This window comes from Sus scrofa, chromosome 1 (assembly GCF_000003025.6).
Source record: "Sus scrofa isolate TJ Tabasco breed Duroc chromosome 1, Sscrofa11.1, whole genome shotgun sequence".
NCBI lineage: Eukaryota > Metazoa > Chordata > Mammalia > Artiodactyla > Suidae > Sus > Sus scrofa.
In genome coordinates this window covers 149,682,702-149,754,790 of record NC_010443.5, presented here as the reverse complement: position 1 = coordinate 149,754,790, position 72,089 = coordinate 149,682,702, and the positions used below count along the sequence as shown (strand labels likewise).

General features: G+C 38.7%; 2 protein-coding genes across 3 annotated transcripts in view; one reads left to right on the top strand and one right to left on the bottom strand.

The window, feature by feature from the left end:
• CYB5A (cytochrome b5 type A (microsomal)) overlaps window positions 1-17,207 on the bottom strand; it is a 35,639-nt gene extending 18,432 nt beyond the window's left edge. The window contains exon 1 of one of the 2 annotated variants that reach the window (XR_001306269.2): window positions 16,903-17,207. Coding sequence is in view for 1 of the 2 variants with exons in the window: in NM_001001770.1 (NP_001001770.1) it covers window positions 16,903-17,031 (129 nt within the window). In the remaining variant the exon portion in view is untranslated. 2 annotated transcript variants of the gene reach the window in all.
• C1H18orf63 (chromosome 1 C18orf63 homolog) lies at window positions 29,268-69,549 on the top strand. Its single transcript, XM_013993265.2, has 15 exons — window positions 29,268-29,934; window positions 30,975-31,035; window positions 33,302-33,469; window positions 35,768-35,846; window positions 38,252-38,308; window positions 46,788-46,899; window positions 47,783-47,824; window positions 48,933-49,009; window positions 56,096-56,205; window positions 57,024-57,120; window positions 57,230-57,315; window positions 58,780-58,963; window positions 65,859-66,875; window positions 67,071-67,160; window positions 68,602-69,549. Exons 3-14 carry the CDS (start codon window positions 33,336-33,338, stop codon window positions 67,125-67,127), a joined length of 2,052 nt encoding a protein of 683 aa, XP_013848719.2. The 5' UTR covers window positions 29,268-29,934; window positions 30,975-31,035; window positions 33,302-33,335; the 3' UTR covers window positions 67,128-67,160; window positions 68,602-69,549.

The following is a 72,089-nucleotide window of genomic DNA, read 5'->3' as shown; positions in this document are numbered from 1 at the left end:
CCCTTGCTCAGTGGGTTAATGATCCGGCGTTGCCGTGAACTGTGGTGTAGGTTGCAGACACGGCTTGGATCCTGCGTTGCTGTGGCTCTGGCGTAGGCCGGTGGCTACAGCTCCGATTCAACCCCTAGCCTGGGAGCCTCCATATGCCGCGGGAGCAGCCCAAGAAATGGCAAAAAGACAAAAAAAAAAAACAAAAAAAAACAAGAGTCCAAATTCCCAAATATGGGGGGAAAAATAAAATCAGGATAAAACAGCATAAGGTGCTTTACCAGAGCACAACAGTGCAAAGATATCAGGGTTCAGGAATAGAATAAGTACAATCAATGAAGGTGAGGTCTTGGATCATTTTCATATGTTATGAGGCCAAGAATTCTAAAATCATAAAGTCTTTTTATGTTAAAATCAACATAAAAAGGGTGATGTCGCAAATGCTTCTTAGAATGAAGCCAAAGAGAAAAAAATGTTAAAGGAATAAATGCGATGTTGAGATTCTACTAGATAATTTTTTTTAATTATAGGAAAATTACACTTCATATTTAACATTACAGTAAATATTAGTGATAATACACTAAAATGGATCTATAAAAGCCAGGAAAATAAAAATGATAAACTTAGATGCCCCTTCTGATACAGATGCTTTCAATAAATAAATTCTTAATAAGAAGGCAATAATCTTAATCAGAAAGAAAATGTTGTAGGTAAAATCAAAATGTTGAATCACTCTAGATTCAAATATTCAGTCTACAACTACTATTAATTCGGAAACTGATTATCAAGTGAAAATACTCTCCAGGTCCATCCTGAGTTTCTACTGTTTGCTTCTATGGCCATTAACAGTTCCTTAGATTCTCTACCCAGAAAATAAAAATGGGTCTACATTATCTTTTTGGAATTATTTTTGCTAGTTATGTTTCTCTTTAATGCAAATAATTTCATAAATGAAATACTCTTAGGCTTGACACAGAAAAATATGCTTGCTTAGTCTTTGAACTTAACTCCCAGAATTCCTGCATTTTAGTGGCTTTGGAAAAACAAATTATAAAATTTCAAAAGTCAAAGGTTAAAAGGTCTTGTTTGTGTAAAAAAGAAAGGCTTACATTCTTACAAATAAACCCAAGAGCATTTCTCATCAAGTTCATGGCTCTGGTCAAACCGGCCTTTCCCTTTCTAATTCCTCAACCCATTCTTAACCATCTTATATACCACTGCTAGAATATTCATCCTCAAATTTTTTGACCCTTCCACCTCCCCACTTAAACTTTTAGCTGGGAAACAGTAAACTAAAATACATTTCCTCAGCTTCACTTGCAGCTGAGTGGGCCACATGGTTAAATTCTAACTAATGGAATGTGAGTAGACATGTCAGGAGAACCTTCCAGAAGTCTTCCCTTCAGAGTGGTGTGCCCCTTTCCCATTTCTCTTCATCCCTCGCTTCATCTTGCTGTGTGGAATGGAAAGGTTGCCTTTGAACATGAAGATGAGGGGCAGACCCTGGGGATGGATGAAAAAAAGCTAGAAGAGTAGGCCCTTGAGGGCCTGATGAAACGCAACTAGCACGCCAGTCTTGGAATGCAAAGCTCATCTCTTTATGACAGATGAATAATTGCCTTGTTCAAGCATGGTTATTTGGGGGTTCTTCTGAGCTTAATTCTAATTACTACATGAATCATTTGGTCAAGAAATACCATGTGCCAGGCACTGTATTAAAGTCCTGAACACATAAAAGACATGGATAAATATAACTGAGTGTCAAGAAACTTAAAGCCAAATTAGGACAATGCTCATCATGTACATTAAACAATCAGAGAAATATTAAGGGACCATCTCAACTGTTGACTGAACAAAGTAGAAGCCTCGAACAGTAGGAGCTTCTTAAAAAAATAATTTAGATTGTTTTAGTAGAGTTAGGATTTAGATAAAGTGGATAAAGATGAATAAGCTCAAGAAGAATAAGAGCATGAATGAAAGCCTGATGGCTGAAATACACATGGTGTACTTGGGTTGCATGAAGAGGTGAGTGTAATTAAAGTAAAATATGCGAGGCTGTGTGATGGTTCATTTTATGTGTCAGCTTGACTGGGGCCCAGGGATACCTGGATGAAATGTTATTTCTGGGTGTGTCTGGGAGGGTATTTGAGGATGAGATGAGCATTAGAATCAGTGGACTCAGTAGAGAAGATGGCCCTCTCCAATGTGGAAGGGCACCATCCAATCCACAGAGAACTTGAACAGAGCAAAAGGGGAGGAAGGAGGAATCCACTCCTATTTTCCTGTCACTCTTGAGCTGGGACATCCCATCTCTTCTTCTCCTGCCCTCAGACTGGGATTTACACCATTGGCTTCTCTAGTTCTCAGGCCTTCAGACTCAGACAATCACTCCGCCAGCTTTTCTGGGGCTCCGGCTTGCAGATGGCAGACTGGGGGACTTATCGCCCTCCATCACTGTCGGAGCCAATTCCTTATAATAAATTTGTCATACATATAAAGTATGTGTAAGTGTTTCCTATTGGTTCTGTTTTCCTGGAGAATCCTAGTTCAGGCAGGAAGGTTAGAATGCACCAAATTATGTAGGGTCTTCAGAACCTGTGTGAAGTGGCAAATAAGGACCAAGTGGGTTCTGGAAGAGCAGAAAGACAAGACAAAATACTGAACAAGCCTATCACGGTTAGAACAGAGGGCTCAAAATGCAAATACACAGAGCACCTCTGCAGACATGCCATGGGCAGCATAGTTCAGGCCTCTCCAAACCCCTCTCTTCCCCTCTTACCTATCCACAGGCTCTAGCCTTAATAAGAAACCACTCTCAGCTTTCCGAAAGTCCAGCCATCCTCTACTTCTTTTGTGAGCATCGCATCAAAAGCTTTGTAAAACTCAGCTGGAGATCTTAGCACAAAAGTGTAGGCTGAAGGCTAAAATCTTGTAAGTTCAGAGATCCAATATCCTAAAATTCACAGACAGAGAAACTGGGATCCAGAGAAATTAAGCCCAGTGTCATACTAATGGTTCATGGTGGAGCAGGACCAGAATTCTGGGGTCTTATAGTTTAACCTTCCCTCCCTTTTCCAAATGGGCAAATTAAACGGCCATGTTCTTATTTTTTGAACAAAGCGACTTTGATGCCTTAAAAATAAAGTTTCTTCATACATTTCTCTTTTGGGACCTTGTGGGGGAAGCTCTCTCACTTCTAGACCCCAAGAAATACTGCTATTTGCTCTGCTTCCCTGGGTCTTACCAACTAAGGAAGATTCAGAGTACACACATGGCTCTGTCTGGCTCTGTCTGTGAGGCTATCCCCCTCAAAAAAACCCAGAAGGGTATGCAGAACTACATTGCAGTATCGCAGTACATGTCAGGTCAAGGTCATTCCATCCGAGGTCTTGCTTAACTGAGCAAAAACAAACAATAACTACAGAAAAACCCTTTCACTTAAATGTAATGTTATGTGGACTCAAAGTCCACCAGTTTTAGAGTTTTAAATAGGATCTTTCAATCCAAACACTTAACACAGACAAAAAAGATAGCACAATCAGAGTGTCCATAAGCAATGACTTGGCAAAAAAATTTATTTAAAGAGATTATCTTCAATAGTTAGGCCAAAAAATGAAAACAACTGTTTGGAGTACAAACAATTTACATAGAATTTAGAAAAAAGAATAAGATAGGTGAATTTTCCTATCATTTCTAGATGCTGATTTTCTGAGAAGGCAAAGGGTGATGGCCTCAAAGCAGGTTGGGTTCCTTAGACTTCTGCTCTGCTCGGCCTCCCTGTGGACGTGGTGGAGGAACTGGCACCTGTGTCTGCACTGCCTCAGGGCTTTCTGTGTACCTTCCCAATGAACACTAACGCTTAGGGACCAGAGACTCACAGGCACCATCTGAATTACTTCTCTCCATTTCACCATGAAGATGAAGGGATGAAATATAAAACAAGGCCCACCTTTGCATTCACCCAGATGGCTTATGAGACCCACCTGCTCACTTAAAACATCTGCTTGGTTGTTTTCCAAGATAGGTAAGTCATGGCCCCTGTGCTCAGGGAGTTACAGTCTAGTGACATAAAGATAAGCTGTAGCTAAACATATAAGCACGGGTGCAGAGCCACAGCACAACAGAGGAGGGATGACCTCCCCTCCTGGGAGTCAGAGGCAAGAAGGGACTGGAGTCACTCGGACTCCAGTATGAAAGCTTCAGTGGTTTATTCACAGGTAAAAGGGGTGGGAGGATATTCTACACAGAGGAAAGGGACAACACAAAGGCGCAGAGGCAGAGACACAATGGTATGCTGGAGGCACTGCAGGCACTGTAAATAACTGATTTTACTTTAATAAAAATGCATTGTTTGATAATCTTTTCACTTGTTTTTGTTACTGGATTAGGAGAGGCAGTTAGAAAGGAGAATTAAGCACATGTCATCTCTCAATTACTTTATAAGTAACCCTCTCCCATATTGCTTATCAGAATGCTAAGTTATACCCCTCGTAATCATGTGTTTGGCCATAAGCCCCTTCACATTTGTTACAGTTTGTTTTCCAGGTGCCACGGCTTCTACGTCCAGGCAACATCTACGTTCATCTGTGTTACAGAAGAAGCCCAGGTTTGGAAGCAGAGGAGCCTGAATTCAAGGTCTGGCTCTGTCGCATCCTGCAGAGCAACCCAGGAAGGTACTAGATCTTCCTGAGCTTACATTTCTCCATAATTAAATACCTCTCCCACCTTAAACTACAGAGAAGATTGAATGATATAATTAATAGAATGTTTGGCCTGTAATAGATGTTCAATATCAATTTAGTTCCCTTTCACCACCCTCGTTCAATACTGTCAGAAAGTAGTACTGAACCTCAGACAGAACCCCACATGGTATCTGGTCCCTGTAAACTGATGAAGCCAAGTCCAGAAGCAAACTCAAAACCCCAAGGGACCCCTTCTTTCCACAATGCCCTTCATCTTCAATGGATCTCTGTGGCTCAATCCTACTAAGCCACAGAGCCAAACGACAACATATTGTAAGGATAAAGAAAACAACATATTGAAAACAACATATTGTAAAGACAAAGAACAATTTCTATATGAAATAACTTTTCAAAGTCATCAGATTGAGAACTGCTAATACAGCTGTGAGCCATTAACTATCCTGCAGAATGCTGTTAAAATTTTCTCTCTTTGAAAAACAGAGAAGCAAAATTATTCTTGGCTCTTGAGTTGAGACAGTAAATATTTGGCCTAAAATATAGAACAAAGCAAATGTAATTTTGCATTTAGTCAGTATGCCCTAACCAATATTTTTAATTCTACCATCACTAAACTTGTCTCATTAGGTGAAATAAGTGAATTGATTGGCGACATAACTATTCCTCTGATCTCTGAAGGGAACATAAGTCCCCAGTTGAGAGGTAGGTAATGACCATGGGGTAAAGGGAAAGAGCAGGGACAGGGCCACCTCTGAGGGACAAGAAAAGCAAGGGACAATGAGGCCAGGAGAGGTGTTGGAACACACACTACTTGCCTTGTGACCCAACTCAACCCAATGTTCCTCATAAAAACAAGCAAAATCACAAAATTGAGGGTGCAGTGGCAGACAGGTTATGATCTTAAGAGGGGCTATTCCTCGGTCTGCTCTAGGATCCATCTTGAATTAGAATGGCCAAGAGATGAGAGGACAAGGACAGGCTATAATTTGAGACCGAGGGCAGAAGGAAAGGAGAATTGAGGGTGGAACCAGTCCTCTCCTTTGTTTTTTTTCCCTCAACACCATTAGGCCTATTTTTCCTTCTATAGCTGGTATTAAGAATTAAAAAATTGGCTAAAACAGACAACTGGAGGCAAGAGAGAAATAAAACAAGCTATAAGGAAATTATTCAAGCTGGCCGAAAAGCCATTCTGCATGCATTTTCTAATATTTTATACTTATAAACTTTTACTTATTCACTCAATAAACAACTATTTTTATTGAGTCTCTTCTTTGTGCCAGCATTGTTCCTGAGCTGGGATATATCAGGGAATACAGCAGAAAAAAATCCTGCACTCAGAAAATACATTCCAGTGAAGGGAGGCAGATAAGCAATAAACATGATAAACAGGTTACACATTCTGTTAGAAGGTGATATGTGCTATAGGAAAAAGAAAACACAAAGCAGGGTCAGGAGTGCAGGGGGGTGGGGAAACTTCCAACTATAAATGGGGGTGATCAGAAGAGGCCCTGTTGAGAAAGTGAAGGAGGGAGCATGCTGATATCTGGGAGGATAACCTTCCAGTGCAAAGGGCTGATGGTGGGAGGGTTCCTGGTATGTTTGTAGGGCAAGGGCACCAGCATGCCTGACGCAGGACATGCAGGGATGAGATATCAGAGGTAGAATTAGATGGAACAACATACCAAGTGACGTGGGACCTTGTAGCTAGCTGCCTTAAAGGCTTGGCTTCAACCACAAAAGAAAGGGATCTGATAAAGATGCTTTTTGTTTTAACTCTTTATATTGAAAACAGCTGCAGAGAGGTGCCATGTATCCATCACCCGGATTCCCACAATGGGTGACATCTTACTTAAGTGCAGTATATTGTCAAAACCAGCAAATATCTTGGTATGACACAAGTCACTAGACTGACTGACTCAAGAGAGTGGCTGTGTACACTTGCATGTGTGTGTTGGTGTGTCTCTGTGTCCTGGTATGTGGCACATGTGGATTCACACAATGCAGGACCATTCTGTCACCAAAAAGGCACTCCCCGTACTGCCCCTCTGAAGTCACCTCTTGTCTTGTCCTTCACATCTGATCTTGTCATTCTGAGAAAGTCACAGAATGGATTCACACTATGTGTAATCATTTAAGACCCTTTTTTTGCTTAGTGTAGTACTCTTGATGCCAATTCAGGATGCTTTGTTCCCCTTTTAATGCTGAGTCGTATCCCCTCTGTGGGTATACCAGTCTAATCACCGACCCAATGATGAACATGGGAATTTTTTCCACTTTGGGGCTTTGCACATAAAGCTGCCAGCCCAACAGCCTTTCTGTATCAGATACAGTTAAAAAAAAAAAAAATGGTGGGTTATCTGATACTTATACTCAAAAACTTTTAATTATTCAACCAATCAATATCAAGTCATCTCTCTGTGCCAGCATTGTTCTAGTTGATGGGATTTGCATACAGGCTTTAATGTGGGCATAAGTTTTCATTTCTTGAGCACAAATGCCAAGGAATGCTACTGCTGGGTCATATCATGAGTGTATGTTCAGCTTTTTAAAATGGATAGATTTCTAGAGTGTCCCCACCATCATGCATTCTCACCAGCAATACATGACTGACTCAGTATCTCCACACTCTCCCCAGCATTTGGGTTACCACCATTTTTTTACTTTAGCCATTCTAACAGGTATGTTGTAGTATCTCACTGTAGAGGAATCTGCATTTTCCTAGCAGCTAATGATGTTGGACATCTTTTCACATGTTTATTTGCCATCCATATATCTTCTTGGAGGAAATGTCTAGTCAAGTCTTTTTTCCATTTTTCTATTTGGCTTATTTGTTTCCTTACTGTTGAGGTTAGAAAATTCTTTATATATTCTGGATTTAAGTCCTTTGTCAGATACAAGATTAGACAAAGTTTTCTTCCAGTCAGTGGCTCTGTCATCTCATCCTCTTAACAGGATCTTTTTTTTTTTTTTTTTTTTTTTTTCCCGGTCTTTTCAGGGCTGCATCCATGGCATATGGAGTTTCCCAGGCTAGGGGTCCAATCGGAGCTGTAGCTGCCAGCCTACGCCAGAGCCACAGCAATGCCAAATCCAAGCTGCATCTGTGACCTACACCAAGCTCACAGCAACACCGGATCCTTAACCCACTGAGCAAGGCCAGGGATTGAACCCATCACCTCACAGTTCCTAGTCGGATTCAACTCTGCTGTGCCACAAAGGGAATTCCAACAGGATCTTTTAAAGAACAGAAATTTTAAATTTTTAGAAAGTCCAATTTATCTACTTTTTCTTATATGAATCATGCTTTCATTGTTGTGTCTCAGAATTCTTTGCCTAAACCTAAGTCTCTTCAAAATTTAAAAAAAAAAAATTATATTTAGATCTACAATCTATTTGGGGTTAATTTTTATATAAAGCATGAAGTTTAGTGCAAGATTTATATTTTTGACTACTTATGTCCATTTGTTCCAAAATCATTTGTTGAAAAGGCTATCCTTCCTCCATCAAACTGCTTTTGCATCTGTCAAAAATCGGTTGGAAGTATTTGCATGGGTCTATTTCTGGGTCCTCTACTCTGTTTTATTGATCTATAAATATGTCTCTCTGCTAGGACCACACTCTCTTGATTATTGCAACTACAGCCAAAATCTTAAATTGGGTGGTATATATATTAGCCATTGAAGGGTTTAAACAGAGAAATGATATGATCTGGCATTTTAAAAAGTCACTCTACTCCTGGGAGAGTACATAGTCAGGGGTAAGGGACAGCAGCGGGGAGGTGCTGGTGCTCAGAGAAATTAGACTCTGACTTCATTTTAAAGATAAGCCCACTGAATGTCCTGGGGAATTCAGTATGGGTGTGACGGGAAGAACAGGATCAGGCATGACCCCAGGGTTTTCCACCTGACATCAGATGGAATTGTCATCACTGAGATGAGGAAGGTGGCAGTGGAGCAAGTTGTGTGAAGGTCAGTTTAGTCTTGAACATGCTGGGTTTGAGAGGCATATTAGAGATCTCAGAGTGGAGGTGTAAGTAGGGTTGTGCATACAGGAATCCAAAGTATAGGAGGGAGGCTTTGTGATCTGAAGATAGAATCCAGTAGTTGTCAGCACATTTAAAGTCACAACACTGGAGCAGACAGCCAAGGGAAAGTGGAAAACACAGGGCCCATGACCCTCTGACACTGCAGGATGAGACAGAAACTCTTCCTTTCTGGGAAAAAACTTTAAGCAGGGACCTAAAGAGGGTGGTGACAGGCAGAGGGGAAACTAGCACAAAGTTTTGAAGGCAGAAACAAGTCTGACTTGTTTGAGACACACAAAGGCCCTGAGCAATTGGGTGTGTTGGATGAGGGGATACTGTTACCAGCTGAGATGGGACAGGGAGGAGGGGACCAGATCGTGCAGAGCTTATTACATCAGGACAGAGAGATGGAATTTTACTCTAAAAGCAATGGGAAGCCATGGAAAGGAACTAAGCAGTAGATGTTCTGTGCCAGTCGTTCCACATGTAGATGGTTTTTTTGATGTGTTTGCAGGAAAAGGTGAGCACTACGTCTTAGTCCTCTGCCATTTTGATCCTGTTCCCCGGAAAGGAACTAAGCAGAAAAATGACAAACTGTTTTCACAAAATGAAGTTTTTAACGTTCTTCTAGAAAGTACATCCTTTAACATAACGGCAACATATATCACCTAAACTGAAAACTCATAAAGCAACAGCCAATGTGATGCAACGAGTGAAATCCCACTGAAGACTATGTCAGGAGGTGTGCCCTGAAGAAACAGATAGTCTAACAACTACAGCAACAAGAAAGGAAGGTGGAAAAAAAATGGTAGCATGAAGGAAAGAGGAGAGAACTTCCTGAGGCCCCCCAGGAACAAGTTAAATGGGATAGGACAGGGAAGTTGGCTGACAAGGAAACACAGTACCACCCACAGCTAGGAGCACAGGATGCAATCAGTGAGGTAGAGGGAAGGGACAGGCAGGGGATTGACTGAAACCACAGAAGGATTTTATCAGAGTAGTAACCTCATCAGATTTCCACACAGAACAAGCTCTTCCTGGCCAGTTATTTAGGTGGCCTTTGGAAAACATTTAACCTCTTCGCACACGTGTCTCACAACAGTGGATGATCAAGCAAGAAGATAGGAAAAACATGTCTCGCGACACACATGCCCAAAAATCTCTGTCTTAACCAAAAGAGTAACAATTCTTAAGATCATCCAGATGTCATCTGTGTTGGGAACAAATTGCATGCTTAAAGATTCCTCCAGAACTCTACTTAAAAACTCCCCTGTAGGAAAATGGAAAGGCTGTTTCCTTCACCTTCTAGAAGGCGATAGTAAAATGATAGCGGATGGAAAGAAAAGCCATCTGCTTTGGCTTTTCAAAGGTTTTCTTTTTCTTTTTTCTTTTGTCACAACTTCCCTTTGCTTTCTCCTTGGATCCTATGGAGAACCCAGGATGTGTGTGTGCAGGGGGGAGGAATCTCAAGGCAAGAAATAGCAACTGTGTCCGAACTGAGTGGCTGTTTTCTTTGAAAGCTGTTCTAGCTATCTTAGGTCTCATGCCCTAGTCACAGAGTTAACAGAAGCACTGCAGTCCTGGTCCCTGATTTAAATCTTGGTATGGGTCCTCACTGGATGTGTAACTTGAGCAAGTTACTGAACCTCCCAAGCTACTTTTTTCTTACTTTAAAAAGGTGAGCACTACTACCACCACCTACAATCTGAAAGGACTGTTTCCGGGATTAAAAGTACAAAGGCAAAGAAGAGTTTTACACACAAAAAGCATTTGGCATTCTGTCAAGCACATGCTGAATGTCAGCCAATGTTCAGGAAGTGTCCACTGCTAGTGCTTTCACTGCTAACCCAATGGGGACTTCCACAGGGGCGGGAGTGTGGACGGCATTTACTTAACATTTTCTGAAGAAGATGGAAAGAGGGAAAGGCAGGCTGAATGTACTTCCTATCCTGGCCATTTTTTGACACAGCCGTGTGAAGCTCACCAAACAGCCTGCCAAGGGTTACCAATAGCAGATTCTCAAAGAAATAGGTAGAAACTGACACACCCAGGGGGACTTCGTCACAGAAAGGCCACATGCTGCCACCCCAGCATGCCAGACACAGAAGGCCCCCGACTGAGCTCAGAGGCAGTTAATGCCACCCTCCACCAAGTCCATTCTGCTTTCAGGTCTTCTCAGTAGCAGTGCCTGTTCATTGCCATCATCTGGCTGTGATGAACTCATGGGCTTGACTAGAGACATGATTCATTCCATGGGGTAAGTAAGTGACCTCCTGCCATCACCCCCGAGACATCAGATCTCACTAACCAGAGGTCACTGACCAACAGGCCACACAGGCCACATTCTATTCACCCAGTGTGAACATAGTGCCACATCACTCTCCTGGTCTCCACACAGGACTCAGTGAAAGACACAAGCAGCCAGCTAATAAAATACAAGTTAAGTGGCTGTTCCCAAAAAAAACCAAGTTCAAAACTTTATGGCTTTGAGCCACTGCTACTTAAATCCTCAGTTAAGTCTGTTGCTACCTCAGGCCATTTTTCCGAGTGCTTTAACATGGACTAGTGCTGACAACAATGGCCAATTTTAGGACAAACATGATATTACTTGCTACAGCTGCACTTTTAAGAGAATTTATATACTGAAGGGGCTAAAAAATGTTTCCATACATTTCCTTTTCTGACAAAAATACACACCCAAATAAATCAAGAGAGGAGATGGGTAGTAATCAACCGAGTCTCTTCAATTACTAAAGAGAACCAAGACCTGAGGAAAACAAGCTCTCCCTGGTGTGTGAGTCCTTGTGTTACTGTGGTCACTTAGTATGGCCACCATGGGTACCCTGTGATAAGCATCAACATGTAAAAAAGTGTATAGAGGGTTAGGGTGAGGGTGAGAGGGTTAGGGCTGTTGTCAGCTCTAGTTGTCAGCATTGTTGTCAGCTCTAGTCCACAATAGATATCTGTATTAAGTAGAAATGGGCATAATTTATTCTTTGATTTATCCAAACTGACCTGCATAATCCATTCTGCCTTCTTTAGTTAGAACTTCTAACTGCCTTAAAGATAAACAGAAAGCAAAAGTCAATAATGTCAAGTGTTGGATTTTTTTTTTTAAACTCTTTCAAAACAAAGTTGCTTCACAAGCACTCTTGGAACCTCTTCCCAAAAGCAGCAAAAAGGTACCACACACACAGAGTAGAAATGTATAAAAGAGGCCCTGCCCAAGGCTCACGTCCACCACATGGTACATTGTGAGATGTGTCTCTTATGCCTATTTATCCAAGATGCCCGAACCACCTTTACCACCAAGGATGCCTTTATATTTTCCTCCTATGGATTTCATACTTTCTGAATTTTACCAAACTACATATGTTAGATAATAACTTTTCCATCTTACAATCATCAAAGACATTTGCAATTACAGTTTTTCAGTATAAGATTCAGGATATTATCAAAAATGTAGGATTTTAGCACTAAATATGGCAGTCCTACCAAGGGTAAAGATACAGGGTCCTCTGTTTTTCAGAACTAAGGACACCGATTTCAAGTACCCAAACTCTTTTCCTGAATCTCCAGGGCATCGATGCTCCACAGGCTTAGAATCACTGGTCTCTGCAAAGTAGGCAGCCATGTTCAAGGGAAACAACAAAACCTGCTATAAAGAACACTGCCTAAGATTCTGAAAGCAAAAGTGAGTCAGGAGCCAACAGCTTTAGAAGGCAGAATGCTGTTAAAGAACATCTAAGATGCAGATACAGGGCATCAGAATCGCAGGGTCACCAGAAAATGTTCTATATAAATCAGTTTCCATTTTGGTCACATAAAGGAGAGAGGCAGTTTGACACAAAGGCATTGTGCTTTATGGTATTTTTTTAGGAAGATGTCTATTTCACAAATTAAACATCTAATGACTTGAACTGAAAGCAAGTTAATATTACTGCCATTAATTATATGACACTTTCTTTTCTTATTCCACAGTACTTGTAAAAACTTGAAAAAATAAATGTTTACTGCCCAAAATCACAGAAAGGGAAAAGTAAATCAATTTTTCTCCTGGCCCTAAATGCCTACATTTTCATGCAAAGCTCTACAATCATTAGCCTTGCTAATAACATAATCAGGAATGACAAGACTCTACTTCACAAATGTAAATGCAAAAACCAGAATTGGAAAAAAAAAAAAAAAAAACCCACGAAACTAAAAAAAAACCCTATTTCAAAATACTTAGGCAACAAGGCTAACAACCTTGGAGATCAATATCAGACAGTAACAAAACACCTGCTGCTACTTAGATCACCAGCAATAAAGGAGCCAGTCCTCCCTCTCAGGTGTCTACCCTCCTCTGGAAAACAAAACAGCTTAATATGGCCATTATTTCCAGAGGTGGAGCTCATTGCACAACTTAGAAACTTCACCTGTGTTCTTGAGCCAGAAGGGTATAATTTGTATAAAACTCTCTTTGTTTCAACATCACCTGCCAGATTTATACCTTTACCTAGAATTTCATATTAGCACTCAGCTACATACGATGCTATGGAAAGAAAGCCATGCCTAACCCAGACCTGTACTGGTAGAGGAGTTTGCATTTACTGTGCAGACCATATGCTGTATGTTTAACCTGCATTATTTTGTTTCTATGATATATAAGGAGATCTAGCCCATAATGACTGAAAGTCCACTTAGGAGGTAGGAAGACAAAAACCAAAAAACAAACAAGGAACTTCTTTCATATTTGGGTAAATTAGGGAAAGTAGGATATTATTTAGTTACCAGGTAAAGGCTTCATGAATTTCTGGAGCTTTTAAATTGATGGAAGAAAAGGGGGCAAGGCAAGAGGAGAGAGACAGATCTTTGAGGCTCCCTTCTGTTTCAGAAGAAAGGATGAGGTAAATAGCACTGGCTTAATAAAGTAATGGAACAGGAGGGATCTAGGAAGTGAAACACTGAGTGTCCTGCAAGTAGGTCTCTGAATGAGATGTGTGTTTAAGGTGCAGGGAATCCTTGGATAGCTGGGCTGAGGGCAGGAAGCCAAAGACTAGAACACTGCACTAATCAGAGATGATCACAGAAAGTGAAAACAGATAGTAAAAACTGCACACGACCCCCAGAATGTGATGTTCTGGGAAGGCTGGCACTGCTGATGACCAGCTAGAACAGGTTGGCAAGTGTCCTCCTGCATGTCTTTATTCTTCTGATTGGTCCCATTTCACAGTGTCAGCCAGTTTTCTTCTTAATCCAGGCCAGCTCTGGGAGCAGGTCTGTCATCAATGACTTTAGGCCCAGAGCTGATGTCTCACACAGCCACCCCAGTCCCATCCCCACCACTGAACTAGGCTCTGGCCCACACAACATAGCTCTCTGTGTTATAACCCCCATACGTCCACAGCATTGTTTTCTGTGTTATTACTCAAATGGAAGTTTCTGAGGGTAGAAATGATATCTCTTCCTCTCAAATTCTTGTCTCCACTATAAGAAGTCAGCAGATACCGGATAAACTAATTGAAGGAAGGGTGTGAGTACCAGAAAACAGTGGTGTCCCAAATTCAACTCACAGGTGGGCTCCTCTGGGGAGCATTTTACCAAGTAGCAATTGAGGAAACTTAAGCATACAGGAACTGCTGTAAACTTGTTTTCATTTACCTCACTATAAATAGTAGTTTTTAAGTTATCTCACTGTAAGTATTAGTTATCATATATTAGTGATAAACCGATTCATCACATTTTACTTGAGAGGTGTTCTTCCTAAACTACTTGTAGAGAGAGAGTTTTGAAAACTGAGTGAGAAATAAAGGAATCTGCTGTCAACTAATTCACCCTCTGAACAGCTGGTTTGCAGTTTGGCTTAGAAAACTGTGCAATTCCTTTACTGCTTCATAAGAATGAAATGTAAAAGTAATTGGTTTATAGTGAAGTGTAATAATCTTCCCTTCCTATCTCCTTTTGAGAAACGTACCCATAAAAAATTATGCAAGATACATCCTCGGGCAATGGTTCTTGACTAGGAGTGACATTTTTGTCCCCAAGGGAACATGTGACAATAGTTGGAGACATTTTCGGTTATCACAAAAACAGAAGGGGGAGCAGTGATACTGACAACTGGTTGGGAGAGACCATGGAGGCCCTCTGCACAACACATTGAACAAGACGGAACCCACAAAAAAAGAAAGAAAAAATGGCAAATGCTTTGTAACATAAAATACCCTATTATTTTTTCATAAGTGCTATTTTTTTCTTTTCTTTTCTTTTTTTTTTTTTTTTTTTGCTTTTTAGGGCCCCACCTGCAGCATATGGAAGTTCCCAGGCTAGCGGTTAGATCAGAGCTAAAGCTTCCAGCCTACTCCACAACTACAGCAACTCAGGATCCGAGCCGCATCTGTGACCTACACCACAGCTCACGTCAAAACACTGGATCCCCGACCCACTGAGAGAGGCCAGGGATAGAACCTGCAACTTCATGGACACTAGTTGGATTCCTTTCTGCTGCACCACGACAGGAACTCCCATATGCTATTCTTTTTAATAGACACAAATAAAGAAAGCACACTCTGAATCTTAAAATTCCAAAATTACACATACCATAGGAAGGGAGAAGAACAGCTTTTTTTTTTTTTTTTTTTTGTCTTTTTGCCATTTTCTTGGGCTGCTCCTGTGGTATATGGAGGTTCCCAGGCTAGGGGTCGAATCGGAGCTGTAGCCACCGGCTACGCAAGAGCCACAGCAACATGGGATCCAAGCCGTGTCTGCGACCTAGACCGCAGTTCACGGCAACGCCGGATGCTTAACCCACTAAGCAAGGCTGGGAATCGAACCCGAAACCTCATGGTTCCTAATCAGATTCGTTAACAACTGAGCCACGACGGGAACTCTGGGAAGAACAGCTGTTAAACAGACATTTGATATCAGTTAGATCTGATGATATGATGCAGGATTATTAGCTGAAGAAATTCTAATAGCAAATAAGCTCCATAGCTCAGCAGAAGGGGCGGGCCAGATCAGATCTGACTCCCTACTATAAACCACTCTTAACTGTATTGGGACACTGTTTTACCTTCTGGCACATCACCTAAAGACAACAGTAAAATATCTTACCAATAAACAAAAACTTCAACCTTTAAAAGTTTTTTAAAACATTCTCTACAAAACAAATGTCCTTTGATAGAAATTGTGACCCAGCTCAGACCAGGCCTCTATCTACATTTTTCTCACAAACTATGTGAAGAATTCCACTAAACATTCCTATTCATTGTCTGGGGGAATGAAGGAGTGTTATACTAAGATTTAAGATTTGTGACTCAAACTCCTTCACAGCCAGAGTTGGGGGAGGGGGGACTCAATATTTACTGCAAAAATTATAATCTAATGCAAAGAATCTTATCAAAGGAATGTTCTCCTCTAAGTTAAGCAAAGTTATTTTTACAATTTCCAAAGTTGCTTAAGGATCAAGTCCCACTGGCAATTTTTACTTCTCTGTCCCTCTTCCTCTCTTCATCAAAGCCACACACAGCCCGCCACACTGACTCGAAGGAGTCCAATACTGTACCTCACTGAAGTTATCATTAGATACCTTTACAATCACTGGGCGCCTTCTAGATGGTGGGCATGGATGGTGGGGCTGGCTTGTAGGTGCCAGGGGGAGAGCAGCTCTCGGGGTGGGTGATCTCCAACTGGGTCCAATTAGGAATCCACTCCAGAAATAATAAGTGGGAGGACCCCTGTCCTAGATGAAGCCCTGGTTTGTGTAAACTCAAGGATAAAAGATCTTTAAAATCCTTCCGTGGTTGAGCTCTTAGGAAGGCAGCTCCAGATGCGATTCAGTTTCCCTCTAAGTTCAAAATGGTTCTTTCTTACACGCCCGCGCAGGGTCTCCGGAGGCAGTCCCTGCCCTACAAGGGAGGGCTGCAGACTGCTAAAACCGCTGATCCAGCCGCAGAACTAACTTACGCACCCTCGGTCGCCCTCAGGTGTGCACACACAGGTGTGCAGCTTCCGGGGATGCACACGGAGGCACGCAGACCCAAGTGTACAAACTCAGGGTCCGCTCCCAGGTGTGCAGACTCAGCAAACACTCCCGGGTGCGCACACTCAGGTGCGGATATAGAGGCGTGCAGGTCTATCCCGACATGCTGCAAACGACAGGTCTTGGCAGGCAACCCCCCAAACTTAGGCCAGCATCCTGCCTCACAAACTCACCTCCTCCAAAAATTTGGTCAAATCGTACACTTTGTGGTGCAGGATTAGCCAGGTGCTCTTGCTGTTGTTGTGCTTCTGGATCTCTTCCAGGGTGTAATACTTCACGGCTTTGTCGGACTGTTCGGCCATTTCGTAACGCGGCGAACCTCAGGCCCTGCTGACAGCGGCAGAGATGAGCGGAACAGAGTGGGAGTCCTGGCGAACTCGGGCCGGGACATTCCCCTGGTCCCAGCTCCCCAACTGGGCCGGGCGGCAGACAGAGGAGAGGGGGACGGCCGAAGCACGACCTCCGATGATTGGCCAGAACTCGTGTCACTCAAAGGGCGAGCTCGACCGACGTTCTCTGCCAGCCCCAAAGCGCCCCGCCCAGTATGCGAGTTTTAATTGGCTGCCGAAGGTGCCCTCCATGTTCACGGTTGTGGGAGTAAGCGGAGGCGGGGCTTCCTTCGAGTCTGCGCAGAAGGGGATGATGCGGGAGCCCGGGACCGTGGGGTGGAGTGGCTGGCGAAGGAGGGTTCATTGTGGCAGGCGCAGTGTCCACCTTGGCAGGGCAACGACCACACAACAAAATCGCCGCGATTTCCCAATCAGGTCAGATCAGCCAGACCTGGACATTAATTTGTAACAAATTCGTTCCGTTGCTAGTGTCAGGGTGAACTGAGTGTCAAGGTGATCTGTTACGGTGAGAGGAGATGTGGTAAACAACCAGTGCTCTCATTTAGCCTCCGTAGAACGAGTGTACTTACTGCCCAATTGCTTGACCAATTCCCCTCACCCCAGAACTGCCCCCATTCTCACAGGAAAAACAAACCCGGGGGAATTGTTCTATAAAAGCAAAATCGTCCTAAAGAACTTAGGACATAAGTTATCTCGCTGTTGACCCAGACTATGCGAATACTTGTACTAGTGTCTTCTTTGTCTTTTCTCAACAGTATATTGTTTAAGATAAATCCTAAATGATTGACAGTTTTTGGAAGAGTATAAAACAGTACCTCCCCAGCTGGCACCCATAGGAAGATTTTAAGCACAGTTCTTTCACATTAGCTGCTGATACTTTTTTCCTGTCCCATTGCTTACCTCCTCCTTTGTAGGAATGCAAGGCCGTAGAAAAGACATTTTTGCTGACATTCCCAATAGTCCTTAGCTTTTTTTGTATGATGGAATACACTGATTTTCTTTCTTGTTTTTTTTTGGGGGGGGTTGATCTTTTTTAGAAGTGTGGTTGATTTACAATGTTGTGCTAATTTCTGGTGTACATCAAAGTGACCCAATCATACATATATATATACTTTCCTTTTCTTATGTTATCTTCCATTATGGTCTATCCCAAGAGATTGGATATAGTTTCCTATGCTACACAGGACCTCACTGCTTATCCATTCTAAATGTAGTAATTTGAATGTACTAACCCCAAACTCCCAGTCCATCCCACTCCCTCCCTCTCCCCGTTGGCAACCACAAGTGTGGCCTCTATGTCAGTGAGTCTGTTTCTGTTTGGTAGAGAGGTTCATTTGTGCCATATTTTAGATTCCACATGTAAGTGATATCATATGGTATTTGTCTTTCTGACTTACTTAGTATAACCTCTAATTGCATCCATGTTGCTGCAAATGGCATTATTTCATTCTTTTTTATGGCTGAGTAGTGTGGAATACATTGACTTTCATTATTATACCAGCCTTGCATCTCTGAAATAAATCACACTTCTCTATGATGTATAATTTTTAATACTCTTTTTTAAAAAAATTGAAGTATACTTAATTTACCATGTTGTGTTAGCTTTTGGGTGTACAGCACAGTAATTCAGTTATATATGTATATGCACACATTCTTTTTCATATTCTTTTCCACTATGGCTTATTATAAGATATTGAATATAGTTCCCTGTGCTATAGAGTAGGACCTTCTGGTTAAATATCTATATATATGGTAGTTTGTATCTGCTAATCCCAAACTCCCAGTTTATCCCTCTCTTTCCCTATCTTTTCCTTTTCAGGAAGTTTTAAACTATGGATTTAGTTCCCATAGTAGTTGTAAGACTATTGAAATCTATTTCAAACTGGGTGAGTTGTGGTAGTTGGTAGTTTTCAAGGAACTGATCCAGTTCATCTAAATTATCAAATCTATGTGTGTAGGATTGTTCATAGTAGTCCCTTATTAGCTTTTGATGTCTGCAAGGTCTGTAGTGATATCTTCTGTTTAATTCCCGGTAGTAGTAATATGACCTCTCTTTTTATTGCCCTATTGTCAGCCTTGCTAGAGGTTTGTCAGTTTTATCTATCTTTCCAAAGAGCTTACAGTTCCCATCCTGGCTCAGCAGAAACAAATCTGACTAGCATTCATGAGGACGCAGGTTCAATCGCTGGCCTCAATTAGTGGGTGAAGGATCTGGCGTTGCCCTGAGCTGTGGCATAGGTCGCAAACGTGGAATGGATCCAGTTGCTGTGGCTGTGGTGTACATAGGCCAGCATCTACATCTCCAATTTGACCCCTAGCCTGGGACCCTCCATGTGCCTCGGGTGTAGCCGGAAAAAAAAGAGCTAGCTTTTTATTGTTTTTATTTTCTTTCCTAATGTCATTGACTTCTGCTCCTTACTGAATTTTTCCTTCTACTTGCTTCCGGTTCCTTTTTTTTTTCCTACTTTCTTAAGGTGTGAGTTTATTAAGACTTTTCCTTTTTTCAAATACATGCACTTAGTGTTATAACTTTCTTAAATGCTTTAAAAATAGTAAACTACATTACCTATACTGTTTCCCTAACAGTTCTCCAGACCGCTGAATCTCCCCATGACTCTGACAGAACAATGAATCTCTTCAGTGCATGACTACCTCTATAATCCAAGGTCAAGACTATTTCAGATTTCAGTTCCAGTTCCAAATAACTCAGGAAGTGGTTAACAATAAAACTTTGGTGCCAGTGACCTGGATCCTATCCCTGGTTTGGTAAATTATGCATGACATTGACCTAATCAGTTAACTCTTCTAAGCCACTGCTTATAAATGCTTAGTACAGGGTTTGGCACATAGAAAACAATCGATAGATTTTAGCAAGTGCTATTACCAAATAAGACTTCCTTATTCTAAAGCAGAGTGTATAAGGAAACATCCTATGTGGCAGGTGCTCCAGGTGAGGTAAATTTAGACAAATTTAGAAACAAACCTGAGAAATTAAAGGAATACAAATATTTACAAACCCTTCCTGACCTCCCCTCCAGCAAAGAAATTTTTATAAACATTTAGAAAACCAACTCTACTCCTAAAGTTCCTCCAACTCTACTCCTAAAGTTCCTCAAGTAAAATATACTATAGAAAGCACTCAGTCTCCTACTATAAGGCAAAAATAAACACATATTATTACATTTTTAATTCCTTTTCTAATTCCTTCTGCCACTCATGCACAAGACACACTTGAGCAGCTCTTTCCTTCCCACTCACAAATAATTAATTTGCCATTATATAGTCATAACCATAGAGAGTGAGTTCCCTCAACAAATGGGCACTCTACAAAAAAGGACTCCAAATTATCTACATGGATAATTTGCATTATATTTATCTTTTAAATATGTTAGCATACGTTAAATTTTCTTTTCCAAAAAAATTTGTATCTCTAGTGCATATATTTACTTGATTTCCAAACAATTCCCCATCTATTAGCAATAATTTCCAAAATTTCCTGAATTTTTAAATTTTTCATTCATTTTAAAATACTTATAGAGTTCCCGTCGTGGCTTGGTGGTTGGCGAATCCGACTAGGAACTATGAGGTTGCAGGGTTCGATCCCTGGCCTTGCTTAGTGGGTTTCAGATCCGGCATTGTCGTGAGCTGTGGTGTAGGTCGCAGACATGGCTTGGATCCCACATTGCTGTGGCTCTGGTGTAGGCCAGCAGTTACAGCTCCAATTCCACCCCTAGCCTGGGAACCTCCATATGTGTCAGGTGGGGCCGTAGAAAAAAAAGACAAAAAGACAAAAAATAAATAAATAAAACAAAGCACTTATGAAGTTGTTTTTACCCATGTATATTTATAACACCAGAATGTCAGTTGATCCTCTCTAATCAACTGAATATCAGAGACAGAATGAGGAGCAGAGAGCAATGGATATAATCTGATAACAAAGCTAGTGCTTAAGTTCATTGCTGAGGCAGAACAACTTTCCTCAATAACTTAAGACAAAGACAAGTTAATTATATGTAATCTTACTATAAATACATTCTTGGGCACATTTTCCTTGTATGTCCATCTTTAAATAGCAGCAGATAAATAAAAAGGTTAAATGTTTGATTGTAGGACATGGTTGCAATACTAATTTTCTTTTTAAAAATCTTTTTGGGGAGTTTCCATTGTGGTGCAGTGGAAATGAATCCAACTAGTATCCATGAGGATAAGGGTTCGGTCCCTGGCCCCGCTCAGTGAGTTAAGAATCCAGCGTTGCCGTCAGCTGTGGTGTAGGTTGCAGACACGGCCCTGATCTGGTGTTGCCGTGGCTGTGGCATAGGTTGACAGCAACAACTTGAATTCGACCCCTAGCCTCGGAACTTCCATAGGCCACAGGTGTGGCCCTAAAAACAAAAAACAAAACAAAACCAAAAAACTTTGTCTCCAGCACAATGGAGCAAGAGTAAAATGGTATAAATAAGGAAAATTCCAGATATCCTATTTAACCTCTGTTTGCTGTAGCCTTAGCATGTGGAAGTTCGTGAGCCAGGGATCGATCCTACACCACAGCAGTGGCCCATGCCGATACAGTGACAATGCCTTAACCTGCTGTACTGCAGGACAATTCCAGATATCCTATTTAACTTTATAAAGGGTTTAAGATTACATACAGTTCTATGACACACAGCTGATGGTGTTATCATCATCAGGTCACCCAAGTCAGAAGCCTGGATATCATCCAGGGAGCCTCATTATCCCTACTACCATTGCCCCCAGATGTGCCTTTCATGATTACTCGCCTATCTGCTTACAATAACTTCCTAACAGGTTCTTCTTGCCTCTAGTTTTGAATTCCTCAGACTCATCTTCCATGAGGAATGGATCCCAAATTAAAATCTGATCACATTACTACTTGCCTAAGACCTTCCAATGTCTCCCAATAACTAAAGTTCGAATTCCTTACCAGAACATCCAAGATCATTCACAATCTGCCTCTCTAGCTTTATCCTTTGTCATTTTCCCTTCAATCTTTATAGCCTAGCAAGTGAGCTATTTTTAGATCTCCAAAAAGGCATTCTTTCTTCTACTCCATACTCTTGCTTAAGCCCTGTCTTTCCTCTTTTTTTTCCTCTCTTTTTAGGGCCGTAGCTGCCAACTTTCTCCACAGCCAGGGCAACACCAAATCCTAGCCTCTTTTGTGACCTACACCGCAACTTTTGGTAACCCGATCCTTTGATCCACTGAGTGAGGCCAGAGATGGAATAGGCATAATGCCCTCATGGATACTAGTTGGATTCTTAAACCACTGAGCCACAACGGAAACACCCTTTCTTTCCTCTTACCTTAAGTTTACCTCTTGCCCTCCTTTCTCCTACTTCCTTTACCCTGGGCACGCACTCAGGACCTTTTTTGACTCAGCTTAGAAGTCAACTGTTGAGGAGGCACATGCTCACTGTCCCCTTCCCCTCCAACTAGTTCCCTGTATGCTCCTTTATTCGAGTCAACTCTGTCATGCACTCACTACACCATTGGTCTACCTGTCTGTCTTTCTCACTGGACCAGGAGTTCCTCAAGGACAGGAATGGTTAGTCCAATTTGTATCTCCAGAGCTTAGTATAGTGCTTGGCACTCATCACATGCTCAATAAATATTTTTGAATAAATAACAGTATAAATGTGGTTAAAAAAGATGGCATGTAAGTACTTGAAAGAATCATAATTATACTATAATCATACTGAGAAATGTGGATTAATTTATCTGTGACCAGAGAATATTAACCAATTTTTAAATATTTCCCAGGGCATCTACTGAAACCAAGGGTACTGATCAGTTGGTCCATTACACCTGCAACTTCGTGTCACTGATCCAGCTTGCTTTAGTTGTTTTTACAAAAACTTGCATGTCTCCCAAGTGTCACACAGCCTTAAGAATAAGAAATGTTTGCCCAAGTTACTTATTAGGAAACTGGAGTCAGCTGTGTCCGGTTCAAGCTCTAGTCATTTGGTGACCTTTTGATGTCAGAAAGCCAAAAACTCCACCCTCAGAACATGTTAATGCCATCATTTTCTGAGCACATGTCCCATGAAGAAGCCTGTAGTTTAGCTGCACAAGGATGATTACCTCACCTTTTTCTTGTCCCAAATCACCTTTCCTCATGCTCTCCATGCTCCTAACACCTCAGCTTCATCCCATGAATATCCCAAGCCCCTCAACCTTTGGAGAAGTGGATTTTAGGTTTGTTCTCTCACCTCCTCACTTGATGGCCTTAAGAATAAATCCTTTCTCTGCTGCAAACCTCAGGGTCTCATCATTTGGCTTGTTGCATGTCAGACCTGGCTCAGTAACACTACTAAAAGTAAAGCTGTTTTATGGGAGTTCCTGTCGTGGTGCAGCAGAAACAAATCCAGACAGGAACTGTAAGGTCGCGGGTTTAATCCCTGGCCTCACTCAGTGGGTTAACGATCCAGCATTGCCATGAGCTGTGGTGTAGGTCGCAAACGCAGCTCAGACCTGGTGTGGCTGTGGCTGTGGCTGTGGCATGGGCTGGCAGCTGTAGCTCCGATTTGACACTCACCTAGCCCAGGAACCTCCATATGCTTCGGGTGCAGCCCTAAAAAACAAAACAAAAAACTGTTTTATTTCTTCACCAGTCTAGGAAATGGGAGAAGAAAAGCTAAATGCAGCAGCAGCATGAAATAGTTTAAAATGAATAGCTGTGTGGATCTAGTACCACTCCAAGGTGCTTGATGCATCTATTTAAGTATACAAGCAACATGACTGATGGAGAAGGCAATGAATTCTCAAAAGGTATAAACCCCAGGCTTTCTGGGAGTCAGAAATACAGCCTCCTACTGAAGAAAAAAAAAAAAAAAAACCGTCTAGGACCTCTAAGGTTGATGCTAGAAGGAAGTAAACATTAGTTTCCAGGTATGCAACTGCATCCCTCCATAGCCTTCTTAGCCTGATTCTGATTACTGATACCACTCCCCACCACCCTACTCTTCTCAACACTCTGGTATAAGTATGGAGAGAGCCCTTTCTTTGCTTTCTTACAGCAGGGCCAGAACACTCAAGTGAACTTTGCTGAAGGATAGCAAAAAATAATTATCCTCTATGAGAGCCTGACATAGTTCATTCACCTTTAATAAACAAAGCAGTGATGCCAATTCAAAAAGTATCTGATTCTCAAATTTCAAGTAACTGTGAGGTGTGCACCCAGTGAAGACCCTTTTTAGGGACCTATACTTCCAAGTCTCAATCTCTCTCTGAGGGCAGCTTATTATAATCAACCCACAAATACAATCTCAGACATTTACATTCTTCATATTTCAGGCCAAGGTGAATGCTGAACCAAGCTCTAACCTCCACCTAGATCTTGGGTCAGATCATCCAGGGAAAGACTTTCCTCACAGGATACATAATTTATTTATGATGTAAATCCATATAAATGGATTGCATATATATTTCAAAGCATAGTACTATAAATGAACACCAGTAAACTCTTCACTTTACTTGGGGACTGTGGGATCCTCCCATATCCCATCCTCTGCCTCCCTCAAATCATTATTATCCTAAATTGTGTTTATCTTTTCCTTGCCTATTAAAAAAGTAGCTTTGGGAGTTCCTATCGTGGCTCAGTGGTTAATGAATCCGACGAGGAACAGTAAGGTTGCAGGTTCAATCCCTGGCCTCACTCAGTGGGTTAAGGATCTGGCGTTGCTGTGAGCTGTGGTGTAGGTTGCAGACATGGCTTGGATCCCACAGTGCTGTGGCTGTGGTGTAGGCCGGCAGCTACAGCTCTGATTAGACCCCTAGCCTGGGAATCTCCATATGCCGGAGGAGCAGCCCTAGGGGGGAAAAAATAGCTTTGCACATATGGATATATCAACAATTTATTGAGTTTTCTTGGAGAACTACTAAGCCTTATAAAAATGGGATTATACTGTATGTAGTCTTCTGGAACTTCCTCCTCTGTTCAAAACTATGTTTTAAAAATTCATCCATATTCAATAGAAGGAAATAAAAAATAAATGCACTGGAATGGTCTAAGCAGCACTCCTCATAATAAATCCAAACTGTAAGCAATCTAATTGTCCTTCAATCTCAGAAAGGATAAATATAAAACAATGGAATACTATCCAGCAATGATAATTAATAAAATACTGCTATCCTCAATAATGTGGATGAATCTCATGAACATAATCTTTACAAAAGAAGCCAGACACAAGAGAGTTCATGTTGTATGGTTCCATTAATACAAATTTTCAAAAGAAGCAAAATTAATGTATGGTATTAGCAGTTTGGACAATAGTTACGTTGGAGGAAGTGAGTAAGTGGCTAGGAGAGGGCAGGAGGAGGACCTCCCAGACATAGATAACGTTATATTTTTAGATCTGGGGGTAGGTATATAAGCATGATCATTTTCGAAAAACCATTAGTGTCTACTTAGGATATGATCATGTTTAATTTTAAAAGATTTATCCATGTTGCTGCATATAACTGTAGTTCATTATTTTTTCTTTGCTGTATAATATCCTATTATGCGAATATAATTCAATTTATTAATCTGTTCCCCGTCACTGAACATTTGGGGTTTTGTTTGTTTGCAGTTATTTATTTTATTCAACAAATAATGGTGCTACATACATATTTCTTGATGCACATATGCAAGAGTCTCTTTAGGGGAAGTGTATATAGGAATTTCTAAGTCTAAGGGTATGATAATATTCACCTTTAAAAGATTACATCACATTATTTTCAAATTTACATTCCTACATGAGAAATTCCTACATGAGAAATCTTACTCTGCACCCTTACTAACCTTTAATTTTTTAATTTTTTTATTTATTTTATTTTATTATTATTATTTTTTTGGCCACACCTAGGGCATGTGGAAGCTCCCAGGTTAGGGATCAAACCCAAGTTACAGCAGTGATCCAAGACGCTTCAGTGACAGTGCTGGATCCTTAATCCACTGTGCCACAAAGAAACTCCTTACTAACCTTTGGCATTTTGGCAATACTATGGTATCTCATTGTGGTCTTACTTAGATTTGATAATTAATGAGGTTGAGTATCTTTTCATAGGCTTATAAACCATCCTTTTTCTTCTTTCTAGAAAACATCTGTTCATGATTTTGTGCTTTTTTCTATGACTGTCTATCTTACTTTCATTGCTTTGTGAGAGTTCATTATACAATCTGGAAACTAATCACTTGTGGATTACTTTTGTGAAAATATCTTCTCCCAATTTGTGGCCTGTATTTCACTTTATTTTACTTTTGAAAAACAATCTTCTTTTAAAAAAATGCGTTTTATTATTTAAAAAAAAGTTAGAAAAATACACCACAAAAGGAGAGAAGATAGTAAAATACACAGAAGCACAGATAATAATAGGAACCTTCATTCATTTTCAACAATGATCAAAACATGGTCAATTCTGTTTCCTCTTTATCACCATCCTCATATCCCCAGGGATCATTTGAAAGCAAGTCCCAGATATATCATTTCATCCATAAACATTTCAGCATGATTATGAAATAAGGATCTTATAAGTATTATCTTTAGATGTTATTTTTCCATCTAGAAAATAAAAAATTCCTTAGTACAACTAAATATATAGTCAGTACGGGAGTTCCTGTTGTGGCACAGTGGTTAACAAATCTGACTAGGAACCATGAGGTTGCAGGTTCGATCCCTGGCCTCACTCAGTGGGTTAAGGATCTGGCGTTGCCGTGAGCTGTGGTGTAGGTCACAGACACGGCTCTGATCCCGCGTTGCTGTGGCTGTGGCATAGGCCGGCAGCTACAGCTGTGCTTAGACTCCTAGCCTGGGAACCGCCCTATGCCACAGGAAGCAGCCCTAGAAAAGGAAAAAATATATATATGTGTGTGTGTGTGTGTGTATATATATATATAGAGAGAGAGAGAGAGAGAGAGTCTGTATGCAAATTTCTGACTGTTTTGTACATAGGCTTTTTTTGTTTTGCACCCATGGCACATGGAAGTTCCTCCGACCAGGGATTGAATCTGAGCAACAGCTGCAACCCCAGCTGCCACAATGCTGGATCATTTAACCCACTGCACTGGCCAGGGATCAAACCCTTGCCTCCACAGTGACCCAAGCTGCTTCAGTCAGATTCTTAACCCATTGCACCACAGCAGCAACTCCCATACATAGTTTTTATAGTTTATTTAAATCAAGATCTAAATAAAAGCCATACATTTCACCTTTTATATGAAGAAAACTGAACTATTTAGTACTTGGATGTTTGATGATGTGGGCATAACTAAAAACTTCAAATACCTTTAATTCTGCTTTGTTAAAATTACTATTGAAGCCAGAGGCTGTAAATTCAATGGCAGAAATTGAGAACCTGAAGTATTGACATATGTGCTTTTTTTTTTGTTTTTTTTTTGCTTTTTAGGGCCACACCCACTGCATATGGAGATTCCCGGGCTAGGGGTCTAATCAGAACTACAGCTGCTGGTCTACACCACAGCCACAGCAACGCCAGATCTGAGCCAAATCTGTGACCTACACCACAGCTCACGGCCACGCCGGATCCTTAACCCACTGAGCAAGACCAGGGATTGAACCCGCAACTTCATGATTCCTAGTCGGATTCGTTTCCTCTGCACCCTGACGGGGACTCCAACATGTGTGCTTTTCAAAATGAAGAGCACTTGGCTTTATCATTGTGTGCTTTTCAAAATGAAGAGCACTTGGCTTTATCATTATTTAAATAGAAAAGAAAGGCTGACGAATGTCTACAGTTATCATAAAACTTAAGTAGAATCTATATTTATTTTTTGCCTTGTCTTTATAAAGTTTTTTTCCCTATGTGTATATACCAAATAAAATAAAGAGCTTTTCTGTAATCGTCAAAGATTTGTTTTATTAATTCCAAAGTTTGCTGACAAAGAGCTTCAGACTTAATGTTAAGTTTAGGACATTATAATTGTTACAATGTTTGTTTCAGAAGACTGTATTTTGTTTACTTAATGTTATAAACTGTCACAGGAGGCTGATTTTACTCACCAACCTTGTAATAATTAATCACTTCTTATGATCTCACAGTTGTGATTGTAAATAACCAATCAATATATGAGTATTGAGCACTTCGTTACCGAGTTAGGATATCTACAAACATTCCTCGTAGGCAAAACTAATTTTTCAAATAAAATGACTAAGTTACTCTAATAGGTCAAACATTAAACACAATATAAAAACTCATTCTTTCACAGTATAATTTTTCCAACCTGGAAAGATGTGAAGTTGAAAGAGACAAATCTTAATAAAAATCTCCTGACATCCCACCCATGCAGTTCCTCCTCATCTCCCTGAACTTATGTTGGAGTCTCTCAAATTCAGTATGAGGATGACTTTTCTTTCTACTCTCACTCTCTTTTGAGATCTGTTCTGGTCTAGCGGTTTTAAATACCACCTATTACATACAAATCTTTCCCTAGAACTCCTCTTCACTTCTCAATGTCATCACGTCCAAAACTGAACTCCTGATTTTCATCCCCAAACTTTTCCTTCTCCCCAGTCTTCTCTTTCAGTTAATGGCAACACCATCCTCCCAAGTCCTTAGCACAAAAACCCTGGAGTTGTGTTTGACTCCTTTCTCTCAGATCCCACACCAATCCATATCCAAACCTATTAGACCTAACTTCAAAGGGGCTCCACAGTGCAACCCCATCTCATCACCTCCACTGCCTCTGCCCTTATCCAAGCAGCATCATCTCAATCCGGGATCACATAGCTTCCTAACTGCCCTTTCTGTCCCTCTGTTCCCATCAATCCATGCTCAGCACAGAGCCCAGGTGCCCCCTTAACAACGTGCACGGCTTTCCAAGCTCGAACCTCCTGGCCTCATGTCACTCTTCTTCCAGCTACACTGCAGCCAGCTGGTCACCCTCCTGCCTCAGGCCTTTGTCCTCACCATTCCCTCCCTTACAAACTCCTCTCCCGACACCAGCATGGCCGCCATTCCCATCACTTTCCAGTCTTACTCCTCACCTTCTCCAGGAGGTCTCCTGACCTCCATAAGGGCCTCTCCCAACATTCCATCTCCCTGTCACTCTTTATTTTTTTTCAGGGCCCTCGTCACCACCTACCAGACCAATATTTTGTTCATTTATCTTTTTCATCTATGTCCCAACCCTCAAGTAAAATGTAAGCTCCATGAGGGCAGGGAATGCTATTTGTTCAATGCTCCATGAGTAACTCCTAGAAAAGCTCAGGACCACTTCAGGCTCTTAATAAATACCTTGCTCCAGGCTTCTGCTCCGTGCCACGCTGCAGGCCACTCCACTCAGGAAGTTCCACGGTCCAGGAGACATCAGGACCGACTTGTGCATCTGAGGCCAGAGACCCTGCCAGTGAGGTCAGTGGGGCTTGGGCACCTGCGGCTCCACAGCGGCCCTAAAGCGCGGATGCAGCTTGCCTCTCCGGAAGATACCAAGGTCCTCCAGCCAGGCCCCATGGGTGCCAACGCCTGCTCTTCTTTCATGGAACAACGGACGCCAGTTGGCCAGCACCCACCTCGAAAGTTTTAGCGGGAAATACTAGGGCACGCAAGGCATGCTGGGAGCGCTTAGGGTACGCTGGGATTGTAGGGCGCCCAGGGAATGCTGGGAGTGGTGCGCGAGAACCGCTCGGAGGGTTGTGAGGAGAGCAGGCCTGGGGGCGCGGGAGAAGTTGGTGCCGCTGAGGTGGGCCGAGCCTGCCCTGAGGAGACAACTGCTTGGGGCAACCAGAGAGAAAGAGCGCGGGGGCTAGGCCGCTGCAGGCCGCTTTCTCACCGTGCTCCTGCCTCCCGAGGCTCTGGCTTTGAAAGAGCTGGTTTCAGAGTTCTTCAGACATTTCACGAGTGAGTTGTTTATGCTCGTTAGGAAGCAGTCAGGCAAGGAAGGGACTCATAGGCCGGGTGCCAGAGCCTGGCTTTGTGGAGGGGGGTGAATGTGGAGCCGGACAGGGTGGGCGGTATTTCTGGTTTTCGAAAAGGAAAATGAGAGGGATAGAGATTCATTCTTCCACGGAGGCCCACATGTTCCAATTTTAGGGCATGTTTTTTTGTTTTGTTTGTCTTTTTTGCCATTTTTGGGGGCGCTGCCGAGGCATATGGAGGTTCCCAGGCTAGGGGTCAAATTGGAGCTGTAGCCGCCGGCCTGCACAAGAGCCACAGCAACAGGGGGATCCAAGCCGTGTCTGCAACCTACACCACAGCTCACTGCAAGGCTGGATCCTTAACCCACTGAGCAAGGCCAGGGATCGAACCCGCAAACTCATGGTTCCTAGTCGGATTCGTTAACCACTGTGCCACAACGGAAACTCCGTGGGGCATGTTATTTAACCGGTAATTTATAATCGCCTTTTAAATAATCTAAACTAAATGAAGGCCTTGCAGATGTTTGTGATTCCTTGCTTTGGGTTAGATAGTGAGGCCCCAAGGGGTGTATGTAAACTTACCTGTTGATGGTGGACGCCATCAGTGCAGCCAGCGTGAAATCCGATCTCCAGTCAGTTTCCCCCAGTCCTCATCGGAGGAAAAATAAGTGAAGCTCCAGGTGGGCTGAAAGTTGAATCAGTCACTGACTTCTCAGCCCTGACCCTCACACAGTTTGGTTCTCTTGAGCTTTTTTATGTCCTCAAATGTAGAATTTTGTAGGTACCTGTTGCTTGTTGGAAACACTTATCACCAGATCTGAAATGTGGTGGGGCTGTTCTCAGAACAATAGGTTAACAGTACATCCATATGTATCATATATGTCTGGGTTTTGAGGCTTAGAATAATGTTCTCTTACAGTCTAGTAAAAGAAAACAAACTTTTGATATCTGTGTTTCGCCAAAAATGTTTTAATGTGATGCTAAATGATAAAATTGAATAAATTCTTGCCTATTTCTGTACAGGTGCAGGGGTGTTGTTTACATACACTTTTCTGATCAGTCTTTGAATATTGGCAAGAGAAAGGTAAAGTTCCTCACAGGAATTTCTTGGCGATTTTGCTGTAAGATATTTAAAGAAAAATTGGGTAGAATAATCTTAGTGTGGAAAGTATTTTAGAATGAAAGTAACATTGCAGACTTTTGCCCATTTGTTTGACCTATTGTCATTAAAAATGTGCACCATTGTACCTTAGAGCCTAAACCATAACCAGTTCTTTGTTATATATTTTACCTCATTCATTATTGATGCCCTACTCAAATGTTTCAGAGGAAGTGAATTTTAGGCAAAACAGTGAGGTAGATTTTGTGTTTGCCTTGGAAGTCTTTTAAAAATTTTCTCACACAATAAGCCTTTACATAGGAGAGAGAGCAGAAAAGTAGAGAGAAGAAAGGAATGCTTTTCTTTTTAAATATCAGAAATCATCTTGATTAGTTAGGTCTTTAACACTTTGTGTGACTTTGTGTTAACCATTCTAAGAGTACTTCCACTTTTAGAAGAACGAAGTGATCTTTAATGATGAAAATTTCAAAACACTGTGGTACTTGGGTAAGAAATATGTATGGATGTCAGATAGACATTGTCAGCATTCTTCAAATGATAGCATAAAGGCATTTGGTTACTGAGATCAGACCTAAGGCTGGTCACGTTTCGGATTCCAGAGCAGATATATTATCACTTTTCTCCTTAAACAGAGAAACATGTGGATGTTTAAGTTTGAAGTACTAGAATGCCAGTTATCTTCTCTGGATATATATGTGTTCAGTATAGAAACTGAGCTTAAATTGTTTGCTTTATTTTTACATTGAAATTTTCTGTTTATATAAAAGATAGACTCCAAAGGTATGCCCTGTGAATTATCAACTAAAAAATGTGTTTGAAATAGAAGTCTCAAAGCCAGATAATTAGTGGAAAAGGAAATTAGATAAAAATGTAGAGATCTCAGTAAACATTTTATTTTATGTAAAATGATGAAAAATATATTCCTCAGGAGTTCCCACTGTGGCGCAACGGGATTGGCAGCCTCTTGGGAGTGCTGGCACTCAGGTTTGATCCTGACCCAGCACATTGAGTTATCTGGCTTTGCAGCAGCTGTGGTTTAGATCACAACTGTGGCTTGGATCTGATCCCTGGCCTGGGAACTCCATATGCAATGGGGGGTGAAGGGGAGGAATATGTATATATTACTTAACTTTAAGTGCTTTACAAAGAACCTGAAACAGCAGACTTTGCTAAACATTTTGATTTTTTTAAATTATTATTGTTTAATTTTTTAAAATTGTTGTTGTTATAGGACAGAAGTTTGTTTTCCAGAAAACAATATGGAACTCAAGATTAACCAAGAACTTAAAAAGTAATTTGTTAAATAAAGAAAATATAGGCATTCCCGCTCTGGCACAGTGGGATTCAGCAGCTGAAAGACTCAGGTCCAGCACAGTGTGTTATAGGATCCGGAGTTGCCACAGCTGTGGTATAAGTTGAAACTTTGGCTTGGATCTGATCCCTGGCTGGGGAACTCCACATGCCTCAGGACAGCAAAAAAAAAAAAAAAAAAAAAAAAGACAATATAGGAGTAACATATCTAGTACCCAGAACAGAATAGGCATTTACTATACATTGTTGGATTTTTTGGTATTATTTGCACTCAAATTATTCTGTTTGTGGTATAGAACTTCAGGTTTAAAACCCAAATTAGGGGGTTACTGTCATTGGGCAGCAGAAATGAATCCGACTAGTATCCATGAGGATGTATGTTTGATCCCTGCCTTTGCTCAGTGGGTCAGGGATCTGGCGTTGCCATGAACAGTGGTGTAGGTCATAGACTCAGCTCAGCTCAGATCTTGTGTTGCTGTGGATGTGGTCTAGGCAGGCAGCTGCAGCTTTGATTAGACCCCTAGCCTGGGAACTTGCATGTGCTCTGGGTGTGGCCCTAAAAAAGCAAAATAAGTAAATAAATAAAACCCTAGATTATATTTTGAGGGTGATGAAAATGTTCTAAAATATATTGTGATGATTGTATAACTTTTTGCATGTAGTAAAAACCATTTAATTGTACACTTTAAATAGGTGAATTGTATGTTATATGATTTACATCCTAATAAAACTTGTACCCCCAAAATCTAGATTATCATCAGAAAACCTCAGAGGTAAAATGTTAGTAATATTTAACTACTGATGTTTGCTAACTTTTTATCATCTTATACCAACACAATATCAAATATTCTGTGATGGGTGGTTATTGAAAACCTATTGGTAAAATAGTTCATAACTTTTTTATTGTTTGTTTTTAAAGGCCTAATTGCTGAGACATCAGTCAACAGGAAAATATGAATGATTCTAGGCAGCAAGCACTGTTCTTCACCACACTCCCAGATTTACAGAAACTCTGTGCTGTCAGGATAGTATTGATTAAGGGGGTGGCAGATACGGAGATTAGGAGTACACAGGTGAAGATATGCAGGTAAAAAAAAAATTTATAACTAAGATTTTCCAAACTTTTTGAGACCTATAAGAGCTGTTTTAGTAGTATCTCCTTTAAAGCAAAATACTCATTTTCTCAGTCTGTTTATATAATATTAAAATAAAGGAATTCAGGAATCCCTGTTGTGGCTCAGTGGTAACGAACCTGACTAGCATCCAGAGGATGCAGGTTCGATCTCTGTCCTTGCTCAGTTGGTTAAGGATCCTGTTAAGGTTGCAGATGCAGCTTGGATCAGAGTTGCTGTGGCCTGGCAGGGCAGCTGCAGCTCCAATTCAACCACTCGCCTGGGAACTTCCTTAGGCCAAGGGTGCAGCCCTAAAAAGACAAAAAAATTAAATAAAAATAAATTAAATAAATAAAATTTCACTGTAGTTCTGACCAAGTATATTGAATTATGTTTAGGTAAGGACTTAAATACTTGAGATAGAATATCTCACTGTTGAGTTTTTATATTTGTGACTTGTGTGATATTTTAATTTAAAAATCTTATAGGAGTTCCCATTGTGGTGCAGTGGAAATGAATCCAACTAGGAACCATGAGGTTGCGGGTTTGATCCCTGACCTCGCTCAGTGGGTTAAGAATCTGGTGTTGCCATGAGCTTTGGTGTAGGTCACAGACTTGGCTCAGATCTGGCGTTGCTGTGGCTGTGGTGTAAGCCAGCAGCTGTATCTCCCATTGGACCCCTAGCCTGGGACCCTCCATATGCTGCAGGTGCAGCCATAAAAAGCAAAAATAAATAAATAATAAAAATCTTACAGATATTGAATTAAACCAGGCTCCCAAAACATAAATAAATACTGGATAAATAAGTAAATACTGATTACTTACTGTTTATGAAGCACTTTAGGAGATATTGTAAACATTTTCGACTAGTGTAATTTTTAAATTTTTGGGTCAATATAAGAGTATTTCTGAAGAGTATTTCTCCAAGAACTGTCCTGAAATATCTGACCCAACAGTCTTTGAAAAACAGCTTCATTAAAGCCTAAATTTAACTCCATGATTATTAAGGACCCACCATGTATTAAATTGTTTGAGGCATTCAAGAATCTTAGAATATATAACAAGATTATATCTGTAACTGCATTTCTTGGAGCAGAACAAACATAAGATTGTTAGGGGTTTGAAATAAGAAAGACATTCAGAGTGTTCTCCATTTTGCTCTTCTTTACAAAACTTTTCTCCTCACTGTAAGTTTTCCCATTCAAGTTCATTCATTAGTCTGAACCCTTTCTGCTAAAGTGTAAATTGATACCTTATTGAACATTAACTTGTGACCCCTTTGGAAAACAAATAGGTAGAAAACCTTAAGAGATTTTTCTGCTATTCACCTTTATATTAAAGGTGGCTATGCCCCTGGAGAGGATTGTTTTGCCTTATTGTCTCAGTAACTGACAAAGAGGCTGGAACAGAGAGAGCAGACATCTGACTGTGTCAAAGGTCAGCCTTGCACAAGACCTGCTGCACCAGAGTTCAAACAAAAATGAAGCTACTAGAAGTAGGTTGTCACATCCACTTTTTGATGTAACACCCCTCTCCCACCCACACACACTCCTGGTTTTTAAAATTTGTTTCCTTGATCATTAGTCATGTTGAGAGTTTTTGTATTTCAACCTCTATTCCCTTTTGTGTTTTTCCCACCTTTTCCAACAAAATTACTGATTGTGATTTGAATTGTGATGATTTTTGTTGTAAGTTCATTTAGCTATTGAATACTAAACTAAAACCACTCCCCACTTCATTCTGGCTTGGAAAAAACAATCAATTTTGAAGGAAGAGAGTCTAGTCGGTAGTTCTGACATTGAAATTGTTGATAACTTCACCGATAGGTGAATCTTTAGACTTCTCCAGTGCTTCTGACCAGCACTTAAAAAATAAAAAGAAAGGAAAATGGAAGAAACAGGAGTTAAGAAAGCTGGATTCTTCGTAGTATTTAGACTTTTTCAAGTCTCTACTTAAGATAGAAATGGAATTTTAAAAGAGAAATTTTGTTTCACAGATGAGTTTAGGAATAAGATGCATGGAGACAAGTTTTTGTATTAATATCTATCTAAAACTTTATAATTCCCTTAATTCAAATCTTGGCTGATTGCTTAGAATGTTCAAGGTACCATGCTAAGTGTGGGGAGAGACATAGTAATGTATAATACAGTTTCTTCTTACCTAGAATAAACTGAAAACTTTTGATTGGAACTAAGCAATTTTTAGATGTTCTGATAAAGTAAAATCAGATAGTGGGCAGTTCACTTTCAAATTAATGCATTTCATCTCCACAGGCAATTGCTGTTTTTGCACCAAGATATCCTTACATCACCTGTACCTGGAATATTTACCCAAATTTGGGTGGTGATGGCGGTTAGTATTTTAACATTTATAAAGTATTATCACTAGTTATTGAGAGCAATATTGATAAACATTAATATAGGTATTAATTATAGCTCAAATTGAATATGGTTTATGAAGAGAAATTATACCGTGTTGTAGTTTGATCAAACCATTAACAAACTTTATATACCTGATATTTAAGATCCATTTTTATGGCTCTAAATTCATATATAGTTTTCTTGGTCATTAATGTTAAGATAAAGACTACAATGAGTAAAATATGTTGTAGCATAATTTTTTAATATAGCACAGACTTAATCCTTTTCCTATATTTTATTCTTTAGAATTGTATTTAATATAAAATAAATTTCTTATTCAAACAAATCTCCAATTTTTTTAAAGAACTTAGGTTAACAGGTTATTTTTTAATTTGGAAATTTCATTTAAAAATTTTTAATTAGTACAATTAGAACAAGAAATATATTTTCCTAGTGCCGTATATAACTGGGAATGGTAAGTACAAGAATCTTTATAAAAGTCATATTATCCTGAGCTTTTGTCAAAAATCTTTCTGAAAATCCTCTTGTAGCGAGATTTTAATTCCCCAGAATCCAGTGAAATCAGTATTTATTAACAATGCTGATGGACCATCCAAAATTTTCAGGTCTTTTTTTTTTTTTTTTTAGGTTATGTGATTATTTGTCCATCTTTTGTCATCTCATTCTAAATATAATTTTTAAGAAAGAAGGCTGTTGGTGAACAAGTAGATAGTAATGTCTCTTATTTGTGTTCTTTTCTACCTGAAAAATTTATGAAACAAGGAGTACATTGTTTTAGAATTTTAGGAAATTCTAGTATACTAATCTTAGCAAGAATAATAAGAGAGGAAATTAGCCATTTAAAAATGTTTTACTTTCTTACAAATATATTACATGCTATGAAAAGTTTTACAAAAATATTTTAAAATATTAGAAAATGGGATTATTATACATACTATTTTCTTTCTTTTTTCTTTTTTTTTTTTTTTTAATCTTTTTTCCATTTCTTGGGCTGCTCCTGCAGCATATGGAGGTTCCCAGGCTAGGGGTCGAATCAGAGCTGTAGCAGCCAGCCTACACCAGAGCAACACAGGATGCAAGCCATGTCTGCAACCTATACCACAGCTCACAGCAATGCTGGATCCTTAACCCACTGAGCAAGGCCAGGGATCGAACCCGCAACCTCATGGTTCCTAGTTGGATTCGTTAACCACTGAGCCACGACGGGAACTCCATATACATACTATTTTCAAACTTACCTTTCATTTACTCTTTAACAGCCTCTCCTATTGTTCTATGTCAGCACATATATTTTACTTCTTTTTTAAGTCAGTGAACTATTTCATTGTATGGGTGTATAATAATTTATTATTTTCTAATGCACATCTGAGTTTTTAGTCTTGTGCTATTACAAACAAAGCTTCAGAAAGCATGGAAATTGTATGATTTTTATTTGTCCGGTAGTTTCTATGGGTTAAATTCTTAAATGTAGGATTACACCACATTTTAAACTATAATCTACATGCTGCTAAATTGTGCTCTGAAAAGCTTGTACTAGATTACACTTAATAAACAGTGGGGTTTTTTTTTTGTTTTGTTTTTTATTTATTTATTTATTTTTTGGTTTTTTTTTTTTTTTTTTGTCTTTTCTAGGGCTGCTCCTGAGACATCTGGAGGTTCCCAGGCTGGGGGTCTAATCGGAGCTGTAGCCACTGGCCTACGCCAGAGCCACAGCAGTGCAGGACCTGAGCTGCGTCTGCGACCTACACCACAGCTCACGGCAATGCCAGATCCTTAACCCACTGAGCCACTGAGCAAGGCCAGGGATCGAACCCACAACCTCATGGTTCCTAGTTGGATTCGTTAACCACTGCACCACGACGGAAACTCCATTAAACAGTGTTTGAGAGAAACTATATTTCCACATTCGCACAAATACTGGGTATTAGCAACCTTTGCATGTTTGTCAATCTGTGATTAAAATAATGTCTTCTTTTAATTTCTTTCATTGGTTTGTTGGAACACCTTGGCCTTTTGAACTTTCTTTGATCTTCTGCTTGTGTCCATTTTCCTTATTCACATCTGAGAAATTATTGTTTATTAAGAAAGGTATTAAATATTTATTATATGAAATTTGTTGGCCTTTTCCTTTATATGGTTTCTGGATTCAGGTCACTCCCAGAAAGGCTTTCCTTGATTTGACAATGTACCCACTGATTCTGTTTCAGGAAGAGAATGATTATCATCTGCTTCTTTCTCCAGGGCATAGGAACTGTTTAGGATGGTGGCCCTCTGCTATGCTGTGCTGTATAATGTTTAAATTAATGCATTTTATGTAATGCATTATTTAGTATATTTATACTAAGTCCTTTTTATAAATGTGGATTTTTGTTATAGATACCGTTTTATCAAGCTGGAAAACTTAATGCCTGTATTGAAAAATATGGAGCTAAGGTAAGTTTTTAAAAGAATAATAATTCTAGATATTGTTTATATTGATTTTGTATTCAACTTCTTTTGTTAGTAAACAAAATTTTAGTATCTTTCTCCTAAGTTATTACTGTGCTTGTGAAAGAACCCAACATTTTTTTCCCCAGAACAATTATTTTGTGCATATTTAGTAGAGAAAGAGGGAAAGAAGCTTAATTTTGCTGGGTACTTTCTTGTGGACACTTTATGTGGCATAATTTCATTTACTGTTTATATCTTTTAAGAAGTGAATATCCTCATTTTTACAGATGAAGAAAATGGAACCCAGAGAGGGAAAATATTGTCCATAATCATATAGTGAATAAGTGGAGGAACAAAACAGCAAGGATTGTATTCCCCATGGTGATGAATGCCTGAGTCTTAGCAAAGAAAATAATGAATACTTGAAGTTGTCTCATTTCTCAGTTACTCAGGCTATGGAGACTTTGCTGGAGCTCTCTTCATGTCTCTGCATGGATCTCTGAGACACTGTATTCTTAGTTATTTTAGCAGGCCATCCAGGCATCACTGATAGCCTCTGTTCCTGATCTGGTGGGATTTGAGATTATGAATTTTTTGGTCATCTCCAAGATACTTTCTTTAAGTTCTCGGAGGATGATAAGGCCTCAGTAATACCTGGAGATGGCTTTGCAGTTCACTGAGAAATTTTTGCATAACCTGAAAGTCGTTTTTTGCCATCATTCACAATCTGAAGGGAAGTAGTATTCTGTAGACTCAGTGAGGGAGGATTTTAGTTGAATCTTTTTGCTCAGACAAGCCTTTGGTCATCTAAGGAATCTGCTTATCTTCAAAAGGTCATTTATGAACTATGAGAACCAAATTTACAGTATGTCATTCACCCAAAACTAGAACCTAGGTCTTCTAGAGATCCCTACAAAATTCTGTTCTTTATTGTGGGAAGTAGCTCATGGTTTAGTGGAGATGCCTTTGCTGTCTTACTAGTCTGCTCTTGGAGAATTTAATCTTTGTATTAATATATTAAAGGTCACAGTCATACTGTTTTTTGACAAATCTTTTATAAAAAGATTAGATACGGTATGATTTTAGAGAAGAATTATAAAGATCAATACAGTTATTTTCTGAGCATGAGAATAGATAACATTTTAATATTGAATTAAAGGATATTTGTACCAAGTACTATCATTTTATGTATCTTAAGATTATAAGAAAAAATAAAAATAAACATGTCACTCAGAGTCCTTATACAATAAAAACACTTTTTGATATATTTTCATCTAGCCTTTTAATTCACACCTTGACTTTTTTTTTTTTCTTTCTAGACTTAAGTTTTATTTGGGGCAAATGAGGACTATAGCCCAGGAAGCGGCATTTCAGATAGTTCTGAAATACTGCTCCAAAGAGGCGTGCGCGGGGGTGGGAGAATGTCAGTGTATACAAGATTTTGATGGAAGGGGAGGTTCATGCAACCACGCACACATTTTACGGAAGTTGCTGCTAGTCTAGTGAAGGCTACTGCTAGCAATAAGGAACAGACATCACCGTGAAGGATTTTAAGTGTTTTTGTGGATATGAGGAAATGCAAGAATTGGGCTCATAAAATCTTCTCCTGAAAATATCTAACAAATCTGAAGACCTGTCAGTTTTCCCAGAGCACACAGTGCCTCACTCCTGATCTCCACCCTGAGCTCCTCTCAGGGGGTGTTGAGAGTTGGCAGCTGCAGTAGCTCATGATTCAGTCCATGTAAAGGCAGATGGCAGGTGCTCATCTCCAGTTCACAGAGTCAACTGTTAAAATATTTAGGAGAGGTGATTTCAGCATGTAAACACAGAGGTGGACCAAACAGAACCCCGAGGTTGGTGGGGAGGGGATTGGATGAGAACGCCTCCTAGTTCATCACAGCAGACAGCCCAGAGCCCTCCAGGTTCAGTGTGTTCCTGGGGACTTAGAGGCTATCTGTCCTCCCCAAGCACACCTCAAGGGTCAGACTACTGTGCAGAATGTTTAGGAGTTCAGGTCGCTTGTACCTGTTCCCCACTTGCCCAAACAGGTGAAGATTGGAAGCTGCATATCTCCTTGCTCTCTTCTCCTCCTCTTTTACCTTAGAGCCACATCCTGACATAACTGATTTTCTCCCTGCAAGAGAAGGGTTCTGGTGTCTGCCCCCCTTGTGGCTGAAGTAGGTATGGGGGCTTGCTGTAGGCTTCCTGATGGGAGGGACTGATGCTTGCCCACTGGTAGGTGGAGCTGATTCTAAACCCTCTGGTGGGTGAGGCTTTGTCTCTGGTTGGGATTAGAGGCAGCTGTGTGCCTGAGGGGTCTTTAGGTAGCCTGTTTACTGAGGGGCAGGGCTGTGATCCCACCAGGATTGTTGTTTGGCCTGGGGCTTCTCAGCACTGACTGACAGGCGGGGCCAGATTTTCCCAAAAGGGCCACCTCCAGAGAAAGGCAGGGCTGCTGAATATTCCCAAGAGCTTTGCCTTCAGTGTCCTTCCCTCACAACAAGCCACATTCACCCCTGTTTTCCCAGGAGGTCCTCCAAGAACTGCAGTCAGGTTTGACCCAGATTCCTATGGAGACTTTGCTCTGCCCTGGGACCCAGTGCACGTGAAAGTCTGTGTGTGCCTTTTAAGAATGGAGTCTCCATTTCCCCCAGTCCTGTGGAGCTCCTGCACACAACCCCCACTGGCCTTCAATGCCAGATGCTCTTTCTCCCAGTGCCAGATCCCCACATGTGGGAGTTTGATGAGGGGCTCAGAACTCTCACTTCTGTAGGTGAGTCTCTGTAAACCAGTTAGTTTCCAGTCTGTGGAGCTCCCACCCAGTAGGTATGGGTTTGTTTATATCGTGTAATTGCCCCTCCTACCTCTTGATGTGCCCTCCTCTTTTTCTTCTGGAGTAGGGTATCTTTTTTAAGGTTTCTGGTCCATTTGGTTGAAGATTGCTCAGACTTTAGTTGTGAATCTTGTTGTTTTTAGGAGAGAGGTTGAGCTCCCATCCAGAGACAAAGCCCCACCCACCAGAGGGTTTAGAATCAGCTCCACCTACCAGTGGGCAGGCATCAGTCCCTCCCATCAGGAAGCCTACAGCAATTTTGTTGTTGTTGTTGTTGTTTTGTTCCCCATCTTAATCCCATCTCCTAATTCACACCTTGACTTTATCCCTTCAAACTGTTCCATGTCCAAAATGTTTAAAATCTTTTTGTTTATAATCTTGGCAATTTTCCATGTATCCCAGTTCCTCATTCCTACTAAGTAAATATGTTTTGTGCCCTTCACCAGACCTCCAGATCCTGAATTCCTTGTTATTCCTGAGCTTTGTTCCAGCAGGACCTGCTTCCCAACTCTTGTCGAGGCTTCACAATTATGCTCAATATTTCTTTATAGGGATACTTCCTTCATGAAAAGTAAAAGTATCTAATCACAGCAGCTATTTTTTGAACATCTATAATATACTGAGCACTTTATTTCTGCAGATAAAGCTATGAAGCAGACATAAACTCCCTGCCCTCAGTAATCTTAAAGTAGGAATAATTCCCTTGTTTTTATTTTTATTTTTCTGGAGTTAATAAAGAGTTTTTATTATTTCTTCCTTAAATGTTTGGTAAATTCACCAATCAAGTTATCTAGGTCTGGAGTTCTTGTCTGATTGTTTTTTTGTTTTTTGGGGGGTTTTTTTTGTCTTTTTTGCTATTTCTTGGACCGCCCCTGCGGCATATGGAGGTTCCCAGGCTAGGGGTCGAATCGGAGCCATAGCCACCAGCCTACGCCAGAGCCACAGCAACGCGGGATCCGAGCGAGTCTGCAACCTACACCACAGCTCATGGCAACGCCGGATCATTAACCCACTGAGCAAGGGCAGGGACCGAACCTGCAACCTCATGGTTCCTAGTCAGATTCGTTAACCACTGCGCCACGACGGGAACTCCTGTCTGATTGTTTTTAACTGTTTTTAACTATAATTGCAATTTCTTTAGTAGATAATAAAACTATTCAAGTTATCTATGTCAAGAAATATATACATTTTATCTAAGTTGGAAAACTTGTTGATGTAAAGTTACTTCTGTTTATTTATTTATCTCTCTTTTTAGGGTTGTACCTATGGCATATGGAGGTTCCCAGGCTATGTGTAGAATCGGAGCTGTAGCCACTGGCCTATACTGCAGCCATAGCAACACCAGCTCCAAGCCACGTATGTGACCTACACACAGCTCACAGCAACCCTGGATCCTTAACCTACTAAGCAAGGTCAGGGGTTGAACCTGTATCCTCATGGGTGCTAGTCAGATTCATTTCTGCGGAGCCACAATGGGAACTCCAACATAAGATTACTTCTAATATCCCCTTATTTTCCTCTGCCATAAAATCTGTAGTGATGTCACCTCTCTCATTCCTGATATTGGTAATGTGTGTCCTGTTTTTTTCTTTGTTTGTTTGTTTTTGCCTCCCTGATCAGTCTTGCTGGAGGCTTACAATCTTACTGATCTCAAAGAACAAGCTTTTGGTTTCCTTGATTTTTCTTTGTTGTTTCACTATTCTGGTTCCTGTTTGTTTGGGGTTTTTTGCTGTTGTTGTTGTTTTGTATTTTTAGGGCCGCACCCATGGCATATGGAAGTTCCCAGCCTAGGGGGTCCAATGGGAGATACAGCTGCCAGCCTACACCAGAGCCACAGCAACACCAGATCCAAGCTGCATCTGTCACCTACACCACAGCTCACGGCAATGCCAGATCCTTAACCCACTGAACAAGGTCAGGAATCAGACCCTCAACCTCATGGTTCCTAGTCAGATTCATTTCTGCTGCACCACAATGGGAACTCCTGTTTCACTACTCTGTATCTTACTGATTTTCATTTCCGTCTTTATTCTTTCCTGTGGTTATTTTGGGTTTAGTTTGCTCTTCTTTTTCTAGTTTCTTAAGGTAAAAGCTGAGGTCATCAATTTGAGATCTTTCTTCTTTTCTAATATAGAGAAATTTAGTACTATAAACTTTCTCCTGAATACATGCTTTGATTTTCCTCTATTAATAATTTCTTTTTCTTTCTTTCTTTTTTTTTTTTTAGGGCTGCACTCATGGCATATGGAAATTCCCAGGCTAGGAGTCGAATTGGAGCTATAGCTGCCAGCCTACACCACAGCCACAAGCCACACCAGATCTGAGTCGAGTCTGCAACCTATACCACAGCTCACAGCAACACCAGATCCTTAACCCACTGAGCAAGGACAGGGATTGAACCCACAAGCTTATGGTTCCTAGTCGGATTTGTTTCCACTCTGCCACAACGGGAATTCCTGTTAATACCTTCTAATTCCCCATTGATCTATGGGTTAGTTAGAAATAGTTAGGGTTAGGTTTAGGGTTTCCACATATTTGGGGATTTTCTAGGGGTCTCTCTGTTATTTCTAATTTAATTGTACCTAAAGAACATGTTTTACACAACTTGAAACTTTATATTTTTATTTTTTGTGTTTTTAAATGTTTTTATTATAGTTGATTTACAGTGTTCTGTCAGTTTCTACTGTATAGCAAAGTGACCCAGTCATAGATATATATACATTCCTTTTCTCATGTTCTATCATTTTCTATTCCAAGTGATGGATATAGTTCCCCATGCTATACAGCAGGACATCATTGCTTATCCATTCTAAATGTAATAGTTTGCATCTACTAATCCCAGACTCCTCAGTCCATCCTACTCCCTCCCCGTCTTGGCAACTATAAGTCTTTTCTTCATGTCTATGAGTCTATTTCTGTTCTGTGGATAGGTTCATCTGTGCCATATTTTAGATCCCGCATATAAATAATATCATATGGTATTTATCTTTCTTTTTAAATTTACTAAGATTTGTTTTATGGCCCAGAATATGGTCTATCTTAGTAAATGTTCCTTGGCCACTTGAACAGAATGTGTATTCTGTTGTTTTTGTGTCAAGTAGTCTATAAATGTTAATTTAGTCATATATGTTGTTAAGCTACTATATTCCCATTTATTGATAAAACATGGCACAGAATTTGCCCCTGACTTTAGCTAAAATAATCAGTGACACCATATTTGCCTAGAAGGAATCTAGGTCACCAGTCAGGATGGTTATAGATGATAAAATTACCCCAGACTTCCTCTTTGCATGCCAAGGCTGGGTAGTGCTAATACATCCTGCTGTATCTGGGTTAATGCCTCAGACTAAGGGGAAAGTCAATACAGAATCTAGGAGAAAGTCATTTGGCTTTCTAACATAGATCTTGATAGTTTATGGGATTTGTTCAGCTGATTGGATCAGGGACCCTGGGGACATGTTAAAGGTCAAGCTTGCAGGTTGGCCTCATACTACTGCTTGGAGTTCTATTAATAGTAGCTTTAAATACATTCTCTATGAGAGAAATTGAACAGATTTGATCCCATCCCCCACCAACAGATTAATTACTTGCATCCTGGGAAAACTTACCAGAAGCCAAAATGGAACATAAACAAGGGATGGCAACCTAAGGGTCCATTGATAGATGAATGGATAAAGAACACACATGTGCGCATGCACACACACACACGGAATATTAAATCAGCCATTTTAAAAAATGAAATACTGCCGTTTACGACAGCATGGATGGATCTAGAGGGTATTAGGCAAAGTGAATTTAGTCAGACAAAGACAAATACCATATGGTCTCACTTATATGTAGAATCTAAAAAACAAACAAAACAAAATAAAAACAGACTCAGAGAACAAAGGAGTGGTTACTAGGAGTGAGGAATGGGTAAAGGGGATTAAGAGGTACAAACTGTTAGAGTGAGAAAGGGATGTGGGTTTGTAGCTGAAGCAAATAGAGGTAGGGAGCCCAGAGTGTTGAGGCTTCAAGTAGGTTTATTGACCAGCAAATGGCCAGGAGCACTGAGAGTCTCAAGCTCCCCAGCATTAGGGGGCTAGCAGGTTTTATAGGGGCTTGCGGCCAAGGTAACCTGTGCCAAGGTTAGCATCAGGCTACACTGGAGGCATAGGAGGAGAGGATGCAGAAGTTCCAAGATAGGGTCATGGGAAGGGTAGGAGGAAAGGCTGAGAATGTTCCAAGATAGGGTGTGGGTTGAAGATAACAAAGTTAAAATATTGGGCAGTCAGCATTCCAGAATGATAAGAGGGTTGGTGGTTTGAATGGTTTAATCTGGATCTAAGATAAACCTTCAGTTATAAAATAAATAAGCTATGGGGATGTAATATATAGCATAAGGAATATTGTCAATAATAATGTAATAACTATGGGGACAGATGGATATTTATATTTGTTATTATTATCATTTCATAATATATGCAAATATAAAGTCAGAAGCTAACATAGTATTGTACATAAACTATATTTCAAAAAAACAGTAGATAATATTTGGAAAAAGTTTTCCTTGGCTCTCTCCCTTTTCTCCATCTCTCACTAGCAAAGGCAGTGGCAGCTTTTTCTTCTGGGGTATATCTGCAAGGATGTTTGTAGAGCAAACAGCCCTGGTTTCCCCCCCAACCCTCCCCCACCCCCCCATCCCCACCCTGAGTAGTTTCCTCATATGCATGTGCAGTTCCATGTGCAACTTAATACTCAAGGAGGGACTCTGCTGATCTCAGAGTTTTCTCTCTGTGCAGCTCTCTTCTCTTAATACTTTGCCCCTGCTCTAGCTCCCTTGGCCTCCACGGCTCTCAGTCCTGTTTGTTCAACCCAGGGATTCCCCCTCCCTTCACTGCAGCCTGGAAACCTTTAATCAATATGCTGGGGTAATCATGGGTTTCCCTTTTCTTAGGGATTTCTTTTCTTTGTTACTTGATCTCCTATATCTTGTGAACCATTGTTTTGTATAACTTAACCAGTTTTTTAGTTATTTCAAGTGGAAGATTACATCTGGATTCCATTACCTCTTATTGTCATAAGCTAAAGTTCTGATCTTTAAAAATTCTGTACAGAGGGTTCCCTGATGGTCTAGTGGTTAGGACTCAGGGCTTTTCCCCACTGCAGCCTTGGTTCAGCCCCTGGCCTGGGAACTGAGATCCCACATCAAGCTGCAGCACACCACAGCCAAAAAAATAAAATAAAATAATAAAATAAAATTAAGTATATAAATAAAATCCTGTACAAGTAGAGATACTCTGCTGGCTACATGTGTGCCCATGTAAACATTTAATTGTTTTCTGATCTTGAACTAGAGTGAACAATAATGAAAAATATTGCAGTATAGTTCTGGTCTTATTCCCTTTGTGCTGAGAAGAATACCAAGTAAAGTTTAAGGTTCTAGCACAGGAGCTCTAAAAGCCAGGATAAACAGGTAGAATTTGGCCATTATAGTCATAGTTTCAAAGTGAATATATTTTAACACTTCTTCTAACTTTAGAACCAGATAGATTTGCTGTAGTGAAATCATACCCAGTATAGCCCAGTTTGGTAGGTGGTGATTTATGAGTTTATAGAAACATACCAATTGCTGTGAATTTGCCCACATTGTGCTTTAATATTTTTTAGGTGGAAACTCCACAACGGGTAATTCCTGTAATTCTTCAAAACTGCCTTTCATATTCACTCATGGCTAGACTTTCTCCAGCCTGGAATAAAACTGGCCATCTCTTGGTGCAAGGTGACTTTATCTCTTTTAGTCATTGGAACTTTCTGAGCTAAATTACTTCTATTAGGTACATCTGTGTTTTTTTTTTTTTTAAGTCATATTTGTATATTACTCAAGTTCCCATTCATTCAAGGTACGTCTGTTTTTAACTCAAGATTTTTTTTTTAGCCTCAACCAAGCATTCTCAAGCAAGCCCACAACAATATAAGTGTCATCTCCTTACTTAGGTATTATATCCAGAGGCTTCCTGATGTTTCTTTGAAGAAAATGTTTTTTATTACATAATACCTAATGTTTAAAAAGGAATAAATATATGTTATGGAGCATTATAATAAAATGAACACAAATTTTCAATATTGTTGGAATCAAATCTCTAATCTGAATTTTGTGTTGCGATTTGACTGTTTTCTATGTATTTTACACCAGGAATAAATATTTGAGGGAAGAACTAGCTATTTCCGCCTCTTTTAATTGAAGAATTTTTTGCTTTTATGAGCTGCACCTGTGGCATATGGAAGCTCCTGGCCTAGGGGTCTAATTTTGGAGCTGCAGCTGCTAGCCTACTGCATAGCCACAGCAACACCAGATCTGAGCTGCATCTGCAACCTACACTGCAGTGGCAATGCTGGATCTTTAACCCATTGAGCAAGGGCAGGGATTGAACCCACGTCCTCATGGATACTAGTCAGGTTCTTAACCTACTGAGCCACAGTGGAAACCCCCTGAAGAGATCTTTTTTTGAGTATTTTTTCTCTGAGCTGTCATCAGATATTCATTTGTATAAAACTACATTAGAAAGCATTTTCTTTAGCTTTGATAATGTCACTTAAAAAAGTTATATTAAATATGATTTGTGAGTTATAATAATATGGCATATCCTGTGAATTTTTTTAAGGAAGAGAGTTCCTTTCTCAGATGGGAAAGCAAAGAGCTGTTGGTAAGTAAAAATGCATGTTAATAGATAAATCATTAATGTAATAACATTATTAAAAATGTTACAGATTATTGGATTACTGTAATCATGTGATTAAGTTATATCAGAATTTTAATCAGATACTGTTATAATCAGTTTCACTCAGCTTTGGTTCAAAATATATATCCTACTTACATGGGAAAATTTCACTTTTCTTAATTGGAGTAAAAGCTATATTTTTAATTTCTCTACTTAAATTATGACAGGAGTTCTCAGTGTGGCTCAGAGGTAGTGAACCTGACTGGTATCCATGAGGATGCAGGTTCAACCCCTGGCCTTGCTCCGTAGGTTAGGGATCTGGCATTGCCAAGAGCTGCCAGTGTAGGTCACAGACAAGGCTCGGATCTGGCATTGCTGTGGCTGTGGCGTAGACCTGCAGCTATAGCTCTGATTTGACCCCTAACCTGGAAACTTCCATATGCTGCGGGTATGGCCCTAAAAAAAAAAAAAAAAAAAAAATTATGACTAAGAAGAATTTTAATTCTGCAGGCACTTTTAATGTATAGTTTCCAGAACTATATCGTAAGAATTCTTTAGTACAGTTGTAAGTAAAAGCTTTATTTCTTATGAGTACATGATCCTTTTTCTCCTTAAAAAAAAGTTGTCTAAAGATACAGTTAAAATATAGTTTATGATGTGGTCTAATCTAATTCTTTCATTGATGTATATGGCTGTATTGTACTGCTTTTCTAGTCCAGAGATAGCAGATAGGTAGAAAACCCAAGCCCAATAGATGTTATGCTCAGTCAAGGTAACTTTTACCACCATTTGGCCATAGCCTTAAATCCCTGACTAGCACGTAAAATCTACAAACTATTTGATCTGAGTTGATTTTCAAGCTGAAGCCTACTTGCCTTCTTTGCTCTGGTTTTCTGTTTAAGTTGGCTTAAATGTCTCATCTGCAGACCATCAGATATTATACGGTGATTATTTGAATTTTACTATGTATAAAAAAGTCCATTCTTAATTGAGTTTCTAGCTTAAATAAATTAATTTTTTGTTACTCAATACTTAATTTGATATGATGGAGTAATAATTCCAGAAATTTCACAGTTAAATATTTTATTTTCAGTATTAGGCATCAATGTAACAGAAACTCAAGTTTGTCTAAGTATAGAAGCTTACACAATCAGACTGCCACCACCTCAGGTACCACATATTTTGACTTACATAATTAGCCTTACTATACTTACTATATAGTTAGTATATGTATTATTATTACTGATATGCTAGTAGGTTTTAATTTTAACAAGAGTGATAAGGAAGTTTTTTATTATCAAAATATGTATTATCTAATACTTGATATATTGATATTACCCTAAATCTATTTACCCAAAGAAAATAGCATTCTGTCAATTTAACACAGATCTAGTTATATTACAACCTTGCTCAAAAGTCTTTTTAGGTTGCACTCAAGACAACACAACCCTGCTCTGCCTCAGCACTCACTTCCTGCCTCTTCTTTCACTTCCAAATATTAAAAGTGCTATTTCAACTCATACTAAATGTGATATCCCCCCATTAGCATTATGATAGGGTTTGGTTTTTTTTTTTTTTTTTGCACCTATTTTTTTTTTTTACATATAACACTTTTTGCCTTCTTAGGAAGATACTTTTATTTTGCTAATGCTCACAGTAGCCAGCATAGAATCTTACACATAAATGATAACTCAATAAATGTTATTTTCCTTCTTCTATGACAGTGGTTCTCAATAGACAAAGGTAGAAGGCAAAATGAGTAATTTTGTTCACTGTAAGACATTTGTAATTATCCTGAGAAAGTTTTGGTTGTTGCAAAGTGGGAGCAGTGTGTTGCTACTGGCATTTAGTGGGTGGAGGCCCAGATGCTACTAAATATTCTGCAGTACCCAGGACAGCAGCCACACCCCCACCCCCACAAAGAGTTTTCTAGCCCAAATTGTCAAATAATATCCAGGTTGAGAAACCACAGGCTTAGGACAGATAACTTTTTATTTTTAATTATAGATTTATTTTTTGTGTTTTGTTTTTCTTGTTCTTTCTTTTTTTTTTTCTTAATAAGTTTTATTGAAGTATAGCTGACTTACAAAATTGTGTTAGGACAGATAACTATCTCTTTCTTTGCTTAGAGTGCCCTTATAAGCACTGTGGCTATACATTCTGCTCATTCTTTACAGGCCAGCTCAAATACTACTCTATTCATTTCTCTTTGATTTTTTGATTACCTAGTGTATTGAGGCAATAGACAAATAAAAAATGAATTGGGTTTATTTTCTAGCCCTCAAGAGTTATATAAGCCAGTAGGAAAACTGACCTGAATATAGATAACTGGAATTGCTAACAAGTCCAAGCTCATACTGCTTGCTGCACGACAAGCCAATAAATCAAAAGATGAAGCTTTGGGGCACTTTATAATAGAAACTTTATTTGGAAAGCCAGCAAAATGAGAAGATGATGGACTTGTGTCCCAGAGAACCATCCTCCCTGAGCTAGAATTTAGGCTTTTTTTATATTAAAAGGGAAGGCGGTATGGCTGATTGATGCAAACTTCTTGGTGCCAGAATCCTTTGTCCTTGCAGCTGTCCATAAAAATCAAGTCACAGTGTTCTTGTAAACCTCCAAGATAAATGTTATTTTCTGTTCCAAACTTTTTATCTTCATATTAATGAAAAGTGTTACATCCTTAAAGGTCAAGATAGGGAGGCAGAACCTTGAGAATGGGTTATCATGTACATTTCAGGGTTGTTCTTCTCTGTAACAGAATAGGCATCATAACATGAATACCTTGTACTGATGAGGAACCTTCCCAAAGCTCCAGACCCAATGTAATCTCTCACATTCTTTTTCAACCTTCACGCTATTCTTCCCCATGCTCACATACTTATTTGTAGTTTTAGATTTATACTCATTTTTACATCCCCAACTTGCTTTTTAATAAGCTTCTTCAGGACTATTATTGCGTCTTACTACCCTTTGAATTTTCTGCAGATGATACTTCTGTTTTATATACCTCAGTTTTGAACCAATTAGAGAATAATAAGAGTAAGACAGATAGAGATCAGAATACTACTTTTATTACTAGGATGAGAATATAATTTATCATCCAGATGAACACTTTCGAGAGTGAAAGGGACACTAACCTAATGGGATACTAGCCCAATGTGTATGAACTGGGCTATGTTAAAAAATAAAATTGAGAGTTCTTTTCGTGGCTCAGCATTTAACGAACCCGACTAGGATCCATGAGGATGCAGGTTCAATCCCTGACCTTGCTCAAGTGGGTTAGGGATCCGGCATTGCCATGAGCTGTGGTGTAGGTCACAGATGTGGCTCAGACCCCGCCTTGCTGTGGCTGTGGTGTAGGCCAGCAGCTATAGCTCCAAATTGACCCCTAGCCTGGGAACTTCCACCTGCTGCAGATGCAGCCCTAAAAAGCAAAAAAAATTTAAAAATAAAATCAAGATTAGTCAAAATCATATTTATTAAATGTTTATTGTTCATAAAAGAACAGTTTGTGAACTGGGAGTCTTCAAACCAACAGTGGAATGAAAATCATGTATGTGTAACTGGGTCACCATGCTATACAGTAGAAAAAAAAATTATATTGGGGAAATAATTTAAAAAATAAAATAACATTTAAAGATAAATAAGAGACTCAAAAAAATAGAAAATCAAAGGTGTACTGTTACAGGACAGCTTGTATAGCAAAAATGCGGAAGCTATTTTATGGTTATAACATTGGTAATAGCAGTGGGGTTTTCAAATGACAGGGGATTGGTTAAAAGTTATTATCATGCCATTTTGGAAAACTAAGTTTCATTTATGATTTTTGGAGGCATTTATAAGAAATAATCAAGTTAAATTTTGCTTGTGAAACTAAATTATGTATTGCCTTTGTGGCTTAACTGGTTTTGTCTGCCTAAGGAATTTTCAAATTTGATCTCCGTTGTATTTATTTTAACAGATATATGATGACACTTTTAATCACTGATAAAATCTGCTGTTAGAGAATATGACCTATCTGAACCCTAAAATTAGGTTGATTGACCCACCTGCTTATGGCAGTAAGAGAAACCCACAGATGTCCTTAGGAGATCAGGCACCATTCTCAATATGACTGAGAGAATGCAGAATACCACTCTTTTGCTGGAGGTCAGCTCCCAAGAGGAGCTGTCCCAATTTTACCAACCAGATAAGTCACCCTATCTGGCCTGGGGAAGAGTGAATGAAGTAGCAGAATAACATCAGGAATATATGTTAGTAGAGCTTTCTCAATGTGGAAGCAAACACCAATGAGGAAGATGCACTTCTCCTTTCTCTTCAACATTATACACTCAACAAATACTTGTTCAGTTTATTTACATTGATTCCCTAAGTCTAATTGTTCATCAGTTCCTCCAACTCTCATTTTACTTACACTTTTTTTTTTTCCTTCTTTTTAGGGCTGCACCTGCAGCATATGGAAGTTCCCAGGCTAGGGGTCGAATCAGAGCTACCTCTGCTGGCCTATGCCACAGCCACAGCCACAGCAACGGGGAATCTGTGCTGCATCTGCAGTCTACACTCCAGCAATGCCGGATCACTGACCAACTGAGCGAGTCTAGGGATCAAACCCACATCCTTATGGATACTAGTCAGATTCGTTCCCACTGCACCACAGCAGGAACTCCACTTATATTTTTGATGTGTCATTTTTCACATCCAGACTGCTATAAAAATTAGTTTCATACATGTCTGTGTTCCTAGTAAGTTGTAATTTCTTTGAGAGTCTGAGTCCTGCCATATTTACTTTTGTTCCCAGTAGAAATTAAATGATCATTGGATTGAACTTTCCTTTTATCAAAATCTAGTATTGGTTTTAGGTCTGGAGGGAGAATAAAGGTGAGGGGGAGAATATTTACCATCTCTCTCCTTTCTAGTTCATCTTCTACACTTTTACTTCCCCTATTAAAAATCTACCATGGCTTCCATTATCTAGAAGGTGAAGTCTCATTTTTTTAGCATGATATACAAGTTGAGCCAAATCTGCTTTATGTATTGCCTCATCTCCCATCACTGCTCTCTAGGTAGCCAAACTACTCAAAGATAACATGGTCTTTCATACTTCCACATATTTTCTCATTCTGTTCTCCAAGCTTATAAAGCCCTTTCTCTGGTTTATCTTCCCACTCATGTTTCAAGGCTTATCTCAGATATCACCCCTCTGTGAAGATTTTTACAACTCCCAAGGCTCATCTCTCTCAGCAACCCTGGCCATGTTTATCACACATTCTTGTCTACACAAAAGTCTCATTAAACTTAGAAGTCTCATTAAACTTGGAAGGAAGGGTCTGTGTCTTACTCTTTTTTTTTTTTAAATCATTGGAGCCTGCCATGGTAACTATAGGCTTATAACTACATTAAAAGGCCCAGTTCTGCACTTAATAGCAGTGCTTCTTTGGGCATGTTGCTTAATCTCCTTGTATCTCAATGTTCTTATAAATTGGGTGTTATGATTTTTACCTCATACAATGTTAAGAGGTTAAGGGATAAAATACATTGTGTACATAACAGAGGTTCAGAAGGATGGCTATTATTTTATAAATAAATTGAGACAGTTTAAGTGACTTGCTCTAGGACATAAAGGTAAATAAGAGATTTAGGATTTATACTTAGTGTCTCTATTCTTTCTACTACACTACATCATACTTCCTCCACCTAGCCTTAGGTTCCTTGGCTCAATTTTGTATATCCTGTAGAGCCTTGCAAAAATATATACCTAATAAACATTAGAGAGGAAAAAACACAACAGTTAAAGAGTAGTTTTGGCAGTGGAATATCAAAATAATTGTCATAGGAACTACATTTCTTTTAGGTGTCCAGAGGAAAAGGAGATGTCTGAGGGAATTCATATTTGAAGACTTTGGAACTTTGACACAGTTTTCTTTCCTTTCCTTCTTGAAATAAGTTCTTTTTTAGATTTCTCTGAAACTATTGTTTTGTTTTGTTTTTTTCCCCAGAATCTCCTCTATTCATTCATGGTTCTTCTTTCTCTTATCACACTGTAAATGTTGCTGGTGTCTAGAGTTTCATTTTCAAACCTCTTTTTCTTAACAGGCTCAACTATTCCAATGGTGAACCTATATAATGATATTCCCAAACATTCTTATATAATTTCAGCTTGTCTGTCCTTTCTTGGATACATTCACATGAATTTACTAATTATACTCAGACCCAGTTGTGTCTGAAACCAAATTATTGTTACCCTCCCCAACCACAACTCTCTTCCTCCTTTGAATTTGTTCTTTTGGTTATTGGCGTCAACAGCCAATAAATTACCCGGTTAGAGACTTCAAAATCATCTTTGGGTCTTGCTTCCTATATTAATCAGTTTTTACTAGCCTACCTTGGTCTCTGAAATCTCTTCTCTGTCTTCATTTCCATTGCCCCAATTTAGACTCCTTTCCTTTGCCTGAGCTATAAAAACAGTTTGCACATTCACCTTCCTGTTTCCAGCATTTCCCCTTCTTGTTTACTCTCTAATTAATTCTTCCTTACAATGTCAACAGAATTCTCTTTCTAAAACAGAGGTCCCAACCAACACTCTAGTATCTCAACATTGCCTGGAGAAAGTAAAGTCCAAATTCTTTAATTGGCATTATAAGAAGGAAGTGTTATTTATTGAGTACCTTTGTTCACATAAGGTCACATTATAAATATTTGTTAAGGAAATAAATACAAGGGCCTAATAAACATTTAAGTAAATAAATGCAAAGTGTTAATAAATGATAGATAAATCAGAGTCTGTTGGGGTATGTGGTGAATAGTTGGGTGGTTTGCTGATACTCAGAAAACTCTTGAGAAAGACCAATGTAGACATTAAGTGCTACGATCATGGAGATCCCTGCAGCAATTGGCTTTAGTCTCTGTAAAGTATAGAAAATACTCAGAAGGATATAAACTCAAGATATGTGTAAGTAGGTGTATGTGAAAACTCATAACTGTGAATGTTTGGACCTGATATCTACCTTTTGTGAATTCAGTTCAGGTTCTGTTTTCCCTTAAATAATTTATTCATCTACCTGTAGTCAGTCTTTTCTGATAGCTAGAGCCATTACTGCACTGACCATCTTTTTCTTATCACATAGCTTAGTCAACTAATCTCTTAAGCACAGAACATCACAGCACAAGATTTATCTCCAAAGCACAGCATAGTAGGTGTCTTTTCATTCTTGGTGTCCTCACAACATGACCAGCACTTAATCATCATCTTCTTCCCATCTCCATGGCTTTTTACTCTGCCCTGTTCCCCATTTCCATTAGTCTAATAAATGCAGTGGGAATTCAGAAAAGGATAAATCATCAAATGTGGAAGAGAAGGATCTAATCTAGGCCCCTGCGGCTCGTATTGGTAAAAACTCAGGTAAATCGGGAGGAGGGGGCAATATTTTAAGCCAGTGCATTGTTAAAATGCTTATGACTTGTGCAGGCAATGAAAAAGTGGCCAGGTTAGCTGGAGTTCATTGAAAAGCAGTAGGCTATTAAGTTAGAATGTTGTTTCCCAAAAGATGTATGACGGTAAGGAATCTAGGGATTCTCTCTAATCATGATACAATGTCCTCTCACAAATTAATACTTTATTTTCCACCTCACTTGAGGTCTGTCCAATCTTTGGCTCACTGTAAGAAAATGCCCTCACAGGAACACTTCCCAGATGAGAAAACTGTAAGTGGCAGATTGTTGTTGGATGCCTATAGGCTTAAATATCCTATAGATAGGTCACCTGAGGACTAGAAAAAAATCATTCCAGGACATGGAAAGGGATACAGAAGCAGAGGGGGAGTATTGACTCTGTCCTCTCCCCTCCAAAAGACCAGATAGAGGTATAATTCCCTAATCCACTCTCCAGTTAAAAAAAAATTTTTTTTAAATTAAAGATGCTATTCTGACAAAATGTCAAGATGACTTCCTTTGGACAGAAAAAAATTAACATAAGTAAACTAAAAACCAGTTCAAAGTACAAAATATGAGTTTGAGTTTGGAAGATAAGAGGGAAAGCCTGAAAAAAAAATTTGTTGTGTTGTATAGAGGAGAAACAGAGTGGGCTGAAACATTGATTACATTATATAAAGTCGTTATGTATGATTCAGTGCAACTTAACCTTTGAAACTACTTTATTTAACTGTACATGTAATAAGTCTGTGTTTTTTACTGTTTCTTTTTGTTTACCAAATTCTTTTGAGAACTTATGCCTTAAAATCTTATTTCTATTAAAAGCTGACAGAATTTGATATTTCTCAGAATATTATAAAGGATTTTGAAACTAACAGGAATGCTGTTATTGAGGGACATTTGATTTTAAACAACTGGTGCTACGTTTTGCCAAGGTAAGATTTCAATTTGTAGTATCTAGGATGGGTTCAGGATATAATAGTTTTCTCTTATTTTGCTTCAACATTGATATGTGCAAAAGTATAAACCATGTTTGTGAATTTTTGAAACTGAATTATACCTTTTTAAAAGTATGACAGTACTGTCATACTTACAGAAGCCATTGATTTCCTTTATCAAATCACTAAAATAATTTTATTATACATTTACATTTTTACTAGGCTTAGTTTTAAAATAGTAGAATTTCTAGATATCTCATTATGAAACCACAACTATTATAATAATATCAATAGAACCTTATAAACTTGTATATATAATTGTCATTATCATTTTATATGAGCTAGTTTTTAAGTTTATACTATCTTCAGGGGAAAAATGTCTTATTAACATAAATATGACTATTGGCATGAAATTTTAACCTGCTTAGGAAAAAGAACTTTAAATAGCAGCATATGCATAATAACTTTATCATTGAAGCACAGAAAAGGTAGATAAGGAACATAAATTTGACTCTGATTCAGTCAACTCTTAACAGACTTTTCCCTAAAATTATAGCAGTTACCAGGTATACCTCTGTGTGGCAACATTGTATTAGTCATTATTTTGTGTTTATAACTGGAATACATTTGCATCAGCTCAACTTAGTTTTTCCAAACAATTTTGGTTGTTAATAATGTAATACAGTGTTATCTTAGAACTGGGAGCAAATGAGTAGCTTATTATGTGTTGATGATTGCTAAAGTTTTTGAATACTTTCCAAATTACATAGTTAAACTTTATCTCATAATATTTTCCCAACTCTTTTTTCTCATAGTATGAAAATGGGACAAATAGTAAATATTCTTCACACCATACCCCCTGACTGTCCTTTTCACTCATATGAAGATTTCCGGAAGCACTGGGATGACCTGGTAAAGAATAGAAATATGTGTTAATGGTATAAGTTATTTGGTTTTTCTTGTAATTTAACTTAGTTTAGCTTTCTCTGAAGAGAATTTCAGCTTTGTTCTTAATTTTCAGTATGGCTATAAACTTCCAGTAGATTGTGGAACTACCAAAATATACTGCAGCATCTACTTCAAAATGATAGGAGAAAGGATCTTCACGTATCCTTTACAGATGCTCTCTGCCCACCATGTGATCCAGGCTTACTCCTGCCCCTGATGTTGTGACTATTTTCAACTTTCTCTAAGTTCACATGAAATTACTTTCCCTCTACTTCTTTTTATCCAAATGAGCATTGTTTTTTTATTTTGTTTCGTTTTCCTTAGAATGTTCCTATTTTTATTTGAAGTTAAGCTCAGTAATGGTATTTTCCTCCTTAAATGCTACTGCAACAATTTAGACAGAAGAAACTTTAGATAGAAAAATGTGTATATAATTCCTAGTAGAAAGTAAGAAAATAATTGTAGGATTTTCCTTAGTCAAGGGCTCCCTCCCATGGCCTTTTGAATCTTATTTCTGAAAAGGTAGAATTTCATTTTAATGAAATTTTCTTTTTGAAGAGATTTAACTTTACAGGCAAAGTTCAGAGGATTTTTAAATCACCCTGTTGATTTAAGAAAATATTTTTTCTTAATGTTATTTTAAAATTCTGCACATGAAAAGAGCACAAGTGCTCGGGTGAAACTCTTTCACCTTCATTAGTACTGATTTCACCATTCCTGTCTTTGTATTCTGACCCACTGGAGTTTCCAAATAGAAGAGGAAGGAGCTTAGTGTTTTCTTTCTGTATTCTATTTCCTAATCCACATTGTTGAGGTTGAGATTGAGGTTAACAGGTTTAAGTTATTCGCCTTCATCAAATGCCAAGACATTCCAAGTCTTCAGAATATTTTTCATCAGAAAAAGTAACTGTTCTTAAAGAACTGTGTTCCAAGTTTGAATATAATCTGTATGTATTATTTTCCTGTACTGAATTGTTACTGCTCTTGGAGATGCAACCTGTTTATTGTTTAATATAAACCCTTATTTTTATAACCTATAAAGATCATAGTATCTTTTTTAAAAATCATTTTTGAGATATCTTAGTTTGCCAGTCTATGTAGAAAGCCGTATAGTGAGGGTACTGTGAGTTGTCTTTATTATGGATGTTAAAAGAAATTAAGATCCCTGTGAGAAAACATGCTTTATAGCTTTGGATAATATGGAATAGCAATATATAAAATAGTTAGGATTTAGTTATGTGTGTCTTTTTAGCAGTTATGATTTTAAGACCTTTTTACTTCCATTAAAAAATGCTATCTCTTGGAGGAGTTCCCATCGTGGCGCAGTGGTTAATGAATCCGACTAGAAACCATGAGGTTGTGGGTTCAGTCCCTGCCCGTGCTCAGTGGGTTAACGATCTGGCGTGGGCGTGAGCTGTGGTGTAGGTTGCAGACACGGCTCGGATCCTGCGTTGCTGTGGCTCTGGTATAGGCCTGTGGCTACAGCTCCAATTCGACCCCTAGCCTGGGAACCTCCATATGCCACGGGAGCGGCCCAAAGAAATAGCAAAAAGACAAAAAAAAAAAAAAAAATGCTATCTCTTATCTACAAAAAATATTCCATTGTTCTTTAACATTGTTCAGATACCCTCTCAGTTGCATCAGAAGTCAGCCCATACAATTTTTTCCAAGGGTAGATGTGGAAGGTGTTTTGAAAAGTTTTCTTTCAGATTTAAAATCTAAACTGCCCCATATATGTGGATTTCCCATAAAGATGACAACTAAACCATGCTACCACACACAAGAACTAACTAAACTGCATCTGCAGGTAAGAGATTTCATGTCCTTCCAAGTCCTCTAAAACAGGGAAAGCACCTACATTACTTAAATCTCTTGTCTTCAGGGGTGGACTACCTAACCTATTGTGCTATGTCTTTTCCTCTCAGTTCAGTGTTTCCTTAATACTATTTGTTATGATTGTACTTAATCTTTTGTCACTGCCATTCTTTATGAAGTATAAGTATTAAGTTGGTCTTATAATAGTATTGTCTATTGGTCTATTTCTTCTAATTTAGCACATCTTCTTGGAGGGCAGAGAGCATATTCATCTTCTTATTCCAAGTGCTGGTACATAAAATGTGTTCATTAAATGTTTTTTCAAAGAATAAATGAATAAATGATCTTGTAGTGGAGTTCCCATCATGGTTCAGTGGAAACGAATCTGACTAGGAACCATGAGGTTGCAGGTTCGATCCCTGGCCTCGCTCAGTGGCTTAAGGATCCAGCGTTGCTGTGAGCTGTGGTGTAGGTCGCAGACGCGGCTCGGATCTGGCATGGCTGTGGCTGTGGTGCAGGCTGGCAGCTATAGCTCAGATTAGACCCCTAGCCTGGGAACCTCCATATGCTGCAGGGGCAGCCCTAAAAAGACAAATGACAGAAAAAAAAAAAAATCTTGTAGGAAGTATGGAAACATTAACCTCATACAACTCCAAGTTTTCTTAGAAATTATGCCCAGTCTGATTGCTTGAAAAAGCACTTGGATAATTCCATTCATAGAAATTGAATTAATTTGGCAGTATTTTCATTGTAAGATGATATGCTAAGTGAAATCTTATTTATGAGATAAAGTATAATAAACAATATTGATGAAGAAAATATGGTGGCCTGTTTTCACACTCAATAGAGTAAGATTTCTTTCTCAAAAGAAAACAAAAGGGAAGCTTTTGAAGAACAAAAGGGAATTTAACTTAAAATTTTCAGCAGTGATCTTTCTTTTAATTGACCGATGTGTTTTCATCAAAAAGAAAGACAAAAGTTTGAATAATTTGAACAGTTTGAAATATAATATGAATAGTTTGAAATATAATATGAATTATTTGAATATTTTTCTCTTCTCCGTCTCCTTTCTTGACTTACTACTGTTCTGTGTTTATTGTAGCTTCCACTGCTCTGGTGATTTCAGCTTTCACTCGGTGTTGATTTGCTATGGCTCAAAGAGTATGCCTCGTTATTTTTTCAGCTTTGCTGCTATGGCATGCTACTTGCTTCATTCTCTTTATAATCCTCAAGTAAAATTCAACAGAGCCAGTATCTGACAGAACCCTTTTTATCTTTTCAGGCCGGGTCACATCATCTGTCTAGTACTGACCAGCATGTGGATTTGGTATCCTTGGGGTAGGGCTGACATCTCATATAAATGCTATAAAAACATGACAGCCAAGATATCAGGTGCTATAGGCAAGGCCATTTCCTTATCAGGGAGTATGGATGGACAAATACCAATTGACATCTTTATCATAATGAATCTTAACATTTTTTTCAGACATAATATTTCTGTCTTTTTTTTTTTTCAGACATAATATTTTTAAAAGTACTTGTTGGCCAAGCCCAAATATGAGGAATTTAGAAGATATGTCATTACATCTAGCATTATTTGAATATACTTATTGAATACCTAATATATTCAGGCCATGTCTGTCTTGGAAATGATGAATCAAGACAATATATTTGTGAAAATTGACTTCTAAATGTAAAATAACACTTATTTGGACATTCCGGTCTTATATGTTGCTCCTGACAATTGGAACCTTGACAAAAAGAATTTCTCCTACTCAGTTTTATTGAGTCCTTTCTGTGTGCCAACTACTTTCATGTGTATTCTCACTTAATCATCAAAATAGACTCTTGGGATAAAAAATTGTTTTCTCAATTTTGCAGAAGAAACTGAAGCTTACCACATTCCAGTAATTTAACTGAAGCCACACAGTTAAATACATTGTAAAATTAAAATGAACCCAGAGTATCAGATTCTTAGTCCTAGAACTGGAAAAAGTTTAGATTTGTGGTTAAGAGCTCAGGCTCTAGAGATGGGCTGCCTAGTTTTGAATCCCTTACTGCTTGTATAATCTTGGGCAAATTATTTGATCTCCCTGTGCCTGAAGTTTCCACAGTTGTAAAACGGGGTATGATGTGGTAGTAATAACAGCAGTCGACACAAATTGGGCTCTCTAGGAGGCCTACTCTGAAATGGAATCCAGTGCATGTGGTGTTATTTAGAACCGCCCTTGGAATGAACACCTACAAAAGGCAAGGAAGGAAGAAGATTGGGTAAAGGGAGATGTTAGAAGCAAAGCAGGTGTCAGATAACCATGGCCAACCTTCTGAAGAGCACTGAGGCTATCTGTGGCCTATCACAGTGGTTCTTCCATTTGTTTTTGGGTTTGGATCACCCAGGGCAAGTTCTAGGGCAAGGAGAGTTCTAGGGCAAGGTGGGTCTCCATAAATGAGGCAGTCTCTGCAGGGATTGATTCCCAAAGTTGATTTGCTGACAGCACCCCCGCAGTGAGAGAACAGCCCTTCCTTGAAGGAGATCTGGGCAGCACATCACCATTTCCTTTGCAGTACTTCATTAAGCTCTTGTTTGGGGTTAGATTATCTTACTTGGAACAGTTTTTTTGTACTTAACGAGCTCTCAGTAAATGTTAGTTCCTATTATTGCTACAACCTCATGTTAGCTCTAAGATTCATGCAGTGCTAAAAAGAATAAGTTTAAAAAGTGAAAAATAAATTGATCAAGACTACTTGATAAAACTCAACCAACCTAAAAAAAAAGTAAATTGTCAGGAATGTTTTAGCCAAAGTAGCTTTAAAAAAAAATATATGGAAATTCTTGAAGATATATAAAAGAAATTACTGTACTCTTATATGCCCATCATTCGCCTCCTCCTTGACATGTTTTTGGGGTGGGGAGGTAAACTAGTATTTTAAAACACATCCAAGATATGTTGTTATTTAACCTGTAAAAACTTTAGTATGCGTAATTCCTGTGGTGGTGCAGTGGTTAACGAATCTGACTAGGAACCATGAGGTTGCGGGTTCGATCCCTGGCCTTGCTCAGTGGGTTAAGGATCCGGCATTGCCATGAGCTGTGGTGTAGGCCGAGACTCAGCTCGGATCCCACATTGCTGTGGCTCTGGCGTAGACTGGCAGCTACAGCTCTGATTAGAACCCTAGCCTTGGAACCTCCATATGCCACAGGTGTGGCCCTAGAAAAGGCAGAAAGACAAAAACAAAACCAAAAAACTTTAGTATGCATCTTTTCTGATAAGAGCTTTTGTTAAAAAATTATTTAACAGTAATTCATTAATATCATCTAATACCAGTTCACACTCCAATTCCCGATTCATCTCAAAGATTTATAGGTTTCGTTTAAATCAGAATCCAAGCAAGTTCTCTTTAAGTTGGTCGTTATATCTTTTATATCTCTTTTATTCTATGAAACTCTCTTCCCTTTTATTTATTCCAATTATTTACTGGGAAAACTGGATCATTTGCCCTGGGAAATGTCCCATATTTTGCGTTTGAATGATTGCTTCCTTGTTGAGTCATGTGTTTTAAACTTAACTCATTCTTCCATGTCCCATATTGCCTACAAACCTGTAGTTAAATCTAAGCTTAATTGAGTCCTGGTTCAACTTTAATCAAAAAATACTGAGGTGGTGCAAGGCATAGAAACAGATAAAATGCATTTGATCAATTTAATCTAATTAAAATTAATCTATTTAATAGATAAAACACATTTGACCCATTATTATGGTCAATCGTCAAGCTTCATGTAATCATTTCCTTAATTCTAGGCATCCATTAGATATCCATTCATATCTAAATAATAGATTATAATAGATCAAAGCTTTTGGTTTTCCTCTATAATTTTATGTTAATGTACAAAGTTATATAAAGCGTATGTAAAGTTCTAGAAATTAAAACTCAACTAAGCCTCATTTGCTAGTGACATCTGGTAGAACAATGATAATAATATGGTGAACATATGCTTTTTGTTAGGTTATGACTTCACAAAGCTTTGGTTTGTTGGCCAGTTAAGTATTTTAAGTTCTGTGAATTATTTATGATTTCATCTGCTGTTTACATAGGCCCTTGTTGTAGTCTTTTTAAAAATTTTGAATGTAAACCTAGAGGTTTCCCCCTTTGGGCTATTTACTATATTTTAGAAATTGAAAGAATGAGTAAATAATATATTGACAGGCTAGGGGGCAAAACAAGCTCTTGGAAATTATTTCCATCAGATGCATATTCCTGAGAGACAGATAAATATGGAAGAGGGTGTAATATAAACACATTTCAGACACATATTCTAGATAATTTTTAAGTCAAAATACAAGTAATCTTTTCTGATATGAATCTGCCTAGAATGAGTTTTTCTTTTGGTATCTCAAGGAGTGGGTATGTTGTTTAAAAGTTTCTATGGTTTCTGAAACCAAATAGTCCAAAAATGGCTGTTCTTTGATTTTCTGTAGTTGATTTCAACTTAATTCTTGAACTGTTTTTTTCTTCAAATGGAAAAAAAATCAATCTAGAATCTTTAAGATGATTCCGTCAGTTCTGACAAAACATCTTTTTGATGTGGTATTTCATTCAAATTTAGGAATCATTCTCCCCATAATAGTATCTATCTGCAGGGGAAAGCCTGTGTATGGTAAGGGCAGTGGTGTGTGGTAAAGTGCATCTGGTGTGTTTACCTAATATGGTACACATCAAGAGAATGAGGGCCCTAAGCTCTGTTTCCAGATACCTACAAAGCTGGTGAGTAGACACTTTTAGGCTTCAGCTAACTCTCCAACAGAAAAACCAAAGCATTCATAAGTAAACTTTTCCTAAGAAACTTAGAATATGGCTGTACTTTACTTTACTTCTTCCTTCAAAATATTATATGAGTGCACCTGATTGGGTGATCTTAAATCACATACTGAACCCTAGGAGCAAAGGAGGAAACGTTCATTCTAGATTTCTGGGCTCTAGAAGGAATGCTAGAAGGAAGGTGGGAAGGAATGTTGAACACCAGTCCACCGTATCCATCACATCCATTACAGAGTCACAGCTGAGCAATGGAGGGGAGAAGGGAGGCATTAACTTCTTGACCCAGATTGGTCTAAGATTGCTGGTCTCATATGGTATCTTGACACAGATGGTGTGCAAGATTTTCTTCTAGCTCCCTTGTGCATATAGTCTTTTTTTTTAATTTTTTTTTATTACTCAAATGAATTTATCACATCTATAGTTGTGTGGATATAGTCTTAAGAAGAAGAATTCCATCCCCTCAGTCTCTCCAGAGCTACGCTGTTAGCAGGTTTCAAGTTGTGAATCTGTGTGTTTTTTATGTTGGAGTATGAGGAAAGAATCTGTGTTCAGTGTTTCAAGTTATTGTCACAGGTCACTCTTTTACAGACACTAAGACTTAATAGTATTAACTGTATTTTAAAGGACTATAAATGCGTCCCAGCAACAGATGAATAGATAAGTATGGCACACACATACAATGGAATGTCATTCAGCCATAAAAATAAAAGAAATTCTGACAAATGCTACAACATGGATAAGCCTTGAAAAGCTAAATGAAAAGGATAAATATTGTGATTCCACTTATATGGAGTACTTAGAGTGGGCAAAATCATAGAGACGAAAGTAGTATAGAGTTTACCAGAGCTATGAGGAGAAAAAAATGGAGTTATTGCTTAAAGACTACAAAGTTTCTATTAGGATAAAGAAAAAGTTTTGGAAATAGATAGTGGTGATGGTTACACAACAACAGTACAATGGGCATTGTACTTAATGCCACTAAATTGTAAGCTTAAAAATGGATAAAAAGATACATTTATGCTTTATATGTTTTTACCAAAAATTTTAAAAAAGACTACAAACGCTTGTTTCTCTTTGATGTATCTGACAAGTCAACTTGACAAATACTTGCTAAATTGCTGCCAGGTACCAGGCACTTTGGTAGGCAATGAGAATACAAAATGATTAAGACATAGTCACTGCTATAGTGTCAAAATCCTACTTATTCCGAAAGGCCTAGTATAGTTACAATCACCTTTCCATTATACTCTCTTTGAATAAGTATTTTGTTAGTAACTGTGTGAAGGATTTAAGAATGTGAAGGATGTAAGGATAAGTAACTCATGGTTCCTACCTTCAAAAAATCTAGTGTCTACCTAGGGAGGTTGAACTTACACACTAATAGTGCTACCTTGTCCTATTTTTTTTTTTTTTTTTTGTGATAAATACTAACTGGGAAGCTGAGAGGGGAAAAAATGGGGAGAAGAGGAAAAGACTTCTGAGGGAGACAGCAACATGCGCACATTTGGAAGATAATGATAGTAGTTAAGTGTAAAGTTTTTATAGTTGATTTATATAGAATTTGGAATACAACTTCATCCTAAAATATTAAAAGGATGATGTCCGAAGAAGGATACAGATCATAAGAAATAGTCACATGTCCTGGAGTTCCCATCGTGGCTCAGCAGGAGACGAATCAGGCTAGGAACACTGAGGTTGCCGGTTCGATCCCTGGCCTTATTCAGTGGGTTGAGGATCCGGCGTTGCTGTGAGCTGTGGTGTGGGTCACAGATGTGGCTCGGATCTGGCGTGGCTGTGGCTATGATGTAGGCTGGCCACTACAGCTCTGATTAGACCCCTAGCCTGGGAACATCCATATGCCTCGAGTGCAGCCCTAAAAAGACAAAAGGCAAAAAGAAAAAAAAAAATTCACAAGTCCTCAATAAAGCTCATTTGGTTTTTGTTTTTCTTTACCTGTTGTATATATTATAGTGTTACTTTATATTCTTATTCTGATGGTATTTTATATCATTGCTTTTCCATTAAGGACATTATTGCATTTTCTAAATTTCTAACCTTTATCCTTTCAGGAAAACAAAGTCAGGCCGCCCAATCTAACCACTAAACAAAAGTTCAGGTCCTCTCTGGCTCAGGCACCTTCCATAAGATCCCCCCCAGCTCAAAGTCTTCTACAGTGTTCAGTAGCCATGCACCACAAGGTGGAGCTTTCAGTCAGCCAGCCAAAGCCCTGCGTGTCCTCAGCTTTGCACCTCCAGCGAGAATCTGTTCAAAACAGAAAGAAATCCCTGTCTGACAAGGCAGCACAAGTACATTTGGAAGTACCAAAGCTCAACAGAGGAAATACTCCAATGCAAGACATAAATGTTGGCTCCCAACATAATATTGCTCCTAAATTCATACCAGTTTTCAAAAATCAACCAATACAAATGAACAAAAATATCTTAAAACCCGAGAACCTGAAAAGAAAACAGCATATTGTTATAGAACCTAAGTTGTTTTCACTCAAAACTAGTGTGATCCAGGATGACAAACTGAATTTAGATCCAGTTATAAAAAAAAGATGTAATCGCAGCATTCAGATGACTGCTAGAAATGTAAATCCAAAGACTTCTAGATCTCTGCAAGAAAAAAACACTGAGTCCTATGAAAACACTGAGTCCTATGCTTCTAGTGTAAAATCATTGCCTGTGAGTTTAAATGAAAGTAAACAACTATCTAATAGTTCAGTATTTCAGGTGTCAAATAATAATTTAGGTGTAATAAAAAGTGCTGTTGACTTCCAAGCAACTGGGAAAGAAAATTTGACAAGCAAATATAAAACACAAATCTTAAGGAAAGGCCACAATTCACTAAAAGTGAAAAGGCAACCATACATTTTTGAATCAGACACAGAAACAGAAGATCCCCAACTGCTACATCAACAAGCAGTTGATCAAACTAAAGAAGATGATGTAAGTAACCACCAATTAATAGTAAGCAGAATACCCCACAGGTCTAAAAGAGAATTATGTCAGGAATCTTCAAAAACTCCAAAGAGGCCTCATTCTAGTACTATCCGTCATGGACAATCCAGTTCTAGGAACCAGGTAAAGAAAAATTTTTTAAATTTTAATCTGGGGATATTTATCATGTGATAGACCTTTAAAACCCCCAAAATAAATATTTAAATTATTCGTCCAAGGACTTCTAGAAACACATTAAGAAAAAGATTCTATTCAAACACAACTGCAAGTATATACCCTTAATTTATAACAAAATGTGATTCTTCAATCTGGTTACAGATACGTAACTTGGACAAATCAAAACCTAAGAAATCTCTCGTCATTTCTAAAGCTTAGGACATGGATGTGAAAGAAGGAAATATCCACCAGGTAATTTAGGTGATATCTTCTGCTTTATTTTTTATTATGCTGTCCAAATTGGAATTGCCAGGTTTAGGGATCCCCAATCTTGTGTACCAAAGAATTCCTTAAAGTCTGAAAATCAGCAAGGATATAGAAAATGGCGGGGATAGTACAACCCTTGACTAAGGACTGTAAACAGCAACTGCTATATGTTGTAAGGCCTCTAAAAATGGATGAGGTAGAGAGGACCAATCACTAGCTCCCACCCACTCTGTTCTGGGGCCTTTGTAGAGAGGGCGGGGCAGCAGCAGACTGCCTAAAGATGGAAAATTCCACAGCCATTAGGACATCTACCTTTTGGACTCTCATCCAAGATAATTAACCTTAAATGGTGTCTCAGAAGCTAATCATTAAGTTAAAGTTTACTCCAAAAATTTTTGCAGTGCTGGCTAAACTTAAACTTGAGATTTAGCTGATAATGCTAAGTCTACGCCAGAGCCACAGCAATGTGGGATCCAAGCCTAGTCTGTGACCTAAACCATAGCTCACAGCAATGCTGGATCCTTAACCCACTGAGCAAGGCCAGGGATTGAACCCACATGCTCATGGATACTAGTTGGGTTTGTTACCACTGAGCCACAGTGGGAACTCCTCAATTCAAATTTTTTATGAACAATCTAGAGAATGTTTCTTCTTTTCTCCTCCAATTTTTTTCTATAATTAATAGAATTTTTAGTCTGAACCAAAAGGTACATAAGTCTATTCTTATATATTTTATAATGTTAGGTTTCATGTAGTTTTTGATGTCTTACTATATGTAGTAAGTAGGTGGTTGGGGAAAGATGTATGTTCTAGAATGCCTTAAAATTTTTTATTTTCATTTTTTTTAAATAAATGATATCTACTCTAGATTTCATATTGTTTTAGAAAGATAGCACTTTCCCACTTTGAATTACTTAAGAACCAAATGATTTTTTACAATGAAAAAATCATTCCGGGAGTTCCCGTCGTGGCACAGTGGTTAACAAATCCGACTAGGAGCCATGAGGTTGTGGGTTCATTCCCCGGCCTTGCTCAGTGGGTTAAGGATCCGACTTTGCCGTGGTCTATGGTGTGGGTCGCAGACGCGGCTCAGATCCTGAGTTGCTGTGGCTGTGGCTTAGGCCGGTGGCTACAGCTCCAATTAGACCCCTAGCCTGGGAACCTCCATATGCTGCGGGAGCAGCTCAAGAAAAGGCAAAAAGACAAAAAAAAAAAAAAAAAAAAAATCATTCCATCAGCTAGAAAGAATAACATAATGGGAAAACAAATCATAGGATATCATTATAGAAAAGAATTTTCCCTAAATATAAAATTCATATATACCCCTATAAAAATTTTAAGTAATACAAAACAGTTTCAAGAAAAAAGGGAAAAAGAAAAAACCAAAACAGAAAAAAAAAAAAACACTTGTGATTCCTCTTTGCAGAGATAACCACTCTGAACATTGATGGACACCTCGCACACACTTCTGTGAACATGGAATCAGGCTCCATACCCTGCTTTGGAAACTCTTTTTTCACTCAACAGGTTTTTTCATAGTTGCATAGTATTCTGTTGCATGTGGATATATTGTATATATAACTTCCCCTACTGATTGTCATTTAAATTGTTTCCAACATTTCACTGTAACAACTTCAAGTGCTTCCGTACACTGGAAAAAAAAAGGGAGGGAAACAGAAATGGAGTTTCTCTCCTAACTAGTATTATTCTGGCTTTCAAACATTTTAGATGTTTAATGTATAAATGAGTTATAATTATTGTGGTAAGATATTTAAAAGAAACCAAAAATCTTCATAAATTTTCCACTGAAATAATCTTTCATTAAATAAAACAGAGTGAGCAGAAAGACAAATATAAGTGGAACTTAAAATTTTTTAATATGATTTGCTGCTTTTGCTACTTCAATTTAAGGCAAAAATGAACAAAAACTCTACCTCAAAACTGTAAATATAATTCTTATTCTTGAAAATGTACCTTTTTAATTAATTTACTACATACCTTTATGGTAAACATTTTTTCAGAATTATCTCTATTTTATAATTTTTAATGTTTTTATAGGGAAATACATCTGGTTTAAAGCCTATTTTGAGTGTGCTTTCTCTTTCTAAAATAATATGTTAGATAACTAGTAGACTGCAGTAAAAAATAGTACATATTTTTTTATGGAAGTGCCCTTAATAGGGATGTGTATCTGGTCACTTAGTCATCTACAGCATGTACTTATTCTTGAAACCAGTGTCCCCCCTGTTGCATGTATAGGCTGCCTTCCTGCTACTGTCCATTTATCATACCCCAGGTAATAAAGACTTATTTTACTATTGCACTTAGCAAAATAATTTAAAAAGATAAATCCACTGCTTAAGAAGTATGTAATATCTTCCAATTTTTATATGAATAATCTTTTTTTTTTTTTTTTTTTTTTTTGTCTTTTTGCCATTTCTTGGGCTGCTCCCGCGGCATATGAAGGTTTCCAGGCTAGGGGTCAAATCGGAGCTGTAGCTGCCAGCCTATGCCAGAGCCACAGCAACGCAGGATCCGAGCCGCGTCTGCGACCTACACCACAGCTCAGGGCAACGCCGGAACCTTGACCCACTGAGCAAGGCCAGGGATCGAACCCGCAACCTCATGGTTCCTAGTCGGATTCGTCAACCACTGCGCCACGACAGGAACTCCTATATGAATAATCTTGATAGCTCCTCCTCCATTTAATTAGTGTCTAAAACTTAGAGTTAATAGGAAAGTATTTAGATAAATGTTAACTTACATGGCAAAGTCTGCTTATGTTAGGATCAGGCTATTTACTGGTGTAAAGTAGGTTTATTTTTCATCTTATAATATTTACCATATTGAAATATTTACCATAAAATATGTACACAAGTAACATATATACATATATCAGTATATGTATGATTTACTAAAAAGCTTCATAGACTGATTATTTACTAATACATGTTCAAAGGCAAGATTCCAGACCAAATTGTCATGCTGAAATTCACTGGAGAGTTCCCATTGTGGCTCAGCAGTACCAAACTCGACTAGTATCCATGAGGATGCAGGTTTAATCCCTGGCCTCACTCAGTGGGTTAGAGATCCAGCATTGTCTTGAGCTGTGGTGTAGGTCGCAGGTGCAGGTTGGATCTGGTGTTGCTTTGGCTGTGTCGTGGGCTGGCATCTACAGCTTGGATTAGACCCCTAGCCTGGGAACTTCCATGTGCCACGAGTGCAGCCCTAAAAAGACCAAAAAAATAAAAATAAATAAAAAATTCACTGGAGAAATCAATGAAGATTTTACTTTGTTTTAAAGTTTATAATTTTGAAAGCCAAAATAATTCCACATCCAAATAAGGAAAACTAATTGTACTTCCTTGTTTAAATTTTGGGTAATTTATATGTATCATAGAATAATTATCACCTTGGCCTCAAATCATTCTTCACATTCCAATTTTATGTTGGTTTTAGAACCATCATAATTTTAAAACCATAGATAAATGATTTTATGTTTGCCTACATACAGAATCTTAAAAGACTGGCCATTGCATTTAAAAAATAAATATGCCAAAATTAATGCTAAAACTTATATTCATAGAAATATAAAAATGCTTGTTGTATACCTTTCATATTTTAAATTTCACAGAATTGCTTCCTATATTAATATTTATTTATATTTTATTATATATTACTATGATTACATATTACATAATTATTTTATTTGTTGCTTACATAGCAAATAAGTTAAAAATATGGGTTAGTCAATGACTAGCTTTTATCTGACTAACCAGTTCACTAACAGTTTTTGCTTTTTTTCAAATTGCACATTAGTTATTATGCTGGAACTAATAATGTATTGGTTATTTGTTGTTGCTTGAGAATGGTCAGTATTTAAAAATGTTTAAAGATGTCATGTCATTATTTATTGGTGCTTAAAATATTCGCATTATATCCTACATAGTGTCACAGTGTCTTATTTTTAATTAAAATTTTCAAGTAAGTATATTTTTCTGTGTCAGGGTAACTATATATAGGAATGCAAAGGCTTCCATAAGTTACAAATTCTTTTACCTCTGTGGTTCCATTTCTTCACAAACATTTGCTGCTAAGCCCATGTAAACTATTTTAGATTCTCACCATTTAACAAAACTCTTATTCTCAAAGTCTTTCATGCCTTCATGCAACAGACATTTATTTAGTATTTGCTATGTGCCAAGAGCTAGTGTGATCCTTGGGATGTATCAGTGAACACTAGCAGGGAGAGATAGACAAGAAAACAGAACAAATAAATAAATTATATAATGTATTAGAAAGTGACAAGTGTAGAAAAAAAATAGAGCAAGGTAAGGGACATGGTTTACGTAGGCTTTCTTGAGCAAGGACATAAAGGTGAAGGAGTCAAAACCCTAAGAAAAAAACAGAAAGGTAAATAGAATCACTTTTGCTCTTAAGATATATGATAATCCAGATTTGAAACAGAGCTGTGTTTTCATGATGATGATGTTGAGGAGTGAAGGGAGCAGAAATTTAAAAGTCCAGAGCATGCAAGGACAGAGAGCCTGACTTGAAGGGCCAGCCACACCCTGCAGCACACACACTTTGCTGGAGCCCTGAAGGCTGTGCCCATGGTAAAGGTAAGCCATCAGTAACTAGCTGCATTTGCTCCACCCTCAGAGTGCCATGGGGGTGTACTGCCTTAGTGGGAAAAGAATAGGCAAAAAAATCCTTGTAAAGGGCCCACAGTGGATTTCTGCCCAAACTCATATCACCAAGGTGATCTAAGAAACCTCAAACCAAGAATTTAATGTAATAGCAGAAATATAAAATTATCAGAAATACCAAAACCTTTAGGGAGAAAACTAAACTTTATTGAATTATATTAGAAAATATCCAAGTAAATGTGTCATGTTCATAGATTGGAACTCA

Excerpts from the sequence above, each read along its gene's own strand:
- C1H18orf63 (XM_013993265.2), top strand. The coding sequence starts at position 33,336 with ATGAATGATTCTAGGCAGCAAGCACTGTTCTTCACCACACTCCCAGAT. Across the intron at positions 33,470-35,767 it reads ACACAGGTGAAGATATGCAG|GCAATTGCTGTTTTTGCACC; the intron begins GTAAAAAAAAAA and ends TCATCTCCACAG. Across the intron at positions 58,964-65,858 it reads TAACTAAACTGCATCTGCAG|GAAAACAAAGTCAGGCCGCC; the intron begins GTAAGAGATTTC and ends TTATCCTTTCAG.